This window comes from Mya arenaria, chromosome 12 (assembly GCF_026914265.1).
Source record: "Mya arenaria isolate MELC-2E11 chromosome 12, ASM2691426v1".
Lineage (NCBI taxonomy): Eukaryota > Metazoa > Mollusca > Bivalvia > Myida > Myidae > Mya > Mya arenaria.
In genome coordinates this window covers 64,591,904-64,663,992 of record NC_069133.1, presented here as the reverse complement: position 1 = coordinate 64,663,992, position 72,089 = coordinate 64,591,904, and the positions used below count along the sequence as shown (strand labels likewise).

General features: G+C 36.1%; 3 protein-coding genes across 3 annotated transcripts; 2 read left to right on the top strand and 1 right to left on the bottom strand.

The window, feature by feature from the left end:
• The first annotated feature begins 21,769 nt into the window (after window positions 1-21,769).
• On the top strand, window positions 21,770-23,872 carry LOC128211091 (uncharacterized). The gene has a single exon (XM_052915512.1). It carries the CDS (start codon window positions 22,768-22,770, stop codon window positions 23,524-23,526), a length of 759 nt encoding a protein of 252 aa, XP_052771472.1. The 5' UTR covers window positions 21,770-22,767; the 3' UTR covers window positions 23,527-23,872.
• Window positions 23,873-28,853: 4,981 nt separating this feature from the next.
• Window positions 28,854-37,846, bottom strand: LOC128211821 (3'-5' exoribonuclease 1-like). Its single transcript, XM_052916896.1, has 7 exons — window positions 37,706-37,846; window positions 34,991-35,145; window positions 33,920-34,130; window positions 32,834-32,917; window positions 32,201-32,310; window positions 30,112-30,266; window positions 28,854-29,453 (listed from the first exon to the last, which is right to left on the bottom strand). The coding sequence occupies exons 1-7, from the start codon at window positions 37,745-37,747 to the stop codon at window positions 29,035-29,037; spliced, it is 1,176 nt and encodes a 391-aa protein (XP_052772856.1). The 5' UTR covers window positions 37,748-37,846; the 3' UTR covers window positions 28,854-29,034.
• A 181-nt stretch (window positions 37,847-38,027) lies between these two features.
• LOC128211503 (uncharacterized) lies at window positions 38,028-50,006 on the top strand. The gene is made up of 6 exons (XM_052916364.1): window positions 38,028-38,105; window positions 39,807-40,110; window positions 41,083-41,212; window positions 41,540-41,691; window positions 42,689-42,857; window positions 44,190-50,006. Exons 1-6 carry the CDS (start codon window positions 38,038-38,040, stop codon window positions 44,342-44,344), a joined length of 978 nt encoding a protein of 325 aa, XP_052772324.1. The 5' UTR covers window positions 38,028-38,037; the 3' UTR covers window positions 44,345-50,006.
• The last annotated feature ends 22,083 nt before the right edge of the window (window positions 50,007-72,089 follow it).

Below are 72,089 nucleotides of genomic sequence, written 5' to 3'. Positions count from 1 at the left end.
TAGTAGGACAAGTAGGTTTCCTCCGGGTACTCCGATTTCCCCCACAAGGCCACAGCACAAGACCACAATCTAGTGTAACATCGTACCAACGAGATTGATAAATATAATGTTGCAATGACTTGATTCACAACCGTCGTATAATAAATCTTTCTAAACTATGAGTTTCTTCTGTTATTAAAGACCATACATGTACATGCAGACATCCGCAGAATAGCCATATCAGCTCTCTACCTTTAAATGACTGCCTTTCCCGCCTGTGTGAGACAACAGAAGATACCTGCTCTGCCTTGAGATCACTGCCTTCCCCATCTGGATGAGATAGTTCAAGATACCTGCTCTGCCTTGAGATCACTGCCTTCCCCGTCTGGATAAGATAATAAAAGAAACATAACTGCTCTGCCTTTAAATCGCTGCTTTCCCCATCTGGATGAGACAACAGAAGATTAATACCTGATCTGCCTTGAAATCACTGCCTTCCACATCTGGATGAGAAAACAAAAGATACATGCTCTGCCTTGAAATCACTGCCTTCCCCATCTGGATGAGAAAACAAAAGATACATGCTCTGCCTTGAAATCACTGCCTTCCACATCTGGATGAGAAAACAAAAGATACCTGCTCTGCCTTGAAATCACTGCCTTCCCCATCTGGATGAGAAAACAAAAGATACATGCTCTGCCTTGAAATCACTGCCCTCCTCATCTGGGTGTGACAACAGAAGATTCATACCTGCTCTGTCTTGAAATCACTGTCTTCCCAATCTGGATGAGCAAACTGAAGATACCTGCTCTGCCTTGAAATCACTGCATTCCCCATCTGGATGAAACAACAGAAGATTTATACCTGCTCTGCCTTAAGATCACTGCCTTCCCCATCTGGATGAGACAACAGAAGATTTATACCTGCTCTACTATGAGATCACTGCTCTCCCCATCTGGATGAGACAACAGAAGATTTATACCCGCTCTGCCTTGAAATCACTGCCTTCCCCATCTGGATGAGGCAGCAAAAGATTCATACCTGCTCTGCCTTGAAACACTGCTTTCCCCATCTGGATGAGACAACAGAAGATTTATACCTGCTCTGCCTTGAAATCACTGCCTTCCACATCTGGATGAGACAACAGAAGATACCTGCTCTGCCTTGAGATCACTGCCCTCCCCATCTGGATGAGGCAGCAAAAGATTCATACCTGCTCTGCCTTGAAACACTGCTTTCCCCATCTGGATGAGACAACAGAAGATTTATACCTGCTCTGCCTTGAAACCACTGCCTTCCCCATCTGGATGAGGCAGCAAAAGATTCATACCTGCTCTGCCTTGAAACACTGCTTTCCCCATCTGGATGAGACAACAGAAGATACTTGCTCTGCCTTGAAATCACTGCCTTCCCCATCTGGATGAGGCAGCAAAAGATTCATACCTGCTCTGCCTTGAAACACAGCTTTCCCCATCTGGATGAGACAACAGAAGATTTATACCTGCTCTGCCTTGAAATCACTGCCCTCCCCATCTGGATGAGGCAGCAAAAGATTCATACCTGCTCTGCATTGAAACACTGCTTTCCCCATCTGGATGAGACAACAGAAGATTTATACCTGCTCTGCCTTGAAATCACTGCCCTCCCCATCTGGATGAGGCAGCAAAAGATTCATACTTGCTCTGCCTTGAAACCACTGCTTTCCCCATTTGGATGAGACAGCAGAAGATACCTGCTCTGCCTTGAAACCACTGCTTTCCCCATCTGGATGAGACAGCAGAAGATACCTGCTCTGCCTTGAAACCACTGTTTTCCCCATCTGGATGAGACAACAGAAGATACCTGCTCTGCCTTGAAACCACTGCTTTCCCCATCTGGATGAGACAACAGAAGATACCTGCTCTGCCTTGAAACCACTGCCTTCCCCACCTGGATGAGACAGCAGAAGATACCTGCTCTGCCTTGAAACCACTGCTTTCCCCATCTGGATGAGACAGCAGAAGATACCTGCTCTGCCTTGAAACCACTGCCTTCCTCACCTGGATGAGACAGCATAAGATACCTGCTCTGCCTTGAAACACTGCTTTCACCATCTGGATGAGACAACAGAAGATTTATACCTGCTCTGCCTTGAAATCACTGCCCTCCCCATCTGGATGAGACAACAGAAGATACCTGCTCTGCCTTGAAACACTGCTTTCCCCATCTGGATGAGACAACAGAAGATGCCTGCTCTGCCTTGAAACACTGCTTTCCCCATCTGGATGAGACAGCAGAAGATACCTGCTCTGCCTTGAAACCACTGCTTTCCCCATTTGGATGAGACAACAGAAGATACCTGCTCTGCCTTGAAACCACTGCCTTCCCCACCTGGATGAGACAGCAGAAGATACCTGCTCTGCCTTGAAACCACTGCTTTCCCCATTTGGATGAGACAACAGAAGATTTATACCTGCTCTGCCTTGAAACACTGCTTTCCCCATCTGGATGAGACAACAGAAGATTTATACCTGCTCTGCCTTGAAACCACTGCTTTCCCCATTTGGAAGAGACAACAGAAGATTTATACCTGCTCTGTCTTGAAACCACTGCTTTCCCCATCTGGATGAGACAACAGAAGATTTATACCTGCTCTGTCTTGAAACCACTGCTTTCCCCATCTGGAAGAGACAACAGAAGATTTATACCTGCTCTGCCTTGAAACCACTGCTTTCCTCATCTGGGTGTGACAGCAGAAGATACCTGCTCTGCCTTGAAATCACTGCCTTCCTCATTTGGATGAGACAACAGAAGATACCTGCTCTGCCTTGAAACCACTGCTTTCCCCATCTGGATGAGACAACAGAAGATACCTGCTCTGCCTTGAAATCACTGCCTTCCCCACCTGGATGAGACAACAGAAGATACCTGCTCTGCCTTGAAACCACTGCTTTCCCCATCTGGATGAGACAACAGAAGATACCTGCTCTGCCTTGAAATCACTGCCTTCCCCACCTGGATGAGACAGCAGAAGATACCTGCTCTGCCTTGAAACCACTGCTTTCCCCATCTGGATGAGACAACAGAAGATACCTGCTCTGCCTTGAAATCACTGCCTTCCCCACCTGGATGAGACAACAGAAGATACATGCTCTGCCTTGAAACCACTGCTTTCCCCATCTGGATGAGACAACAGAAGATACCTGCTCTGCCTTGAGATCACTGCTTTCCCCATCTGGAAGAGACAACAGAAGATTTATACCTGCTCTGCCTTGAAACCACTGCTTTCCTCATCTGGGTGTGACAGCAGAAGATACCTGCTCTGCCTTGAAATCACTGCCTTCCTCATTTGGATGAGACAGCAGAAGATACCTGCTCTGCCTTGAAACCACTGCTTTCCCCATCTGGATGAGACAACAGAAGATACCTGCTCTGCCTTGAAATCACTGCCTTCCCCATTTGGATGAGACAGCAGAAGATACCTGCTCTGCCTTGAAACCACTGCTTTCCCCATCTGGATGAGACAGCAGAAGATACATGCTCTGCCTTGAAACCACTGCTTTCCCCATCTGGATGAGACAGCAGAAGATACCTGCTCTACCTTGAAACCACTGCTTTCCCCATCTGGATGAGACAACAGAAGATACCTGCTCTGCCTTGAAACCACTGTTTTCCCCATCTGGAAGAGACAGCAGAAGATACATACTTGCTCTGCCTTGAAACCTCTGCTTTCCCCATCTGGATGAGACAACAGTAGATTTATACCTGCTCTGCCTTGAAATCACTGCCTTCCCCATCTGGATGAGACAGCATAAGATACATACCTGCTCTGCCTTGAAACCTCTGCTTTCCCCATCTGGGTGAGACAACAGAAGATACCTGCTCTGCCTTGAAATCACTGCCCTCCCCATCTGGATGAGACAACAGAAGATACCTGCTCTGCCTTGAAACCTCTGCTTTCCCCATCTGGATGAGACAACAGAAGATTCATACTTGCTCTGCCTTGAAACCACTGCTTTCCCCATTTGGGTGAGACAACAGAAGATTCATACCTGCTCTGCCTTGAAATCACTGCCCTCCCCATCTGGATGAGACAACAGAAGATACCTGCTCTGCCTTGAAATCACTGCCTTCCCAATCTGGATGAGACAGTACAAGATACCTGCTCTGTCTTGAAATCACTGCCTTCCCCATCTGGATGAGACAACATAAGATACCTGCTCTATCTTAAGATCACTGCCTTCCCCATCTGGATGAGACAACAGAAGAAACCTGCTCTGCCTTGAGATCACTGCCTTCCCCATCAGGATGTGACAACAGAAGATACATACGAGCTCTCTTTCTTGGAATCACTGTAATACCTGCTCAACCTCGAGCTCACTGCCTTACCTGCCTGGTTGTGACAGCTTATGTATACAACGCGCCATTTGTAATAGCTAATGATACTGGTTGAGAAGCAGTTTCCGACGGAAAGCAGTTTCCGACAAATCGCTTTTTCGCGTACCTTCCTTAGATCTTCATAAAGCAGGTACTGCAATTCAACTATATGGTAACTAGGCAATCAAAAGTTGAAATTCTTACCGAGACACGTAAGAAACTTTTATTATTTAATGTTTAATGTTTATTTTTCATTTTGTACACAAACTTGCACGTGGGGGATCTGCACGCGCAGCGTATTGCGCATGCGTGTGAACCTAATTTGCATATCTATTAATAGCTACAAGGTTTTCCTTAATTGACTTATACAAACGATGATCATTGTGTACATATTTGTGAACACTGGTGTCATGCTTGTTTCGCATCCACATTCACTTAAATGTATACAACCACAAGTTTCCATCAGAAATGAATAAAAAAATCATTGATATTCAGTCTCTGCCTGATTTCGAGTATGAATTGAATGTCGTAAATTTTAAGGTTTAAATTTTTCGTAAATGCTGGAAAATTAAATAAAATTTCTCTTATTACAGTCTTATATTTAGTTTATTAAATAAACGGAAAATAAAAACACACAACAGGCACCTTAAATATGCCCCGCATTCAAATTGTCGGAAACTGCTTCTCATCACAAGCTAATCAGAACAATGTAAGTACCCTCTTTGAGCCCCTATTAGATACACTATATGTGACGTCACACATGTAAGAAATATATCGACAATAGCAGCTTGAGCTGTAGTTATATAAAATGAGAACAATTTTAGTATATATTTAAACACGTATAAATAATTCAATAAAAACGTTTAAAAACTGTCGGAAACTGCTTCTCAACCAGTACACGATAAAAAGTGACGTTTTGTTTGAAGGGTAAAGGCAAAAATAAAAATACACCTATAATAGATCTAACTACTATTACATTTTCTTAAACATTAAAACAGCGAAGTATCTCGAGAACAATTTGGCTTTGACTTTAAATAACTGCGCGTCAAGGCCTTGACAGCAGTACACAACTACGCGCGCGCTTTTCGGAGTATATAAGAGTATATAAAAACAAAGCTTGCAACGTCCAATAATACTGAAAAAAGTCGAACGTTTTAGGTGTGCAAAAGGTATCATTTATTTGTATGCGGGGCAGACCGAACCATTCCCACCTGTCCTAGGTTAGGACGCATACACGTTATTAGATACCTATATTGTTCACCTAAATAAACATATTATTGTAGCGCTAATATCAAGAGCATCCTCGTCATAAACTGTCGTATGTTTTCAAAATTAGATAACGTGTTACAGTACCCGGCTCCTTATTGAAGAACATGTTTGATTCTATTGAATGTATGTGACTATATGCAAATAATCAAGACGATTAATGTGTTGCCTAGTCATATTATGTTGTGTGTGTGTGTGTTGTATCTAATACATTAGACCAATGACCTTATTGTCATTAAATTGGGCTTATCTAGTTGTGTTTGTTTGCCCTTTGACAACCGTGTGTCTATGAGCTATGATCTTTACCAATGCCAAAACATTTACTAGTCTTTCATAGTCATGTTCGTGGGTTGACTCTTTAGAAGTTTACAACGCACAAATCCCAAAGATGAGGACTCAATGATGGTACATATATAAGACAAATGCGTCGGAATCAAATGTGTAGCAGTACCTGGCTTCTTATTGCTAAGCATGCCTTACTCATATTGCATTGGCCTTGTTGCAAATAAAAAATATATCCTTGCAATGATAGTAAAACGTGATCTGATTTTGATGATGATATTTGCCTGAATGAATAAAAGCAATATTGTTTCAAAGTGTCGTGATGGAGAAGTCATCATTCCTGTGATATAGTTACAATTAACTTCGTCATATAAAATGGTCCCGATTTACCAGGAAATAAACGGCTACATTATTGACGAACTACGTGGTGACTTAGTACAAATACCACATAGCACGTACTGCTAACCGTAGTGAAACACATCACGGAATGGGGTTTTCGTAGTTTTTCTCTCATGTTCAGGTTAGCAGTCTATATAGAGCTGGACCAAGTTGTAGTTTGGATTTCAATTACGAATATATTCAATATTTGATAACCTTCTTTATTAGATTTAGAAGTTATAAAATTGCATTTATGTAGTGACATTTAAATATTTGAAGACAAGAGGTGAACAATCAAAACATAACTTATGTACACACGTCAGTTCTATATATGGAACGCAAGGCGACCAAAGGTATTGTGTTTTGAAGTCGGTAATTATTTACTCAGTGAGATAAACCCAGTTATGGGAGGCTTGAAGTGGTGGTGGGAAAGGGATAAACAATTACAAAGAAGAGTGTGTATCTAGCTCAAACACAGATAGTGATTTGCAAAGAGCACTTGAGTCGCGCCTGATGTCTACTGGGGATGCCTTACAAATACGTGTATAATGCTCTTGTTAGTGTCATGATCTTACGATTTCGTAAAGAAACATATATCTAACATTTCTCGGTTTGAATATTTTGTTTTGATGCATTTAAATTTATCACCAAAATATTCAGCCACAGTGTGATGTCCATATGTTTCGTATAATATTCAAGACAATAATGCACACATTCAGGCATTCGAAGAAAAAAACACTTTTCAAAAAACAAAAACGAGTAAAAACATTTATTTTCGAGAAACAAATGAAAACCACAAGTTGTTAATTGCATGTTCACAACAAATACTAATTGATTCACACCAAAAAGAGTCATATAAGTACTCACTGTTACAGGTAATATTTCATTTTACAAATTCAATTAAATAAGTGTTATTATATGTTAAATAAGTGTTATTATATGTATGTAAGTGTGCAAAGGTGTTTAAGCAAATATACTAGCCAGAAAAGTACAAGTTACCGTATATTGCAAAAGAAGTTGTCTAAATATTATCTCATACAGTTGGCGATATCATAGGCTTGCATTACAGACATATTTTACCGCACTTAAAATCAGTGTCTTCCCCCGACTGGATGAGACAACTCACCTCCACATCACGCCACCTCATCAGGATTCTTTAACAGATAAGGACACAGAAGGGCAAACTCAAAATGAGATATTTTTATTAATTAACTATTACATCATTTGAAAACATTTTATACACCTTAAAACAGCGACGTTTCTCTTCGACATTGACTTTACATAATGTTTACAAATTACTGCGCACCCTAGCATCAGTAAACAGCAACGCATGTGCTTTCGGGACACAATATCACACACTATTTACAACGTCAAAGTTTAATCAACTGAACGTTTTAAGTATGCAAGAAAAAGTACCATTCACTTGTATGCAGGGCGGATCGAAACATCCACACGTGTCCTCTGATCCAAAGCATACACGTAATAGATAAACGTATATTGTCCACCTTAATCATTGAACGTATCATTGCAACTCCGATAGCTTACACAACAAACCTCGTCGTACACCTAGTTGTTAACGAAGAAACATGTTGTAACCTCTTAAAAAGCCTTAACGCCTTGACTAGTGATAATGTTGAAGAACCTTTTGCAGATTTCCAATGTTGATGCATCCCATAGTCCGGTAAACGACATTACTAAGTTAGTTAATTAAGTGTCATCACCATGCTATTACTTGGTACAAAGTAGTGTCATGTGGTGTAGCAGTGCCTGGATTTTCATTGTTAGTCCTGTCCTATTCGTCTTGCTTTGACTTTGTGGCAAAATAAAATGTATTTCCTCAAACAAAATAAAACATGATGATTCATATTATTATTATTATATTTGCCTGAATTAATGAAAACAATTTTGTGACATGTTGCCACTGCTTTCCCCATCTGGATGAGACAGCAGAAGATACCTGCTCTGCCTTGAAACCACTGCCTTCCTCACCTGGATGAGACAGCATAAGATACCTGCTCTGCCTTGAAACACTGCTTTCACCATCTGGATGAGACAACAGAAGATTTATACCTGCTCTGCCTTGAAATCACTGCCCTCCCCATCTGGATGAGACAACAGAAGATACCTGCTCTGCCTTGAAACACTGCTTTCCCCATCTGGATGAGACAACAGAAGATGCCTGCTCTGCCTTGAAACACTGCTTTCCCCATCTGGATGAGACAGCAGAAGATACCTGCTCTGCCTTGAAACCACTGCTTTACCCATTTGGATGAGACAACAGAAGATACCTGCTCTGCCTTGAAACCACTGCCTTCCCCACCTGGATGAGACAGCAGAAGATACCTGCTCTGCCTTGAAACCACTGCTTTCCCCATTTGGATGAGACAACAGAAGATTTATACCTGCTCTGCCTTGAAACACTGCTTTCCCCATCTGGATGAGACAACAGAAGATTTATACCTGCTCTGCCTTGAAACCACTGCTTTCCCCATTTGGAAGAGACAACAGAAGATTTATACCTGCTCTGTCTTGAAACCACTGCTTTCCCCATCTGGATGAGACAACAGAAGATTTATACCTGCTCTGTCTTGAAACCACTGCTTTCCCCATCTGGAAGAGACAACAGAAGATTTATACCTGCTCTGCCTTGAAACCACTGCTTTCCTCATCTGGGTGTGACAGCAGAAGATACCTGCTCTGCCTTGAAATCACTGCCTTCCTCATTTGGATGAGACAACAGAAGATACCTGCTCTGCCTTGAAACCACTGCTTTCCCCATCTGGATGAGACAACAGAAGATACCTGCTCTGCCTTGAAATCACTGCCTTCCCCACCTGGATGAGACAACAGAAGATACCTGCTCTGCCTTGAAACCACTGCTTTCCCCATCTGGATGAGACAACAGAAGATACCTGCTCTGCCTTGAAATCACTGCCTTCCCCACCTGGATGAGACAGCAGAAGATACCTGCTCTGCCTTGAAACCACTGCTTTCCCCATTTGGATAAGACAACAGAAGATACCTGCTCTGCCTTGAAATCACTGCCTTCCCCACCTGGATGAGACAACAGAAGATACATGCTCTGCCTTGAAACCACTGCTTTCCCCATCTGGATGAGACAACAGAAGATACCTGCTCTGCCTTGAGATCACTGCTTTCCCCATCTGGAAGAGACAACAGAAGATTTATACCTGCTCTGCCTTGAAATCACTGCTTTCCTCATCTGGGTGTGACAGCAGAAGATACCTGCTCTGCCTTGAAATCACTGCCTTCCTCATTTGGATGAGACAGCAGAAGATACCTGCTCTGCCTTGAAACCACTGCTTTCCCCATCTGGATGAGACAACAGAAGATACCTGCTCTGCCTTGAAATCACTGCCTTCCCCATTTGGATGAGACAGCAGAAGATACCTGCTCTGCCTTGAAACCACTGCTTTCCCCATCTGGATGAGACAGCAGAAGATACATGCTCTGCCTTGAAACCACTGCTTTCCCCATCTGGATGAGACAGCAGAAGATACCTGCTCTACCTTGAAACCACTGCTTTCCCCATCTGGATGAGACAACAGAAGATACCTGCTCTGCCTTGAAACCACTGTTTTCCCCATCTGGAAGAGACAGCAGAAGATACATACTTGCTCTGCCTTGAAACCTCTGCTTTCCCCATCTGGATGAGACAACAGTAGATTTATACCTGCTCTGCCTTGAAATCACTGCCTTCCCCATCTGGATGAGACAGCATAAGATACATACCTGCTCTGCCTTGAAACCTCTGCTTTCCCCATCTGGGTGAGACAACAGAAGATACCTGCTCTGCCTTGAAATCACTGCCCTCCCCATCTGGATGAGACAACAGAAGATACCTGCTCTGCCTTGAAACCTCTGCTTTCCCCATCTGGATGAGACAACAGAAGATTCATACTTGCTCTGCCTTGAAACCACTGCTTTCCCCATTTGGGTGAGACAACAGAAGATTCATACCTGCTCTGCCTTGAAATCACTGCCCTCCCCATCTGGATGAGACAACAGAAGATACCTGCTCTGCCTTGAAATCACTGCCTTCCCAATCTGGATGAGACAGTACAAGATACCTGCTCTGTCTTGAAATCACTGCCTTCCCCATCTGGATGAGACAACATAAGATACCTGCTCTATCTTAAGATCACTGCCTTCCCCATCTGGATGAGACAACAGAAGAAACCTGCTCTGCCTTGAGATCACTGCCTTCCCCATCAGGATGTGACAACAGAAGATACATACGAGCTCTCTTTCTTGGAATCACTGTAATACCTGCTCAACCTCGAGCTCACTGCCTTACCTGCCTGGTTGTGACAGCTTATGTATACAACGCGCCATTTGTAATAGCTAATGATACTGGTTGAGAAGCAGTTTCCGACGGAAAGCAGTTTCCGACAAATCGCTTTTTCGCGTACCTTCCTTAGATCTTCATAAAGCAGGTACTGCAATTCAACTATATGGTAACTAGGCAATCAAAAGTTGAAATTCTTACCGAGACACGTAAGAAACTTTTATTATTTAATGTTTAATGTTTATTTTTCATTTTGTACACAAACTTGCACGTGGGGGATCTGCACGCGCAGCGTATTGCGCATGCGTGTGAACCTAATTTGCATATCTATTAATAGCTACAAGGTTTTCCTTAATTGACTTATACAAACGATGATCATTGTGTACATATTTGTGAACACTGGTGTCATGCTTGTTTCGCATCCACATTCACTTAAATGTATACAACCACAAGTTTCCATCAGAAATGAATAAAAAAATCATTGATATTCAGTCTCTGCCTGATTTCGAGTATGAATTGAATGTCGTAAATTTTAAGGTTTAAATTTTTCGTAAATGCTGGAAAATTAAATAAAATTTCTCTTATTACAGTCTTATATTTAGTTTATTAAATAAACGGAAAATAAAAACACACAACAGGCACCTTAAATATGCCCCGCATTCAAATTGTCGGAAACTGCTTCTCATCACAAGCTAATCAGAACAATGTAAGTACCCTCTTTGAGCCCCTATTAGATACACTATATGTGACGTCACACATGTAAGAAATATATCGACAATAGCAGCTTGAGCTGTAGTTATATAAAATGAGAACAATTTTAGTATATATTTAAACACGTATAAATAATTCAATAAAAACGTTTAAAAACTGTCGGAAACTGCTTCTCAACCAGTACACGATAAAAAGTGACGTTTTGTTTGAAGGGTAAAGGCAAAAATAAAAATACACCTATAATAGATCTAACTACTATTACATTTTCTTAAACATTAAAACAGCGAAGTATCTCGAGAACAATTTGGCTTTGACTTTAAATAACTGCGCGTCAAGGCCTTGACAGCAGTACACAACTACGCGCGCGCTTTTCGGAGTATATAAGAGTATATAAAAACAAAGCTTGCAACGTCCAATAATACTGAAAAAAGTCGAACGTTTTAGGTGTGCAAAAGGTATCATTTATTTGTATGCGGGGCAGACCGAACCATTCCCACCTGTCCTAGGTTAGGACGCATACACGTTATTAGATACCTATATTGTTCACCTAAATAAACATATTATTGTAGCGCTAATATCAAGAGCATCCTCGTCATAAACTGTCGTATGTTTTCAAAATTAGATAACGTGTTACAGTACCCGGCTCTTTATTGAAGAACATGTTTGATTCTATTGAATGTATGTGACTATATGCAAATAATCAAGACGATTAATGTGTTGCCTAGTCATATTATGTTGTGTGTGTGTGTGTTGTATCTAATACATTAGACCAATGACCTTATTGTCATTAAATTGGGCTTATCTAGTTGTGTTTGTTTGCCCTTTGACAACCGTGTGTCTATGAGCTATGATCTTTACCAATGCCAAAACATTTACTAGTCTTTCATAGTCATGTTCGTGGGTTGACTCTTTAGAAGTTTACAACGCACAAATCCCAAAGATGAGGACTCAATGATGGTACATATATAAGACAAATGCGTCGGAATCAAATGTGTAGCAGTACCTGGCTTCTTATTGCTAAGCATGCCTTACTCATATTGCATTGGCCTTGTTGCAAATAAAAAATATATCCTTGCAATGATAGTAAAACGTGATCTGATTTTGATGATGATATTTGCCTGAATGAATAAAAGCAATATTGTTTCAAAGTGTCGTGATGGAGAAGTCATCATTCCTGTGATATAGTTACAATTAACTTCGTCATATAAAATGGTCCCGATTTACCAGGAAATAAACGGCTACATTATTGACGAACTACGTGGTGACTTAGTACAAATACCACATAGCACGTACTGCTAACCGTAGTGAAACACATCACGGAATGGGGTTTTCGTAGTTTTTCTCTCATGTTCAGGTTAGCAGTCTATATAGAGCTGGTCCAAGTTGTAGTTTGGATTTCAATTACGAATATATTCAATATTTGATAACCTTCTTTATTAGATTTAGAAGTTATAAAATTGCATTTATGTAGTGACACTTAAATATTTGAAGACAAGAGGTGAACAATCAAAACATAACTAATGTACACACGTCAGTTCTATATATGGAACGCAAGGCGACCAAAGGTATTGTGTTTTGAAGTCGGTAATTATTTACTCAGTGAGATAAACCCAGTTATGGGAGGCTTGAAGTGGTGGTGGGAAAGGGATAAACAATTACAAAGAAGAGTGTGTATCTAGCTCAAACACAGATAGTGATTTGCAAAGAGCACTTGAGTCGCGCCTGATGTCTACTGGGGATGCCTTACAAATACGTGTATAATGCTCTTGTTAGTGTCATGATCTTACGATTTCGTAAAGAAACATATATCTAACATTTCTCGGTTTGAATATTTTGTTTTGATGCATTTAAATTTATCACCAAAATATTCAGCCACAGTGTGATGTCCATATGTTTCGTATAATATTCAAGACAATAATGCACACATTCAGGCATTCGAAGAAAAAAACACTTTTCAAAAAACAAAAACGAGTAAGAACATTTATTTTCGAGAAACAAATGAAAACCACAAGTTGTTAATTGCATGTTCACAACAAATACTAATTGATTCACACCAAAAAGAGTCATATAAGTACTCACTGTTACAGGTAATATTTCATTTTACAAATTCAATTAAATAAGTGTTATTATATGTTAAATAAGTGTTATTATATGTATGTAAGTGTGCAAAGGTGTTTAAGCAAATATACTAGCCAGAAAAGTACAAGTTACCGTATATTGCAAAAGAAGTTGTCTAAATATTATCTCATACAGTTGGCGATATCATAGGCTTGCATTACAGACATATTTTACCGCACTTAAAATCAGTGTCTTCCCCCGACTGGATGAGACAACTCACCTCCACATCACGCCACCTCATCAGGATTCTTTAACAGATAAGGACACAGAAGGGCAAACTCAAAATGAGATATTTTTATTAATTAACTATTACATCATTTGAAAACATTTTATACACCTTAAAACAGCGACGTTTCTCTTCGACATTGACTTTACATAATGTTTACAAATTACTGCGCACCCTAGCATCAGTAAACAGCAACGCATGTGCTTTCGGGACACAATATCACACACTATTTACAACGTCAAAGTTTAATCAACTGAACGTTTTAAGTATGCAAGAAAAAGTACCATTCACTTGTATGCAGGGCGGATCGAAACATCCACACGTGTCCTCTGATCCAAAGCATACACGTAATAGATAAACGTATATTGTCCACCTTAATCATTGAACGTATCATTGCAACTCCGATAGCTTACACAACAAACCTCGTCGTACACCTAGTTGTTAACGAAGAAACATGTTGTAACCTCTTAAAAAGCCTTAACGCCTTGACTAGTGATAATGTTGAAGAACCTTTTGCAGATTTCCAATGTTGATGCATCCCATAGTCCGGTAAACGACATTACTAAGTTAGTTAATTAAGTGTCATCACCATGCTATTACTTGGTACAAAGTAGTGTCATGTGGTGTAGCAGTGCCTGGATTTTCATTGTTAGTCCTGTCCTATTCGTCTTGCTTTGACTTTGTGGCAAAATAAAATGTATTTCCTCAAACAAAATAAAACATGATGATTCATATTATTATTATTATATTTGCCTGAATTAATGAAAACAATTTTGTGACATGTTGCCACTGCTTTCCCCATCTGGATGAGACAGCAGAAGATACCTGCTCTGCCTTGAAACCACTGCCTTCCTCACCTGGATGAGACAGCATAAGATACCTGCTCTGCCTTGAAACACTGCTTTCACCATCTGGATGAGACAACAGAAGATTTATACCTGCTCTGCCTTGAAATCACTGCCCTCCCCATCTGGATGAGACAACAGAAGATACCTGCTCTGCCTTGAAACACTGCTTTCCCCATCTGGATGAGACAACAGAAGATGCCTGCTCTGCCTTGAAACACTGCTTTCCCCATCTGGATGAGACAGCAGAAGATACCTGCTCTGCCTTGAAACCACTGCTTTACCCATTTGGATGAGACAACAGAAGATACCTGCTCTGCCTTGAAACCACTGCCTTCCCCACCTGGATGAGACAGCAGAAGATACCTGCTCTGCCTTGAAACCACTGCTTTCCCCATTTGGATGAGACAACAGAAGATTTATACCTGCTCTGCCTTGAAACACTGCTTTCCCCATCTGGATGAGACAACAGAAGATTTATACCTGCTCTGCCTTGAAACCACTGCTTTCCCCATTTGGAAGAGACAACAGAAGATTTATACCTGCTCTGTCTTGAAACCACTGCTTTCCCCATCTGGATGAGACAACAGAAGATTTATACCTGCTCTGTCTTGAAACCACTGCTTTCCCCATCTGGAAGAGACAACAGAAGATTTATACCTGCTCTGCCTTGAAACCACTGCTTTCCTCATCTGGGTGTGACAGCAGAAGATACCTGCTCTGCCTTGAAACCACTGCTTTCCCCATCTGGATGAGACAACAGAAGATACCTGCTCTGCCTTGAAATCACTGCCTTCCCCACCTGGATGAGACAACAGAAGATACCTGCTCTGCCTTGAAACCACTGCTTTCCCCATCTGGATGAGACAACAGAAGATACCTGCTCTGCCTTGAAATCACTGCCTTCCCCACCTGGATGAGACAGCAGAAGATACCTGCTCTGCCTTGAAACCACTGCTTTCCCCATCTGGATGAGACAACAGAAGATACCTGCTCTGCCTTGAAATCACTGCCTTCCCCACCTGGATGAGACAACAGAAGATACATGCTCTGCCTTGAAACCACTGCTTTCCCCATCTGGATGAGACAACAGAAGATACCTGCTCTGCCTTGAGATCACTGCTTTCCCCATCTGGAAGAGACAACAGAAGATTTATACCTGCTCTGCCTTGAAATCACTGCTTTCCTCATCTGGGTGTGACAGCAGAAGATACCTGCTCTGCCTTGAAATCACTGCCTTCCTCATTTGGATGAGACAGCAGAAGATACCTGCTCTGCCTTGAAACCACTGCTTTCCCCATCTGGATGAGACAACAGAAGATACCTGCTCTGCCTTGAAATCACTGCCTTCCCCATTTGGATGAGACAGCAGAAGATACCTGCTCTGCCTTGAAACCACTGCTTTTCCCATCTGGATGAGACAGCAGAAGATACATGCTCTGCCTTGAAACCACTGCTTTCCCCATCTGGATGAGACAGCAGAAGATACCTGCTCTACCTTGAAACCACTGCTTTCCCCATCTGGATGAGACAACAGAAGATACCTGCTCTGCCTTGAAACCACTGTTTTCCCCATCTGGAAGAGACAGCAGAAGATACATACTTGCTCTGCCTTGAAACCTCTGCTTTCCCCATCTGGATGAGACAACAGTAGATTTATACCTGCTCTGCCTTGAAACACTGCCTTCCCCATCTGGATGAGACAGCATAAGATACATACCTGCTCTGCCTTGAAACCTCTGCTTTCCCCATCTGGGTGAGACAACAGAAGATACCTGCTCTGCCTTGAAATCACTGCCCTCCCCATCTGGATGAGACAACAGAAGATACCTGCTCTGCCTTGAAACCTCTGCTTTCCCCATCTGGATGAGACAACAGAAGATTCATACTTGCTCTGCCTTGAAACCACTGCTTTCCCCATTTGGGTGAGACAACAGAAGATTCATACCTGCTCTGCCTTGAAATCACTGCCCTCCCCATCTGGATGAGACAACAGAAGATACCTGCTCTGCCTTGAAATCACTGCCTTCCCAATCTGGATGAGACAGTACAAGATACCTGCTCTGTCTTGAAATCACTGCCTTCCCCATCTGGATGAGACAACATAAGATACCTGCTCTATCTTAAGATCACTGCCTTCCCCATCTGGATGAGACAACAGAAGAAACCTGCTCTGCCTTGAGATCACTGCCTTCCCCATCAGGATGTGACAACAGAAGATACATACGAGCTCTCTTTCTTGGAATCACTGTAATACCTGCTCAACCTCGAGCTCACTGCCTTACCTGCCTGGTTGTGACAGCTTATGTATACAACGCGCCATTTGTAATAGCTAATGATACTGGTTGAGAAGCAGTTTCCGACGGAAAGCAGTTTCCGACAAATCGCTTTTTCGCGTACCTTCCTTAGATCTTCATAAAGCAGGTACTGCAATTCAACTATATGGTAACTAGGCAATCAAAAGTTGAAATTCTTACCGAGACACGTAAGAAACTTTTATTATTTAATGTTTAATGTTTATTTTTCATTTTGTACACAAACTTGCACGTGGGGGATCTGCACGCGCAGCGTATTGCGCATGCGTGTGAACCTAATTTGCATATCTATTAATAGCTACAAGGTTTTCCTTAATTGACTTATACAAACGATGATCATTGTGTACATATTTGTGAACACTGGTGTCATGCTTGTTTCGCATCCACATTCACTTAAATGTATACAACCACAAGTTTCCATCAGAAATGAATAAAAAAATCATTGATATTCAGTCTCTGCCTGATTTCGAGTATGAATTGAATGTCGTAAATTTTAAGGTTTAAATTTTTCGTAAATGCTGGAAAATTAAATAAAATTTCTCTTATTACAGTCTTATATTTAGTTTATTAAATAAACGGAAAATAAAAACACACAACAGGCACCTTAAATATGCCCCGCATTCAAATTGTCGGAAACTGCTTCTCATCACAAGCTAATCAGAACAATGTAAGTACCCTCTTTGAGCCCCTATTAGATACACTATATGTGACGTCACACATGTAAGAAATATATCGACAATAGCAGCTTGAGCTGTAGTTATATAAAATGAGAACAATTTTAGTATATATTTAAACACGTATAAATAATTCAATAAAAACGTTTAAAAACTGTCGGAAACTGCTTCTCAACCAGTACACGATAAAAAGTGACGTTTTGTTTGAAGGGTAAAGGCAAAAATAAAAATACACCTATAATAGATCTAACTACTATTACATTTTCTTAAACATTAAAACAGCGAAGTATCTCGAGAACAATTTGGCTTTGACTTTAAATAACTGCGCGTCAAGGCCTTGACAGCAGTACACAACTACGCGCGCGCTTTTCGGAGTATATAAGAGTATATAAAAACAAAGCTTGCAACGTCCAATAATACTGAAAAAAGTCGAACGTTTTAGGTGTGCAAAAGGTATCATTTATTTGTATGCGGGGCAGACCGAACCATTCCCACCTGTCCTAGGTTAGGACGCATACACGTTATTAGATACCTATATTGTTCACCTAAATAAACATATTATTGTAGCGCTAATATCAAGAGCATCCTCGTCATAAACTGTCGTATGTTTTCAAAATTAGATAACGTGTTACAGTACCCGGCTCCTTATTGAAGAACATGTTTGATTCTATTGAATGTATGTGACTATATGCAAATAATCAAGACGATTAATGTGTTGCCTAGTCATATTATGTTGTGTGTGTGTGTGTTGTATCTAATACATTAGACCAATGACCTTATTGTCATTAAATTGGGCTTATCTAGTTGTGTTTGTTTGCCCTTTGACAACCGTGTGTCTATGAGCTATGATCTTTACCAATGCCAAAACATTTACTAGTCTTTCATAGTCATGTTCGTGGGTTGACTCTTTAGAAGTTTACAACGCACAAATCCCAAAGATGAGGACTCAATGATGGTACATATATAAGACAAATGCGTCGGAATCAAATGTGTAGCAGTACCTGGCTTCTTATTGCTAAGCATGCCTTACTCATATTGCATTGGCCTTGTTGCAAATAAAAAATATATCCTTGCAATGATAGTAAAACGTGATCTGATTTTGATGATGATATTTGCCTGAATGAATAAAAGCAATATTGTTTCAAAGTGTCGTGATGGAGAAGTCATCATTCCTGTGATATAGTTACAATTAACTTCGTCATATAAAATGGTCCCGATTTACCAGGAAATAAACGGCTACATTATTGACGAACTACGTGGTGACTTAGTACAAATACCACATAGCACGTACTGCTAACCGTAGTGAAACACATCACGGAATGGGGTTTTCGTAGTTTTTCTCTCATGTTCAGGTTAGCAGTCTATATAGAGCTGGTCCAAGTTGTAGTTTGGATTTCAATTACGAATATATTCAATATTTGATAACCTTCTTTATTAGATTTAGAAGTTATAAAATTGCATTTATGTAGTGATACTTAAATATTTGAAGACAAGAGGTGAACAATCAAAACATAACTAATGTACACACGTCAGTTCTATATATGGAACGCAAGGCGACCAAAGGTATTGTGTTTTGAAGTCGGTAATTATTTACTCAGTGAGATAAACCCAGTTATGGGAGGCTTGAAGTGGTGGTGGGAAAGGGATAAACAATTACAAAGAAGAGTGTGTATCTAGCTCAAACACAGATAGTGATTTGCAAAGAGCACTTGAGTCGCGCCTGATGTCTACTGGGGATGCCTTACAAATACGTGTATAATGCTCTTGTTAGTGTCATGATCTTACGATTTCGTAAAGAAACATATATCTAACATTTCTTTTCAGATTTTCGGTTTGAATATTTTGTTTTGATGCATTTAAATTTTTCACCAAAATATTCAGCCACAGTGTGATGTCCATATGTTTCGTATAATATTCAAGACAATAATGCACACATTCAGGCATCCGAAGAAAAAACACTTTTCAAAAAACAAAAACGAGTAAGAACATTTATTTTCGAGAAACAAATGAAAACCACAAGTTGTTAATTGCATGTTCACAACAAATACTAATTGATTCACACCAAAAAGAGTCATATAAGTACTCACTGTTACAGGTAATATTTCATTTTACAAATTCAATTAAATAAGTGTTATTATATGTTTTATATTTATTGAAACAGGTCTAATTTGGAGGCTCATAATTCATCAATAGAATGAGTTTAGACTGTTCATGGATAGTAATTGAAAATGAACCTACGCTAACTATAGACAAAAAACCCTGTGAGATAGTAATGACACATTTTGTGCAGATCAAAGGAAACCTTTCATATAAAATGGTTGCTCTTAATGAAAAATGAAGAAAAAAAGACCGTGACCTCGACCTTGAGCCCAAAAATAAAACACTTCAAAGAATTGATCTAGAAACATACACATATTTTTATTCACATTGCAAGTGATTACAACAATAAATAACTGTTTATTTATGCATCTCGATCAACATCTATATGATAGGTAAAGAATGTTTCGTATAAAGAGATGGAGTTTAATGTCGTCTTGCTAATTTAAAATTCGGTTAACAAATCTATTTCCTTAATGCTAATAAAAGTAAGGTATCGAAGTGGAAACTATGTTTGGATACGGAGCGACATTTGAAGTTGGCTATTTAATAGAAAACTGATAATGTACGGGTCAGGTGTTCAGATCCGGGATGATTTATGAGGATGTTTACCCACGGACAGAAATAAACGGAGATAACATGAACTTTACATATTTCGTAAGACGAAGCAGAGTATGACAGGATTTATTTGTAACATTTTACAATACTAGAACAATGAATATTATTTTGATTTATGTGTGAATAAAAGGTATGCACATATTTTTTACATCTTTCGAAACATTACATAAACATTGTTTCTTACAATTTAAAAAACGTAGCTAATGCACATTTTGTCATTTTTTTTGTCTCTTTTAAGTTTAAAAAAATCATGTTTTCATATAACAGTGACCTTTTTGTACAAACTTCAAAGGTTTTAGCTCGTCATAGAAAATACTACTAATTTATAGCATGGAAAACTAATTGAAAGGCTTTGATCCATCAAGTTATTGATCACTGTCTGAGCCGCTCTTGGTGGTTGATCTTCGTCATCTGTTTATGTAAAGTATACGGCCGATACATTAACTAAGCGCTACATACACTAATATCTTGCTTTATTGATACAAATTGTAATATTTGATCAAAATAAATTGGATTTTTTTAAGAGCAAGCTAGTATAGTTATCGGTTACAGGGGGAGTAATTGTTGTCATTGCGCGTGTTTTTGTTTTATTTTAAAGCTGCACTCTCACAGATTAAACGTTTTGACAACGTTTTTATTTTTTGTCTTGGAACGAAGCAATTTTTGCGAAAATCCATGGAAACTAGTTGTATAAGAATTTAAAAAAAATAAGATCGCAGTTTTTTATATTTAAGTTCAAAAAATGATGTTTTATGCATTTTTCTTAAACCGTTAGTAACGGTTTAAGCCAAAAAACATTAATTTCCGACCGGAAATAGGAAAATCTACGATCTGATTTTCTGTCAGCAATCTAATGTCATTGGTTGGCAGATATTTACGCCAAAAATTGCTCTTTTTAAGACAAAAAATAAAAAAAAGTTGTGAAAAATGGTAAATCTGTGAGAGTGCAGCTTTAAGTCCTGCTAATTATGGCCATTAATGCAACTTCACTCTATACGTCCAATCAATCAGATTTTCCGACTTCGTTACAACATATAGTGTTAAAGTTTATTGTGTATTCGATGATTTTTACGTTTGTATTGTTCCTTAAATTATCAAAAAACATCAAACAATTTGGATAAAATGAAATACAGATATGAGAAAATGTAAAAAAAAAATCAAATACATATTATATATTCATACAACAATTTGCGTATCAACTTGAGCACAGATGCTTAAGACTGTGAGGGTTTATATATAAATCAGAAGACAGCATGCATGATTATATCGGAATTTGTCAACATCGTAGCGAAAGTTGTCAATATCCAATCATATATAAAAAAAATATTGTTTAGATAAATTGATCATACTTCAGAATAAGTGTATCATTTCGACGCCATTTTCGGCTATCAGGCATCAGAGTAACCAGAAACGTTGAAGAGGTTCTAGTTAAACCAGTCATTTATTTCTATTTTTTATAATCAACAAACATAGAACTATAAACTTGAAACGCATCGTGATCAGAATGTACTTGAACCATGTTTAATAACATGCTTAAACGAAATGCCTTCTATTCTTTGTCAGATTTCTATAAAAGCGGCTTCTGTCAATTAAATAGCCTGCAATTTCACATGTTTTAATAACGACTATACTATTTAAATGTTAGTAATCAGATATCTCCCTATTTCAATATACCGCATTAAGTCATAATGAAATTCTACACTAGTAATATATTGGGCTACAAAGTCTAATTGAAACTAAAAATTGAAAAGAAATCGGATAAAGGGTATATATCATACCATGAGGTAACTGAATTAATGTACGACCCATAGGAGCCCTGAGCAGATACATATAGATTGTTGTGATTTACGATTTTCTTTTTTCTTTTCGTTTTAGGGTGCATTGAAGTTTGGAGTAGAATTTGAACGCTGTGGAATAATAATAATAGTAAAGATGTCATAATTGTGAATGTCGGGATTTCAATAACAATACAAACCACCGTGTACCAATGAATATAGAACGTGGAAGAACAATCTTATCACCAGCCATTTTCATCGGCGAATCTCTTTATTGACCATGAATAAGAGGCTTAATTCTGACGTGAAATAAAACTGGCGAAAGAAGCAAAGAGCAAATATCGATTTCTGATATCAATCAGGCAATAAATACAGTTATGGATAATATTTGTATTTAATAAACCCGTTGAACTATCATATTTGTACTCCAGTCGAAGCCACGAATGCGGATGGCATCTATGTGAAGTGAGTGAAAAACAAACTAGGAGGATTGGTGGAATAGTTGAGGAGTTACAAATATTTGGTCACTGAAAGTAAACATAAAGACGGTGTTCGATCACTGTTATCAGACAAGGCCATAGTGTATAGCGAGTTTGATAGTTCATAATTCAATATGGATAAAAACAACTGCCATTAAAGGAATAAACCTGTGCTAAACAAACCGGAATACAATAAAATAATCGGTCAATTCAACCTAATAACGCTAATCAAAACATTGAAAACAGGATACAGTGGCACAGGAATCAGTTGGTAAAGACCGTACGTTTGGTCACAATGTGTCCATGTGGTCAGTTGTGGATTTCAGGAGATAAATAAAAATGTCAGTGTATAAGGATCTTCATGATCATCGGTCAAGCAATGGACAAAAAAGTGCGCCTGCAAACTTCCAACGACTTGGTCAGTCGAGAAGAAAAGAAGCGGCGAGACGAAGTCTTTTCGACTCTATAAACACACGATATGCGGATGTTAATCATAGTTCAAGCGGTTTCATTGTTGACCCATACAGACAAGATATTAAACTACCTCGAGTAAAACCAGGCGGATCGATCTCCTTAAGACAAGGTGTAATTTGTCGAAACAGTATAAGCAATAGCTCAGGATCACATCCGAGTCCTAATTCTACTTTGGAAATACAGGATGAGACTGGGAACGATCATGTGTCCAAATGCGGAAAATATCAAAATGGAAACATCCGTCGATCAAACACAAACAATTTAAGTTTACCTGAAATAATCATGGAATTTAACTATGAAACGAATGCAAATGCGAATTCAGATCGCCTTGTTTTTGCGACGTCGCCTGAAGATGAGCGATTGCTTGGTGCCCCATATGAGGACTATTTGAAGGCGACGCAATTTAGTCGATTCAATCCGTGTCGGGCGCGCTATCGGCCAGTTACGCCCGGTCTTTTAGACACATTGAATAAACAGAAACTTCCTTCTCGGGTAAAAACAGAACAGTGGCTGAAAACTACGCAGAGTTTACAAAAATCGATCAACTGTGGCCATCAATTCAAAACAGAAAACTTGGACTCGTCAAATCTGGTATTTCCTAACTGGATATACACAGAGTTTTGAGCTGTGCAATAAACATTTTTCAGGTGCTAGATAAAATATATAGATCATCTCACACGGATTAAAGGGCAATTTGTCGCGTTTTATTTATCCAATGCAAATAAAAAACGCCTTAAATGTTGTCATTTCGAATGAACAATGTTCATTTATTAAATTGTAAATTATCGATGTGTTACATGCAGAAATAAATGCGTGCAATTGGTTTATTTTAATACTTTGATTTATTAAAGATTCACCATTTAATAACAGTTATCTTGAGTTGAAGCATGAATTTTCATAAAATGCTTATTCCTTACTGTCATATACCTGTACATGTATTATGTATCCGTTAATAAAACTAAATATAAAATGACGCTTATTAATTAGTTTGTCATAACGAAAACCACTATATTGTTTTTGATATGTCTGTTTGGTATATTTTTTTATTTCTTCTAAACGTGTCTATTTGACAAAATCATGAAATGTGGAGCCCTCAACAAAAGTCCTTCTATATGAGCCCGAGAAAATGTGGACAGACGAATCGGTTTGATTGTTACAACATAGGTCGTTGTTTCATTTGAAGAACACTGACCAAACGAATAGTAAAACAATAAGACGTTTTAATGATACTATTAAAGATCATAATGCTAATACACTTAGCAAAACGTGTGCGCTCGCAAGGCCTACTTTGCACCAAAGAAACAATTCATTAGTACCACGTCAATGGCAGCTTAGGGAAGTCAGCTTCAATCCTTCAGTTTCGTTAGTCACTGCGCTTTTCTTTTCATCGTGATTGAAGGCTACGGTTCAATTGGCAGGTTGACGTCGACCTTTGTAAAAAAATCATTGTTCAGATGAGTTTCGGTTATTAAGCCCGCCCTTTCAAAAGTAAGCTCAATGTGACAAGTAAAAGATTATGCCAAATCGCTAAAGACGGCCTCCGTTTGGCCTTTGAAATAACGCAAAATTTCTAATTCATAACAGGTATCGTATAGCTTTAACATTTTGTCACTGCTTCATACAAGTCTTGTCTACATTTTTTGAACAAATGTGCTTGTTAATCAATTATGTACATGTATGTAAGAGGAGATGGCAGAATATGAAATTGCATTGCTATTCAAACTGATACGGAGAATACAGGGAATTAAGTAAAGCTTAGCTAGAATGTCTCACTTAGATATCAAATTTGTGATTAGGTAAATTGATAGATATCGGCAAGATTATTTTGTGTGGTTGCAGACGCATAATTTTGTGACAAAGAAGCTCAAGGTCGAAACCATTATACTAATATATATTTTAAAATAAAATAAAACATTTCATAAGGTATACTTGGTAATTATCTCAATTATTCCTGAGCGCTCTTTACATGTGAATGTTTGAATGTGAATGGATTTTAAAAAAAAGGCCTTGTGATTATCATTTTTTACAAGTCCCTAAAATGCGACTGCAAAAGTTTACCATACGAGTTTTAGTACCACGAAGATATCGACGGTTTGATATTTAACAGAACGGTGACGCCTTGAACAAGGTCAAAGTAGGTGCTTACGTAGCTCCTGTGGGCGTGTTCGCATTATTCACTGATATTTATATTTGGGACTCTATGGTTAGTTTTATCCAGAGTTGTGAATGGATAAATGTAATCAACAGTTTGATTTTAAAATAAGTATAACAATAAAGAATCATCATTGATTTGAAGCCACTCGATGTATTCCATATTATAATTTGAATAGGTGCGCATAGTAGCGAAAACTACAAAGCATAGTTAAAGCAAACTACATATAATGCGACATTGGACACTGCATACTTGTCTGACCCTTAGTGGGTTCACGCGAGTGCAAATAGGTTTAAAATGAGTGTATCAGTGGAAAACGTGCTATCCATCGTATTATCACTACGGCGAAGGAGATGAATTGGTCACAAATACTCTCGACTGAAAGGCATCGAACATAACCGGTGATTAATGAGTGTAATTACAAGAAGGGTGTAACATATACCACTTGTATATCATTTAGCATTGTTTTTATACAAAACGATCGATTCATGTAGTTGTATAAATACTTTTTACATAGCACATACAGTACAAAGTAACATCTCGAATTCCCGATGTTTTTATACAAAGGTCTGACATCCGTTTCTATCACTAATACTTTGTTATGGCAATGCATGATTAATTCTTCCTTAATATATACCAATATATGTGTGTACCGATACTCCTAGATGAAGTATTATGTTTCATCACAAAAATATGGCCATTGCTCACGAAAAATGAAAACACACTGCATTCTCGTCATAAACGGAATTAGTTTACGCCTAAACCATTTGTATCAGATCACCATACTAACCGGTAGACCAACTGGCTCAACGTTTTCAATCAACTTCTATTGGTGTTTTATGATGGTCTGTCCGCGCCTACATGACTGATAATGATTTGACCACCTCCCACGATTTTACTTCGTTCGATGCAAACGAATGATATACACGCTAAATACGTAATATCGATGATGCAAGTGTCGCGATCTAAGAGATCTGGGAGGTCCCACATTAAAGACGGAAGGGTTGCCCTTTTTAGAGCCTCCCTCTGGTGTTTGTCCAGGCTCCAGCGGCGCTCGACTTTATAGTTAAGTTGTCTTCCTAGGGTGTCACGTGCCTCCTTAGCGACATGCACGCGCCAGCGTATCGAAGTATATAAAAATCATACGCAGCGGGACATGTGAGTATTAATAAAGGCTCAAGATCAACTGATAACCATTATTAAATACTAGTAACAGAGGAGTTGTGATACACGGCCAGACGTTGTTTTCTCTCCCACGACCAAGGTTGGTCGGTCGATACATAGTTTTTAGATTTTTTTCGAGTAGAACAAGAACTTTAACACGTATGCTACATATATGTCCATATTTTCAGAAATACACATTTAAACTGTCCGACGGACAAAGGAACAATATTTCCAACATTGCTAAGTTGTGGAAACATTCTTGAACTTCCTAAGCACGACTTACGTGGTAAAAGGTGCGGATGTCTTTATGAAATAAGAATAAAAATAATCTTGACCAAGGAGTTTATCGCCAGCTCGTGATTAGTATTGGCCGTTTACAACTGGTAAGTAATAGTTAGATGACATAAATTAAAATATTGATGATTACGAATGGGCTGAGTGAGCGTAGAATACAATCTTCATTTTCAGCCAATGAAATTGCACATCCGATACAAAATCCCTGTGTCAGATTTTGCGTCGACAATGTATCAGTCATTGAGGTTGTATTATAAGACAGCTAGATGACCTGAACAAAAATCTTAATGATTTAGAAGGGCTTGTTCGCTACGCTCACTCCGCTCATTCTTAATCATTAATATTTAAAGTAATGTAATTTAACTATTACTTAGACAAACACATACCTACATGTATACATAATGCTGTATCATCAAAAACCTTATCAGCTTCGCTACAATGGCCGACGACATGCTTCTCATATCGTATTCCGCGAACGGTTATTCATTGCGATGGCGAACACAATGCAAACAAATACTCTGTCCTGGTTTCTAATGAACTTATTTATAATACTAGTAACAATGTACCTAAATTAAAACTAGGGAATGCTTCAGTACATGTAGATGAGGAATATGTTTTTGTGCTCGGTGACCTTTTCTTGTCCTGCAGTGCAAATGTTAACGACTCTTGTGTCTCTTATGTGAAAGGTCGGGGTACCTTTCTGAGCATTTGTAATAGTGGGCGATACCCGGGGAAACTCAGCCGCTTACCTTATTGACTATATACAGTAGACAATGTCTACAACGGATTTAAGGAAATCGAAAGGTCTCGAAGATTTTGAGTCAAACTAATACTAAGCCTCATCGAACTGCAAATTCATATTTTGCATTATGTGCAATCGAGACCGTTTTCCTTCAAGCTTTATTTTCGACTCGATGAATCTAAACATTTTGAGACAATGTTGTCACCTCCCAAATAAATATTTCGCAAAACTGCCTTGAAATAAAGACGTGTTATGGCTATTGGTATTTAGATAAATCAATGTGATACGTAGCTGAAATAATTAAAATCTTGAAGAAATACTGGGGGCTATGTTCAAAATGGAAAGTTCCTATCAAAAATGAAAGAAAATGTTCAAAATAAAAGTTAATAAACAGGCACGGAAACTATGTCTATTGGCGCCTTTTCTAAGGGACAATACTTGTGCTGACGTTTGGTTGACACCGAGGAGAAATCATCGCTTACATCCCTTCTACAAACCCGGGATTAATACAAGAGAGAATCCGCAGATTCAGACATAAATCCCGCAAGGATACACCAGCTTCACCGAACTGCCATCTACATCTCCGAAAAATCAATGCCATAACTTACTAGGTATAGCCACGGCTACTCAAGAAAGTTTTGATTTTTTTTTATATATTTATGCAACAGCTTCGAAAATAACCTTATAATTCTATGGTTTGAACTTATGGTTACCGTTACCGGCAGGTGTCGATCATATATTCTGAGAATGGATGGAACAGTCAATCGCTTTAGCATATGATACGGATGGCTCGAATAATAATTATAACAGGACCTGTCTTTTGCTAAACTCATATCTTACTTGGTACCATCGAAGTTTAATCGACTTCAACCCTAAAATTTTATGTCACTGAAACTATTGATTGACAAGCTCCCTTTTGTGACGAAAGTAAAATCCTTTCATTATTGAGGTTAAAGGTATCATGTGAATCCATTCAACTATCAAGGAAAAATAACAAACGCTTTCTGAATGGTCATCCGCAATTGGGAACTAAAAATTGATAGTTGGGTAGTAAGTTAGAAAGTTTTGAGTCAGTCAATCCGAGTCTGGGTTATATTCTGCGGAGGTTAAAATCTGGAAGAAAGTAATTGGGTTTAAATCTTGAGGTCTACGGACCGGGTTGAGACAGTCTGCTTCTGATTAGGATTCTATTCGTCTACCTGGTTAAGATCTGAGAATCAGTTTTACTGTCGTTTAATAGAACAAAACAAAATACGATTAAGGAATACATAATTGCAAACAATAAAATTTGTTTCATCAGACATGGTTGTTTTGATTTCGTAAATATACGATTGAACGGCATAGTGTATAGGACGCGAAATGTAGTGAGGGTGATACATATGTTACTATATATACATATATCAGTTAATGTTTGTATATTAAAGCTTAACTCATTTAAACTTTTCATGCTTTGGAGGAAAAAAAGATTCACATTGTTACAGGGTATATGGAATCATGTTTTCTGGAGTGTGCTATAAATGTCTTTTCACTATTACTCATAATTACTCAAACCTTTATATTATCATACCATGCTTTCCGAATCCTGTAATAACTCAGTAAAACTTATCTTCTTTTTTATTACATACTTGTTATGAAATTTTATTTTCTTAAGCCTGTATTAACTCAAGAAATTGCTATAAAACATACCATACCAGATATATCATGCATTCTATGACCAGTAATTTGTGTAAAAGTTTGATGAACTTGTATTACACATAACCATCATATATGATCCATGTTATCATGTTTTCTGTAGCCTGTAGTAATTCAGCAAATCATCCACATCCCCGTCATCCTCTTTAACATTCATGTTACCCAGTCTCCCTTCCAAACCATCACACTCCCCCCAGCCCTCAACTTCAATCTGGCCTGACCTACTTATGTTACCACGGTTACCATCACTATGGTTACCATTGCTGCGTCTTCTTCCATTTTCACCGTCATTGTCACTGTCACTGTCAGTTTTGATGCATCTTCGTTCACGAGGTTCCTGATACATGGTGTAACGCACCTCACGTTTATTGTCGTGAGGGTTTTCCTTAATTTGTATCTGTTCATTAAGAGTAAGGCAACAACCATCGTTGAGCAGTTTTATAGCTATACGGGCAATGTTCACTGAGTCATCAATTCCACTGTGCAGAGAGCCTTCAAATTGCATACCTGTCAATGGAAAATAATAACTGTTGGAAACAATAGTATGGATATGAGATTGTTAAGAGAAAACAAACTCTGAAATAGGCTTTCCACAGTTTTCTGATGAAAAGTTTATGAACAAGAGACTTTATCAGGGTTCATAGTACTATTGTCAAATGCTAGTTAATTAGCAAACATTGATCGGGTAATAAACTTTAAACTGTTCATAAAGTTTTTGCCAAATCAAGGGTCACAGAGTGACCGAGGAGACATGGCCCATACTCATTCCGACTAAATTTGGTGATGATTGGACAAAAGCTTCTAGGTAATTTCTATAATTTAAAGGAGATAACCCTGTGATATTTCTTGTCATCAAACTTGACCAAGAGAATATGCCCATATATCATGAACATTCTGATTAAGTTTTATGATGATTAGACTCGAAGATTCTCAAGTTCTAAAGCCCATTTGCTGCCCAATTACCGTCGCAGGTGAAATTGTAATACATCCCGTTCTATGAACAGGCTTATAAAAAAGTGCAACAATGTTGATTGTTTGGACTGCTATATTGTATAAAGCTTTTTTGTTTAGTACATAACATCAATAACATAAAATAGTGAAAACGAAACCTTACTTCCAGACTTGTTTTCAGTTATATGAATGATTTCTACTTCAGAATTCTTACCAAGATTTTTCAACATAGTTTCTATGCCTCCCCTTCCACACTGGTAGAAGTTACAGTAGGACTTGCGGATGTTGATCCAGACACGTGACCATGCGGGCATCTCCACACTGCTTTCCTGGCACTGGTAATACATAAACCTGAACATGTCCCACGGGCTGAAATAGGAACACAAATCATGTACATCGATAGAAGCAGAACCAAAATTGGAGCTAGAACTGATATTTGCAAATTCTTTTACAATAAATGTTCGAAAAATCAGTCGCCATGTGAATGCTTGCTACCTCAATTAATGTGTCAAGATTGTTAGATGTCGTTCGCCATGTGAATGCTTGCTACCTCAATTAATGTGTCAAGATTGTTAGATGTCGTTCGCCATGTGAATGCTTGCTACCTCAATCAATGTGTCAAGATTGTTAGATGTCGTTCGCCATGTGAATGCTTGCTACCTCAATTAATGTGTCAAGATTGTTAGATGTCGTTCGCCATGTGAATGCTTGCTACCTCAATTAATGTGTCAAGATTGTTAGATGTCGTTCGCCATGTGAATGCTTGCTACCTCAATTAATGTGTCAAGATTGTTAGATGTTGTTCGCCATTGTGAATGCTTGCTACCTCAATTAATGTGTCAAGATTGTTAGATGTCGTTCGCCATGTGAATGCTTGCTACCTCAATTAATGTGTCAAGATTGTTAGATGTCGTTCGCCATGTGAATGCTTGCTACCTCAATTAATGTGTCAAGATTGTTAGATGTCGTTCGCCATGTGAATGCTTGCTACCTCAATTAATGTGTCAAGATTGTTAGATGTTGTTCGCCATGTGAACCATGTGAATGCTTGCTACCTCAATCAATGTGTCAAGATTGTTGGATGTTGTTCGCCATGTGAATGCTTGCTACCTCAATTAATGTGTCAAGATTGTTAGATGTTGTTCGCCATGTGTATGTTTGCTACCTCAATTAATGTGTCAAGATTGATAGATGTCGTTCGCCATGTGAATGCTTGCTACCTCAATTAATGTGTCAAGATTGTTAGATGTTGTTCGCCATGTGAATGCTTGCTACCTCAATCAATGTGTCAAGATTGTTAGATGTTGTTCGCCATGTGAATGCTTGCTACCTCAATTAATGTGTCAAGATTGTTAGATGTTGTTCGCCATGTGAATGCTTGCTACCTCAATTAATGTGTCAAGATTGTTAGATGTTGTTCGCCATGTGAGTGCTTGCTACCTCAATTAATGTGTCAAGATTGTTAGATGTCGTTCTCCATGTGAGTGCTTGCTACCTCAATTAATGTGTCAAGATTGTTAGATGTCGTTCGCCATGTGAATGCTTGCTACCTCAATTAATGTGTCAAGATTGTTAGATGTTGTTCGCCATGTGAATGCTTGCTACCTCAATCAATGTGTCAAGATTGTTAGATGTTGTTCGCCATGTGAATGCTTGCTACCTCAATCAATGTGTCAAGATTGTTAGATGTTGTTCGCCATGTGAATGCTTGCTACCTCAATCAATGTGTCAAGATTGTTAGATGTTGTTCGCCATGTGAATGCTTGCTACCTCAATTAATGTGTCAAGATTGTTAGATGTTGTTCGCCATGTGAATGCTTGCTACCTCAATCAATGTATCAAGATTGTTAGATGTTGTTCGCCATGTGAATGCTTGCTACCTCAATTAATGTGTCAAGATTGTTAGATGTTGTTCGCCATGTGAATGCTTGCTACCTCAATCAATGTGTCAAGATTGTTAGATGTTGTTCGCCATGTGAATGCTTGCTACCTCAATTAATGTGTCAAGATTGTTAGATGTCGTTCGCCATGTGAATGCTTGCTACCCCAATTAATGTGTCAAGATTGTTAGATGTCAATTCTGAAAAAAATTTAAGGTAGCACTGCCATGTCCTATGAACTACTTACAAAATATAATCCTCTTATGGGTCAACAGATTATTTGATTGACAGCAGTGACAGTTTAAAAACAAGGATTTGCGCTTGATCAAGAAAATCTTTGTTCTGATGGTTTCGCATAGGGCTAAAGCTACAAAATATATAAATTCTCAAAACTGGTGAATTCGACCTATTAAGATAACAAACCCATCAGTAAGGACAGCAAATGATTTCTCTTGGCCAAGTCTTTGACTCTGAAGCCAGAGTTCCACCCTCTCCAGTACGGGCACGAATGTGTCTGCTTTATCCACCTGTGCCTGAAGTGATACAGCAAACATGTCTATTTAGACTAATAAGGAGGTTATACAGGCCTGTCCGCGCTCTTTGGCTGCATTATAGCTACACTGATCATAAGATATCTATATGGTTTATGTGAGTATTACTATACATTTTATCTATCATAATGATATACACCTGCCATTTTTTTATTTAAGGCATGTGTTACAGAGTAACAAAATATAAAAATGTATACCAGCAGATGTTTGTAGTACCATATATTATATGTATTATAGTAGTGTTAAGTTTTTATTCTAAACTGATTTATTTAACAACAATCAGATTGTGAAACAATTTATAACAACAGTCACTCTGGATGGCACATGGTAATGTCAGAGTGTGGTCTGTGGGAGAAACCAGAGGAAACCCATTTGTCTGGCTTGGTGGCCACAAACCAAACACATATCATATGTATATCAAAGCTAGGAGTCTTTGGTGAGAAGCGAGTGCGATAACCACAAGTTACCTGAGGTAATAATAGTTTCATAGCACTTCATCTCTTACTTGAGTGATTCCTGTCAATTTGGTACAGAAGTTGGACAGTGTTGGGTTGAGCTGAGGACGGACGTACTCATGAAACCTGTCAACCTGAAACAATTGAATATACCCGTGCAAAACTGAAACAATTGAATATACCCGTGCAAAACTGAAACAATTGAATATACCTGTGCAAAACTGAAACAATTGAATATACCCGTGCAAAACTGAAACAATTGAATATACCCGTGCAAAACTGAAACAATTGAATATACCCGTGCAAAACTGAAACAATTGAATATACCTGTGCAAAACTGAAACAATTGAATATACCCGTGCAAAACTGAAACAATTGAATATACCCGTGCAAAACTGAAACAATTGAATATACCCGTGCAAAACTGAAACAATTGAATATACCCGTGCAAAACTGAAACAATTGAATATACCCGTGCAAAACTGAAACAATTGAATATACCCGTGCAAAACTGAAATGAAATATTCCAACAAGGTTTGAACGATGACATCTCGTATAATCAGTGATTTCAACACAATGGGTCCATAGCATAGTTTTGTGCACATTTTACTGCAGGAGAGTGATTCCTGCTGATGCACATGTTAATGTTACTCCGGAAACACGATAAAGTATAGGACTTGGGATGCACATCAAAACAATTAACTTTTATAACTTAGACTATGAGTATACTGTACAGGAGTAAGGGTTCCCACTGGCGATCACCATTGTCACCTTTTTTGACATTAGGCAACAATGATTTTTTCATAAAATTTCTTTAACATGATGTAAGCGGTTCACTCAGCAGTCAGTCTCTACAGTTAATCAAGCGTGTCGCTGTTGACATCCTATAGAATTAGGGCACAACTAGGTTAATTAATTTGGAATTTTACCAGTGGTATCGTAACAATCTTCAATGTTAATGTTCTGTGTTCACACATTTTTTACTTAATCTTAGTAAAATGTGTTAACCACAAGGCCTACATTAAGATTCAACACAAAAATACTGAAATCTGTTTGTCTACTCTATAATTTAAAACAACATCTTAACATTTGTAAACGCATTATTCTTTCAACAGCTAGTTGGTATATGTACTCACAATTTTCATTTGATCCACATCGACCAGCACAATGGGAAACTCAATGATTTCGTGTCTGTAATGGGGGTTGTTCATCTCACAGGTTGCCTCGAAGTCTATAACAGCCAGGTAATCATAGCCAGTCTTCCCTGTGATCTTCATGTGAGATTTCTGCAGGTTTCTTTTCTTATAGTAGTTTTTTAATCTTTTCCTAAGAACATCTTTTAGCCCTCTGTAAATAGAATATAATTTCATATGCAAGTAAATCAAACAAACAATTTTTTAACAAATTATTGTTTAAGATATTGTGCTTCTAATCCGAATTTATGTTTTGCAATTGAATGTAAAGTAAATAACATTTAAAACAAGTACGCAAATAATTAACCGAGGACATATTGAAAACAACTACAGGGTTGAGGGTGAAGAGGTTCTTAGAGAATTTCACCTCTTTTCACCACTTTTCATTCTAGTCAGTTATGCAGGTAGCAACCTTAGGTTTATTGCCTCCTACCTTGCTGTCTTCTATAGGGCCATTTCACCAAGGATTGTTTTGGTCCCGAGAGTACCGGATCCCTTTTTTAGTCGATCTGCCCTATTTTTGCAAAATAAGTGTGCACTAACATATACCTTCGGGTTAAGATCTGGTGCGAACGCATTAGTCCCCCGAGGGTCGGGTACCTAAAAAGTGATCGGCTACTGTTTTTAAACAAGTTGAAAAACAGTAGCCGATCAAAAACTGTCGGCCCGTGGTCGTCGGAGGGTCCTCTGAAGGTCCACTTGTCTCGCCCGCCCTCTGGAGCCTTCTGGAGCTTTTGTTTAGCCTCTGCCGCTCTCTTCCTAATGTCGTCGGAGTGTAAGCACCCAGCCATCACCAGATCCTCCGTGAATCATCCCTCACCGTGGTTCATTGGTCGGGACTCAATCGGCTTAAAAATGGGGACGATTGGAGGCGATTCAGGACAACAATTGGGCTGATCAAAAAAATAAATCATCAGGGATAATCTGGTACAGATCGGGCCGATTGGAAAAAAACAATCCTTGGTGAAATGGGGGTGTAAATGAGCAATATTTTATTTTATCAAACATCTTTACCTTGTGTCCAGTCCAAACTCCTTCAGTTTTGATTGAAGCTCCACTTTTGTAAGTTTGTTCACTTCACCGTTGATTTTTGACAGCTTCTTGAAAAGAGGATCACTGTACTGCCCATCTTTGTAAACCTTAGGCTTGGCACCATGAGCTGGATCATCCTGTAAAGTACATGATTGTCATAGAAGAGTAAATCATACATTTACAACAGTGAATGCAAAATTGCATTATGTCCTTCAGGATAAAATACAGTTAACATTAAAATATTTAAACATTTTATATCCATAATGTGAATGAATAACACAGCACAGATTACATGAAATACACATACATGTATTAGAAAACCAAGTTAACTATCAAATGCTTTTATTGTTCATGCAGTAAAATGTTTTTGGTTGTAACGTGTACAGCTATTGTACAACTATTGTCCAGTTGATATGCCCAACTCATTTGTCTTGCATAATGAGCAGTTACAGCTTTTACCATTTATTATTAAATTTATTTTGTATAAGCGATTGTCTGAAGTTTCATAAACACTGTACTTACTATCATAATAAAAAAAAAGAAACGCTGCAATGCGATGAAACCAGGTTTTCAATGATCGACAGAAGAACTTCAGCCTGTGTCTGTTTTTCTAGTTTTAGTAACAGTGACCTTGACCATAGGGACGCCAATAACATGAAAGGTATCCATAAACTATTCCTTTATACCAAGTTGGGTCAAGATATGTCAACCCTCACTAAAGTTATTCAGTTTTAACCATTTTTCTTTTTTAGTAAAGTGACCTTGGCCTTGACTCTAGGGATCCCAAATACAATCCCATGACAGGTATCTATACACTCTTCCTATAGACCAAGTTTGGTCAAGATATGTGAAGCCTGACCAAAATTATTCAGTTTCAACCATTCTTCTATATTTAGTAACAGTTCCCTTGATCCTAGGGACCCCAAACACAATCCCATGACAGGTCTCCATAAACTCTTCCTTTATACCAAGTTTGGTCAAGATAGGTGGACCCTGACTAAAGTTATTCAGTTTCAACTGTTTTTATATTTTTATTAACAGTGACCTTGACCTTGATCCTATGGACCCCAAACGCAATCCCATGAAAGGTCTCCATTAACTCTTCTTTTATACCAAGTTTGGTCAAGATTTGTCAATCCTAACTAAAGTTATTCAGTTTTAACCGTTTTTCTATTTTTAGTAACAGTGACCTTAACCTTGACCCTAGGGACCCCAAACCCAATCCCATGAAAGATATCCATAAACTCTTCCTATTGACCAAGTTTGGTCAAGATATGTCAACCCTAACTAAAGCTATTCAGTTTCATAGGTGAGTCTGACGCCGCCCGCCCGCCCCAACAATGACGTACTTCATTCTAATAACCAGGTTTCACTTTGTGAAAACCTGGTTAAATATAAGTTGCCTTGGTCAAGGTATTTTGCAACCTGAAGTTGCACCAAAGTCAAATTATGAAATAATTAAGTATTATGTACAGATTAAAAAAAAAATAATATTTCATAGGAATAGACATAAAACCATAGCATGGTAAAGAATCTCCTTGCTACAGCTTTGTGTTGAAGCTTTAAAGCTTTATAAAGACCACTTAGTGGTAGGAGACTATGGACTCTAATGTCTACCCTTAGTTGCAAACAGATGCTAAGACATATCAGATATTATGAAAAAGATTTTCTTAATAGTAGACCCATAATTCATATATAATTATGAAACTTAATTATTTTTGCTAGAACACACCTTTTTAACTCTTATAGATCTGCTGGTAGTAATAAAAAACTGCTGTTATAAATTGCCAAACTTCTTCATACAGTTACTTTATATAATTTATAACAGCACTGCAGAGCAACACTAGACTCCCATCTGTTTTAATTTTCTTTGATGAAAAAGGTTGCACAATGCTAAAGACAAGGACAACACCAAGGAGATTACATTTTCTTGAATATTTTCTTTGGACAACAGATATTAAAAAAACTTTGCTAACTGCCACAAAATATGAGAACATCAAGTTTGGTGTTCCCTGGTTGAACATTAAGCTGATATTGAGGGAAAACAAGAAAACTTGGAAGCAATCTGGACTCAATTTGCAAGAAATGGGCATTGAAATATTTTTTGAGATCAACCGGTTCCACAGGACGCTGTCCAGATACCATTTAGACAACACACAGGACATTGTTATGATTTTCATCTGATACAGCAGAATCTGTCACAACATAGTAATGATTGTTATCCAACTCTAGAGATGAAATCGGCTTAGTTTCACTAATGTTACAGGACAAAATTCTTGGGAGCGTCTGGGCGACCTCTCCAGACCATTCATGATCTGTAAGTCTCTCTTATGAACGTATCTGAATGCTTTCAGACAATGATAGGACATTCCAGGATAGTTATCAGACTTTTTCTGTGGTGGCGTTGTCTGATCTTATAATTGGCTATGTTTAACCATGGCATTACTTTCAGCCTTTCCAACTGTGGAGTCGTAAGTCAACCAATTTAATAATGTTCTTGAAATAAAATAAAAAATCTGAACAAAACACGAATGTAGTATACCAGATCAGAGATGTAAAATCCCTGCTACAATCGAACAAATCTCGAGTACTCTGAAAACCCCGAACATGAGTACAGTAAACTGTAAAGTTCAGTCTGTAATACAAATTCGCGACTTGCAGAACTACAGTAATGTTAGTAATTAATCAATGATTTACCATTGCTTGGAAAACAGTTTCACACTCTTTAAATTCAGCCATTTCAATTTCTCTTGATATTATTGACAAAATTCTTTAGAATCTTATGACAAATTGGTGTTTTAATTAAAGACTGATTGGATTTCATGACAAATCGTTATTGGTCGCTTACACCATTAAAATGTAAATAAAGTTCAGTTAATATCTTACACTGAATTTCTCAGCAATATCCTCACCATAGTTCTTTTCTAAACGAAAAATATATATATAGTGGTTTTGCACGAAAGAAGACCTTTATGAAATATCAATTTAATTTTGTTATGAGTTTTGATGTAGGCGACTGTTTTGAAAAAATGGCTACCGGAAAGAAACTTACGGGTTGTTTCCCAATGCTTTTCATTGTTTTATCGACTACTGTTAGGTAAAAATATATATTTTATTTATCGAAGGTACAGGTTGATGTTTAAATTAAGACATTACATCTCAACTAAACCCAAGTTTAGAAACCCAATTTAATGTTTCATCAGATCAAAAAACTTTAAAAAGAACATTTTTCTAAGTTACTGCAGAATCATGTCAAATCACGAATTTAACTTTTTGTAGCTTTAAAATCAGTCCGACATTTCACAAGTTTGTAATAATTATTGATCCTGTTAAATTACTGAATGTTTTCCTTGTTGTTGCTATTGTTAACCTTAACGGCAGCAAATTATTCTTACCGTATTTCCTCGACTATTAGTCCAAGTAATTGTACGTTGACAGATTTTTTTTATGATATTTGATATGGCAAATCCTTCACGTACAAATTGTTTTGTACGAAAAGTGGGTAGTTATTCCGATCGGGATTCCGGGTTAAAGCATATTGCGTCCATAAAATATCATAAAAACAGATTATGTTATTTTATAATAGTTCCGTACACAAAAATAGAAAATCCAACGAATAATTATGAGTTTGACGGGTTTTGTTCATTTCATTCTGCCAAAACATAATGATATATACATGAAGGGCACATGCAAGGCTTCATGGCACAATTTTAAAACAATCAGAATATAACGGCCATTGCCGAGTTGTTACGATTGTATTTACGAGGTCTATCTCGAAGCTTGTCAAAGGTGGCCGAGTTATTACGATTGGGTTGAGTTGTTCCGCTTGCCATAATTGTTGTCTGTGTCAGTCAACTTTCGTTTTATTGGAAAGGTAAATTTATAATGTGTTTTAATGCATTAAATGCTTGTTTTGTGCAAAATAACTTAAATAAAAAATTATCCTCGTCTGAGAACCTTCAATTTATGGCCAATATATTTGTGTTTACTACAAATATGAATGAATCCTTAACCGCGTAACGTTTGTTCCATTATTAACCTACCTCCACATTAGAGAGTACACAGTTGATATTAAATCAGCGATTTTCTTCCAAGCAGATGAACAAATTTAGTTGATTGTTTAGCTTGACTATTACCACCGACTTGGAGATATTCAAAAGCTGGATTTGCTTTAAAAATTGACCCCATCTTATAAAAGAGTCTACACAAAAACACCAGATTTCATGGGCAAAGTTAGGGGGTTGTCTTATAAGCGGATCGCCTTATAGTCGGGGAAATATGGTACCTACATTGATGAACAATATCTTGACAGTAGACCCATGTAAACCACTAAATAACCTTCTTAATGAACCTAATTTAATAATCGGATGGAACTTTGGCGGTGATTTATGTAACAAGCTATCTAAATGATTAAATCAGATATCCATAATTCACAATGGTGGTAACGTGAGCAGAATACCAACTATTATTTAAAGTAGTTACACCAATAAATGGAAGCGTATAACTAAGAAATAATATCGTTCACTTGCATGCCTAAACTTCTAGTGGTAAATGTGTCTGCCATGGAGAACTTTATCAAGGCCTCCAAAAAAATGGGCATCAGTACTGATTTCTACACAGGAAATGGACTCAAGCGTGATTCTATAAGCAATCAGCCCTTGTCACAATCAAGCCTAAACAATTAAGTATTTATAAACTAAGAGTCCTGAGCCAGTTTGTAATGTATTTGAATTTTATACAAATTTTTGAAAACAAGATTTTGTTATCTAATTGCTTTTTTTCTATTTCTTTGTTTTAGTGTTATAACAGCTACAACACCAATTCAGAATTGCTGGCATGGAGAGGATGAACTGAAAAACATGACCTGCCATAATGGTGCTGTCTCTGATGGTAACATGTTGGCTGCTAGGCTAAATCCTTCAATGAACGGCAGTAGCACTGGTGGTGGTAGTCAAGTAGATGGTGGAGACTATTACTGCATGATTTTTCAGTACAATGAAACTATAAAAGATAGCCAGGATACGGTAGCTATCTTGCATACAAATTATACCTGTGATATGGACAAAATCTGTGAAGGCAAGGACATGTATAGCCCAATAACGGTTAGTTTCTCATTCTGTTCTTAAATATATTTGAAAGGTTGAAATTGTGAATACAAGTTAACACACTGCTCTGATACTATAGTTTGATTTACATAACATTTATTATACCTGTTTAACAATAGCTTAATAAATAAAGACCATTTAGCATGTTTTACCTTATTCTCAGTCTTATCTTTCTTTTTACAATGTATTATTTGGTAGTCTTAAATCTCAGATTGACTTTCAATTGTTTGTGGTTTTTTTTTACTTTGAATTATTCCTAGTACCACATTCTTACATTAACATGTATATAATGTGTAATATAAAGTGTTCAATCATCATGATCTATGATTTATTTTTGAAAAAAAATTCTCTGCCTGTGCCCTCCATATTAGGTACATTTTGCGACCATAGGAAAATACAAAGCCGATATAATAGCAAATGTACTTGTTTTGACTTGCATGCACAATACTGTATGATGGCTGGTTTTATAAAGGTATTTTCTAGAAAAACATCGCTTTTTTATTCATTAAGGGTGACTGTGTTAACCAAATTTTGGAAATATTATGCTTGTTTTTGGGAAAATTAACATTTTTTTGCTAGTAGAAGCAGCGTTTAGAAGACGGTCAATTGTACCAAGAAATTTCTAATATGTACTACATGGGAATGTCGTTACGCTGCAGGCATGTTTAACCGGTGATATTTGAAGTAGAATGGGTGAAGAATTATCTCATTGCTTTTAAATATAGCATTAAAGAACAACTCCAAATGTATGCTTTTGAATTTAAGACCTTGTATATGCACTTTTGGCTTATAAAAAGATCTTTGAATTACAGAACTGTTTCCTGAACTCTTTTTGCAGAAAAAACTTGCAAATTGCTTGAATGATGAATTGTAGCTTTAGTGGTATTCTACTTACATATATGTTAAAATTAGAATCTGTCTTATGTTAAATGCCTTGATATTTTATCTGTGGATTCAAATGTATTCCAGTTCTCTTACAAAGACCACATGGGCATGTTGTATTGCTGTGAATCTAGAGACAATTGTAACACCCATGGCTTGATGACGACTAAACGACACCAGAAATACTGCTACACTGGAGACTCAGACACGCAAGATGGTATGGGGTTTTGGATTATATTTTTCTTTGGTTTAATCAGTATTTTTTAAAGATGCTGATAATAGTACATCATCAACATGAGCACTGAATCAAATAAATAACAAAACATAGAACATCTTCAAATATAATAAAGTACAATGCATAACAATAATATATACATTTCACAGAATTGAGAAGCAACTTTAACTTTATTTTTCTTTAGTTCTCATTAAGTTAATTAAATGAAAACAAAATTCTATTTTTTACATTTAAATGATTTTTAAAATTTATACCTAGGCTGCTTTCACTCTGTTTTATCCTAAAATTTACGTCATATGTTTTTCCCAGTGGAAATACACCTATGCCCAAAGCAGAATGACTCCTGCATGAAAGTGGCCAAGACCCAGGGCTCAAGTTCCACAGAGCACTATGGATGTGATGTGACAGGGGCCTGTAGTAAACTAGGATTCACTGGGGAAGAGAGCTGCAAAACAGACACAGTAAGAGAGATTTAGTTTTGAAGAATTCCAAATGTACCTGTTCTTACAGTTGTGTGCTCATATAACATACAGAATATAATTACAGGTTCTGGTTAGAGTTAAATACATAGTTATATAAGTGAGAAGACAGTAAAAAGTTAGCTAACTAACCTGATAAAGTCCTTGGTACCAGTAACAGTCAAGTATTATTAGTGTTGTAAGTATGATGACAGTTAAGAGCCATTTTGTGAGCTGGTTGTAAAGAAAACATGTAGCATAGATGTCAGCCTGTAGTTTACAAAAGGAGTGCATTTGTTTAGACTTTCAAAATGGACACCAGTAGTGAATAATCTGGATCATTATTACATATTCATATTGTCAAAAGACTTTCCCAATGAATGCAAACAGAATTCAACACATCTCTGATAAAATATTTCCTTGTAAAATTTACTTAATTCCTTAGCACACTAAAACTTGTTGTAAATAATGTTTTACTCTATTAACAAAAAAACTGTACCTCAAAACTGGTTATACCTTTTTAAATCATTTGTTTTCTTTCCAAACAGTCTCCGGAAGGGAGATATGGAGAGTGGGGCATGCTGTATCAATGGCATATATTGTGTTTCAGGAGGGTGATATGGAGAGTGGGGGCATGCTGTATCAATGGCATATATTGTGTTTCAGAAGGGTGATATGGAGAGTGGGGGCATGCTGTATCAATGGCATATATTGTGTTTCAGGAGGGTGATATGGAGAGTGGGGGCATGCTGTATCAATGGCATATATTGTGTTTCAGGAGGGTGATATGGAGAGTGGGGCATGCTGTATCAATGGCATATATTGTGTTTCAGGAGGGTGATATGGAGAGTGGGGGCATGCTGTATCAATGGCATATATTGTGTTTCAGGAGGGTGATATGGAGAGTGGGGGCATGCTGTATCAATGGCATATATTGTGTTTCAGGAGGGTGATATGGAGAGTGGGGCATGCTGTATCAATGGCATATATTGTGTTTCAGGAGGGTGATATGGAGACTCAGACCTGTTGTTGCTCAGCTAGTAACTGTTTTAAACCATCGTGGGCGAACCATCCAAGGCTGGACAAAGCACAGAGCAAGCATTCAAGTAGTCAGCTTCAGAAGACTCTCCTTATAATTATAGGAGTAGCGCTTGGGGTGCTATTAATGGGTATGCATAGTGATTTTCATTCTCCAGGTATAAAATACTTGCAGTCATTCCATAAAAGGATTTATTTTCATGGGGATATAAACATTCTTTGTTGTTTTAAGTCAAGAAATCATCTCTGCAGATTTTTGGATTGTTAAGCAATATATAATCATGGGTGGCTATTAATAGACCATTACAACTAATGTCTTAATTGTATTTATTTTGATGTCAAAAGATCTTCCACTCTTCATATAAAACATAAAAAATAATTTGAAAATGTCAATAACAGTTTAATGATTTAATTTAAATGTATTCTAACTAAAATACACATTTTTCTGTTAAAAATTTATCGACAGTTGTTTTTCTTATAATGATATAGATTTAATAGTGAACATTTCAATATTGACTTAAGTTCAAATTTAACTGGGGTAATTGTAAGATACAGAGAATACCCATAATTGTTTCAATGTAAGATATCATTTTCTCCCACCTCAGATAAGTAGATCCAATCATTTAACCATGCTAGAAATTCTTATCTTGCCCACGGGCGAAGATAAAATGCCCGTATGGAACTCCTTTTTAATGGTCGCCACATTGTAATTACCTCCCTTGTTGAAGACTGTCGTCTGTAGCATTATGGAAACCTTGTCTTGTGGCAATATTTAGAACGCTAATTAATTATTTCTCGCTTCAAATGTCACCATAAAACAGTTTTCACGCACCTTTCAAGAAATAATGCTTCACTCACCTTAGAACTATTTAAAGACCGATTTGACTATTAACATAATGTGAATCAATGCGCGCATATCCATGACAACCACAAATTATCACATACGCAATTATTTTCACTAAGCACAAAAGAGTTCAAAAAAAAAATACATTTTTACTTATTTTGTTTAACTGAGGTGGGAGAAAAAGCATCTACCATAACCGCTCGTGTAAGATAGGTCCATCCCGACCCTCGCGTAGGGTGTTTTGTGGAAACTCGGTAAACCTCGTTTCCGCAAAACACCCTACGCTTGGGTCAGAATAAACCTATCTTACACTCTCGGCCATGGAAGATACTTATAATATGTCACAAGTGAGCACCAGTAGTTATGTTACACAAGCGGCTTTAATTGATATTTTATTGATGAATGGTGGCTGATCCATAGTGCTTAGTTATCCTTCTGCATTAGGATATATTTGGCTTATTCATTCTAGAAGGGTATGATAATCAGATACAGTATATTGAAAATTTCGCCTGACAGCCTTTCAATAAAGAGATAGGGCTGAAATATACTAATGTAAATCTGAAAAAGTAATTTATCACATGACAATTGTTCACATGAAATCATTCTTCTCTTCTTTAAGGTGTGGCAGTGTTTTTCTACAAGAGATCTCGAAACATTTCTGACAAGAGCGAGAGTCCAGCCCAGATGAAGTATGAGAGCACAATGTATTCCACAGTGGCGGAAACTGAGGATGATAGAGTTCAGATTCTCCAATCTAGTTGTCGACCAATCTAACAGTGCCGGAGACTGACTATAATAGAGTTCAGATTCTACAATCTAATACTCGACCAGTCTGATATACAGGATTTTTGTTAAAGTGCCTTGTTATGTAGATTTTTTTGTAAGGTGTTAATTAATGTTTTTGTTATTTCATTTATTGAAGTTTAATTGTTCTGTTTTAACCCAGTGAATTTTCGGTTTATGTTAGTGATGCTGTGATAAAAAATCATATATTTTAGTCTGAAATATCAAAACTCATTTGTCACACATATTGTTTTATTATAATGGTGTGTGACCATAAATGGTGTTTGATCATAAATGGTGTTTGACCATAAATGGTGTTTGACCATAAATGGTGACCATAAATGGTGTTTGACCATAAATGGTGTTTGACCATAAATGGTGTTTGACCATACTTATCATGTCTTAGGAAGAACTTTACAAGTGCTTTGTAGTTAGGAACAATATTATGTACATTACCTGAGCAGGGCCGAAATTCATAAAGCATCTTAAGTCATTTCTTCACCTAAGTCATCAAATAACTTAAGTCTTTTTTTTCTCATTTTTATGCCCCCTTTTGAAAAAAGTGGGGTATATTGTTTTGCACATGTCGGTCGGTCGGTCGGTCGGTCTGTCTGTCTGTCGGTCGGTCGGAATACCAAATGGTTTCCGATCAATAACTTGAGAACGCTTTGACCGAGGGACCTCATACTTGGTATGTGTATTGGTCATCACCAGCAGATGAACCCTATTGATTTTTTTAATTACTTTTAACCTAAAAGTGTTCTTTAAATAAAGTTAAGATTACAGCGTTCGAAATTGATTTTATCATTTGACCAGTAATATACTTGAATTAAAAAAAAATGACTATTAAAACCAGGATGATCATTCTAAGGTCAACTATTCAAAGATAATGGAGGCTTTACTACTTGCCCTGGTGTCTGTGTTAGATTTGGCATCTGCGTTAGCTTCCGGTTTAAGTTTTAGGGCAAGTTGGTATTTTCACTTATAACTCCAATACCCTACATTCAATTCATTAAATAATTCACACACTTGTTTAGAACCAGCACACAATGAGGTTACATAACTCAATATTATCCTAAATACAAATTATGGCCCTTGATCAACTTAAAAAGTTTGGTTAAAGTTTTTGAGCAATATTTTGGATTTAACTCAGATCTCAAATACTGTTCATTCAATGGCCTTCATACTTTACACAGAAGCCTTCTCACAAATCAGGTTACATAACTCCATATAAGACCTAAATACAAACTTTGGCCCTAGATTGACTTTTTTATTGCCTTTACAGGCACATTTTTAATATTTTTAACAAGGTTTTCATAAAGTGAAAGCTGGTTATTAGAATGACATACTTCGTTTTTCGGGTGGGCCTGTGTGAGGTCAGCGTCAAACTCACCTATCGTATCAAATAACTTAAGTTAGGTTTGACATAAAGTGACCAAACTTGGTATATAGGAAGAGTTGATGTAGACCTTTTATGGGGCTGCGTTTGGAGCCTTAGGGTCAAGGTCAAGTCACTGTTACTAAACAAAGATAACTGTTTGGTACTGAATATCTTTAGTTAGGGTTGACATATTGTGACCAAACTAACTTGATATGTTGGACGAGTGTATGGAGGGCATCAGCTTGCATTTGGGGCTCCTAGGGTCAAGGTTAAGGCCACTGTTACTTTAAACAAAATAAACAGTTGAGACTGAATCTCATAGGGCTGTTAAGGCTGAAGTTCTTATTCTGTCAATCATTAAAAAACCAGATTGTGTTTCTTGTTTTCTTTTTTAGTTGACTTTTGCTTTTGACATTTGCATTATCATATTTATTTCTGAGACAAAGTGGCGTATAGTCGAGAGCACTGTCCTACGACAGCTCTATTTCATAAACACAGTGCAGTTTAATTACTTCATTGTATATATTCATCTGCTTAGTGCAATTGACACTCAATCGACAGATATATAATCATGTCTCTTATGGTGAATCTCATCAAGTTTCATTCTGTGTATTTTCTTGGTTGTTTGTTTACTAAGTTTACTTAACTGAACGATGGTATAATTATGAAATGTATTGAGTGTGATCTTTCATGATGTAAAAACTGTTTAAGATTAAAATGTTGGTTTTATGATTGTCTAAATCCGTGTGACTTTAATCAACCTGTTTTTCAAATTTATTTGCTCAATAGGCATTGAAAAATTATCTGACTCAAATTTCTCGAAATATTTCAAGTGTAACAAGTTCCATTTAGCCAAATTACTTACAGTGACTTGATCTCATAAACGCCAAACATGGTTTATCATATGAATACCTTTAAAATAATTTCCTTTAAAACTCTCAAAACTCTTTTAAAAAATAATGTTACACATTTTATACACATATAAGATAGTGTGCTTGGCTTGGCTTGTTATAAGAGACTTAAGGTTTTTTAAGAAATTGGAGTCAGATATGTACTTCTTATTATTCTTATTATTGATTTTTATACTTTATTTTATGCATATGGATATAAAGCCTTATACAGTGCTGAAATATCCAGCCCAAATTTCTTAAACAATTCCAAGTTTAAGCTCAAGCTCAGCAAACTATATGTTTTGGTTCGAAATGTATAATGTAAATTATATTAAATCAATTAATTTAGCTAAATGAAGTATTAAAGAAACTTAAGCAAAGCATACTTTCGATTTTTTGAGAAATTGGGGCCAGTTTTTCAATACATGATTTATAGAAAAAATGCAATGGTTGTTATTATACTATTTTATAACTGTAGTTTTACGTTATAACCGACACTTAAATGATTTACAACTTATTTTATGCATAATGTAACATATGGTTGTTTTAACAGTTTTATATCAGACTTATAATGCAATATACAATATCTGATGTTTAATGTTAAGGTGCCATTTCAGAAAGTCCATCAAAGTAAAGTGGAAGGATAAACTGTACTAGAGGTATACAGTATGCAATGTTCTGATTAAGTACAAAATCTACATTCTTGTTCAACTTTTCTGGTGAATACCTTTATAGTGTTGCATTTTCAAGAACATTACATTACAATTTATTGAAATATAGTGTTGTAGCATAAATCCCAATACCCACTAATTGTGAAAGATGCACTCTTACTCCCAAATAAGATTTACCACAATTAATATTATTGTTGTAATATTCCAAAAAGGATGAATAAATGTCGAAAACAATGGTTCTTATGAAGGATACCAAGTTTAATTTGAAAGAAATGAGCATAAAACACGGTATTTCTACAATTTGAGATCATCATCATAGTAAACCACAGTAAATATTTTAGCATTCACCAATCATTTAATATTTTTTGCGCTTTCTGCTATTACATACATGGTTACAATCTTGTTATCAGTAATTAATATTTTGCATAAGTGCATTATTTAGTAAGTAGTTAAAGGTAAATCAGTCAAAATTTATTTTTGTTATACATGAGTATGTATTGATTTTGAATAAGAGTGTCACTTTAAGTGATGATTTTACACACCAACATTTTAAGTATTTCTATCAGGTTTTAGATGGCTTCTATAGTTAACTCAGGATTGTGAGCTTTTAACTTCAGACTATTGTACAGTACCTGGTAACTATGGTAAAGATTGTAATTTCCTCTCTGACATTTGCATTAAAAATGGTATGAATATGAATGAGTTGGAAGTAATTTCAAGCAGTATCTAAGCCTCTTGACCATGCTTAGAGCATGTATCCCTCGTACTCAAACATGTTCTTGCCCATCTTTCAGGATTGACAGTTATCATCTGTTTAAAGCCCTGGTTAAAGTAAAATGTCCTGTATTTTATGATCATGTCTGTGGTTTGGAGAAAAAATGATGGAAATGTTGCCATAGCTTTGGTGTCAACATTATTGTCATGGCTTTAAGTGTTGTGCAAAGATATTAAAATGCAACTTGGTACACATGATGTTGGGGTTGTCCTGCTGTATCACTTAATATGCTGGCGCTAATTTCTCGAAACTTCTTAAGTCCCTTATAGCAGGATTAAGCTAAACTCACTATTTTTGTTTTTCAATATTTTGTGTTATATTTATTTCTTCAAGAGTTTTTATTCTCTAGATAGGAACTGTCTTTATGATAATCACAATAAACCATTTTTTATTTGTCAAAATTCAATTGAAGTGTATTTTGGCTAATTGAAATAAGCTACTTAAGCTTGTTAAGCTTAAGAAGTTTTGAGAAATTGGGGCCAGATCATAACCTATACATAATGGAAATGTGAATACCATTTACCCTTTTGAAATGTTTGTTGAGGTATGTTTGACTGAGATTGTGTGTCCACCCACTTGCAGTACTGTTGTTTAGTCCTGACATGTATTTTGATAGTTTATGTTTGTTATCCCTTCTTGTGTTTTATAATGCTTATAGGATATGGTTTTAGTGGACCAATTGTTTTGCCTCACAGTTTACACGTTTGTAATCAAATTCACATAATACTGCACATGAATTAGGGTTTGATTGACAATTTTCTGAAAACTTGAATACAGACTTTCATATTTATTTTCATGTCACCAACAAATTTCATGACATAGCAAAGAAACAACACAATCTCCTTTTTATACGCCTGGTCATAGGAGGGGACTTATTCTAGTTTTACCTGGGGCATACGGGCAGGCATGGGGAATTACCAAAAATCGGACTTGTCTGATGAATTATTTTAGAAGCCTGCGTCATCTCATTACCAAATTTGGTCAGAATGTGTAATGGGAAGAAAAGCAAGGTCAGGTACGACAACCAGCCTTTCGCCTTGTTCACTTTAGAGTTATGACCCTTGAGTTGGCAGAAATTGATTCTAGATTTGTCTTAATGTATAACCACTTGTCACCAAACTTGGTGTCCTAAAATTAGGATGAGGGTATTTTGTGACAGTTGGTGATCTTTTGATTATGGCTTGATAATGTTATACTTTTACAGGATGTTAATTCTAAACTATGTCTGACTATTTATTCCATATTTATAAGTCTAGAAATGACCACTTGTGACGATCATGTGTATTTTTTTCACCTATTCTGAAAGTAGGTAAGCCATGAACCAAGTGCATTCATTTAAAACATTCAAAATAAACATTTCCAGTTCCTATTTTGTCCAATAACATGCCTTAACAATATTCATATATAATATTGCAAAGTATAAAACTGACATGTTTTAGGGAAATAAATGTTAATCTCAATATTATAAACAAAAATATTTGGAAAGAAATCAGTATTTTAAAATTAGTTGTGTTCATTTAATATCTGGTATTTCTGCTTTGTTAAACAATCGTGAGACAATTACCATGTTATTTTGTATGTTTGCATTCTGCATAGGTTAATTATGTTGTCCCTTGTCCAGTCACGGCATACACCAATGTATCAGTGAGTATTCTTTAAGATCTGCATTGAAATATACATGATTTCTTTTCAATGCACCTCGGTAGTTTGAAACTATAGAATTATGTAGATAACACTAACATTAACAGCTTGCACAGTCACATTGTTACTTTATACAATGGGAGTTGGTATCTAACTAAACATTTTATCTTGCCAGGAGATCCTATATGCTGTACAATGCAGTTTGCTCATTTATTATCCACCTATATACGCTGTATATATCCATGTTATTAAAGTGTTTGTTTTATTAACGTCATGTGCATACATGTAAAAACGCTGTCTTTTGTTTCAATATCGTGCAGAAACGGACGGAATTTCAAACTTGTGGTTTCCGCTAAATAACTTAAATCAGGATTGTCGTTATTGGTTATGTTTTATATTTATATATATACAATATATATATAAAGCTCATATGAGGATGTACCTTGGGATTGCATTCTGTGTCAGTAAAGTCAAGGTCGTTGTTACTTAAAAAATCGACTACCGACGATGTTCAGTTGTGAATCATAAGAGAATGGTGAGAAAACACATTTAGATTTGTATGAATGTTTAAAAAACACATTCTTATTTAGGAAGATATTCCTGTCCGTGATCTTTATTTTAAAGGCAGATATTTTCAATTGGCATATAACGTTATTTGCTGATTCTTCTAAATACTGTCATTGAAAAGAGACTCCTGAATGGAATTTGCCTGCCACAGAATTTAATCTTTATCTGATACAATATTTCCCTAAATGTTAAGTTTGTTGGTGTCTTGTTGTGATCGTTTCTTTTCCAAATTTGCGAACTTTTATCTTATTGATATCCCCTTTATCTATTTTTCGTTTATTTTTTCTCCGTGTTTAATTTGTCTAGATTTTCGTCTGTTAGCAAATTCAATATCTTTGTATCCTTCTACAAATTATTAAACCTTAACGCCAATGTGGGAACAACGACATCTGATTATGCATGACCATTGCCATTGTTCATTATTCCAATCTCAAGGTATTCATTAATAAATTAAAATATAAAAAAAATAAAATACTGTCGTGCCCCTGTGGGTTTCCATGTCAAACAGTAGACTAGGTCTTTTATACGTTTATTGCCTTAACTCGATCTGTATCACAATGCCAAAATAGTGACAAAATGTGCTCATTTGCTGACCGGCTATCTTTATTCAAGTCCCTAAGCTCAGTTACGACCTCACGAAGGACGTCGGATTCATTGTTCAACGCACCTTCCATACGTTGGGCTTGAACCTGTGGCACGCGTGTTTGCACTGCACGCACGTCCTCGACGTCAGAATCGCCGGTGCTGTCGTAGGAGACTTTCGTGTCCATATCGCTCTCGGCGTGATGCCTATTCAAGTTCGTTATCACCTCGTCGTCACTACTTTGTGCACTCATACTTTATAATGTGTCAAAGACTTTTGTTAAAGGTATAGACCGCTATTAGACGTAGTTCGTATCACTGGACTGGCATTTATTTGCCGTTGAATGCCGATCACATCGCTGCCATTAGAAATAGTTGACTAGTTTATTATACGTTTATTGCCATAACTCGATCTATATCACAATGCCAAAAAAGTGACTTAAATAACAAGTCGGCGTCCACATGTACACATATGTATATGTATGTCAGTTTAGTTACTCGTCATAGAAACTTAGAAAGGCGACGAACACTAGTGTCAACAAGGTTGTAAACGTCACAGTTGTAAACGTCACAGTTGTAAACGTCACAAGTTGTAAACGTCACAGTTGTAAACGTCACAGTTGTAAAGTTGGAACTCTTAAGTTTAAAAGTTAACAACGATGTCGTTAATCACATTGTAAACTTAAACAAATTTCATTACAACCGGCCAAATTATCTTCCTTGTAGGAACGCCTGCAAACTGGTTGAAGTTACTTTAGAATATATAGGACATTGAGTTGCTGCTCTGTTAGCCTTTATCTGTGTCTGTTTTAAATGTCAACATTAAATGAGTCCCTGTTGTTCCAGTTTTATCGGGTTTTCAATATACAATAAGAGGAATGAGGGTTTGATAAACAACTGTTCGAGTATCATAGATAAAGATAAGTTTTCAGGCTCAGCTTCCGCCAATGCGATCGCCGGACAGAGTCACACTCAAACAATTAGAAGAGCTTTGATAAAAATCCATTAAGCTGATTACAACCACTAAAGTTCCTTAAGCAACAAAAACAACTGCCTTATTTCCATTTGGTCATTAATTGGTTTTATCAAGTGATTTATTAATTATAAAGGCATACGCGAGGCATTTCCATCTGAACATTTAGAAAGTGAGCATCAATGTTGGTCTTCTGTGCCCGGCCTCCCGTCTTAATTGCTTAGAAGACCGAAGATAAACACTACCTATTACTACGCGCTGAACTCTGCTCTAAACTCTTGTATGGTTTTTGTACAAACTCTGTCATTTACGGAAACACTAGAAAACATATTACTCTTCTGTCAAGAGTTTTATATGTCAGAAATGCTTTATTTTAAACGGAACCTTATTTCCTTCGTTATAAGAAGCCAGGAATTTCATGTATATCCATATATTGTCAAGAATAATCGCAAAACCTGCAGGACTGAATATGTTGCCAATCGACTCCTTTAATCTGAATCCAAGTTCCCCGTCAATTCAGCAGCATGAGATGCAAACGATAAAGCAATTCATATTTGTTTAATTTGCAAGAAAATTTATTGTGTAAAATTGCATTTGTAGGGCTACGACAAACCATCCTTAATTTCAATTGTCATTAAATCATGCATTTAATACATCGCCATAAGATAGAAAGGTATAATGGGATGTTAAAATTGTTTATTTGTACCTGGCTCATAGACCCTTCCCCTCTCAAATACATACTAAGAAGCAGATAAGTATCTTTAAAATAATGTTATTTTTCCGAACGGATTTTTTCTACAACATCTCCATGAAAACATATAAAACTGGCATATCGCGCCAATTTCTTTTCGTTTAACGTGGTTCTAAAGCTGCATTCAAATAGAGACACGAATTATTATGTAGCGAAAGAAAAAGCGTAGTAAAAGTGAAGGGGATATGTTTCCCGTTCCTGGAAACACTCCCAAGGTTTTCGCGCTTCATTCGTCCAGGGGATCAAACCCAAAATAGTTTAGTTGTTTCGCCTTTTACCGGTGCTAAACGATAATTCTCTAGCTTTTGCCTTTCTGTAGTGTTCTAGAAAAATGTAAAGTAGGCATCTTGAGTATTTGAAAAGAAACAAATAGTCGACAGTAAGTTGTGTTCGTTAAATTTCTGGTATTTCTTCATTATTAAACATTCATGACACAATTACCATAATATTTTGCATGTTTTACATCAATTTCGAAGTGGGTATAAACACAACGTTTAAAATGTAAATGTAAAACACTTACAAGTGACACAACAAGCAATTTCTGGACCTTAAAAAACCCATATGATTTTAACACTGATTTAAACACCGGGGGCCGGGTACCAACGGAATGTTTATTTTACGTCCCAGTATTGGCTAACCTAATTAATTATCTGATATGAAAAGTAAATTTTGGTCCAACCGGCTTAGTTAATGTTATGTATACAATGGAACGAATGTTCAGAACTTTGTTTATGTTGTTAACGTCACAGTTGTAAAGTTTTTCGCATAACTATATGAACTCTTTACTGTTCTGGAAGTGTAATGGATACGCCTGTGATCTACTGTAATTATAACAAAATTTGAGACTACCGTTTCAGCTGTACCTGTTTTATATACACATTTGAGCACATCATTCAACAATTCAGGTTTAAAAGTTAGCAACGATGTCGTTAATCACATTGTTTAACGAAGTTCTCAACAATCGGATCTTATCTTTCTTTCCATATATTGTGTTTGTGATTTTAGGAATGCCTGCAAATTGGTATATCCACTTTAGTATACATAGGACGTTGAGATGATGTTCAGTAGCCATTGGTTTGTGTATTTTGTCTCGTGACGTTTTGTGGCTCTCTATTCTGCTAGGTCTTGATCAGTGTTTCATTAAATGATAAATTTAAATGAGTCCTTGTGTTCCAGTTTTATGGGGTTTTCAATTTGCGCTTAGAAGAGTGGAGATTTGATGTATTACTATTATCAGATTCATGAACAACTGTTAGAGTATCATTTATAAAGTTAAGTATCCTGGTTCATGCCTCCGCCAATGGGATCGCTGGACATAGTCACATATAATCATTTAGAAGAGTTCTTATAACCAAAAACACATTAAACAGATTACACCCACCAAAGCTCCATTTAGTAAAAAACAACCGCCAAAATACCGTTTAGTCATTAATTGGTTTTATCAAGTGAGTTATTTAAAGGCTTGCATATGCGCACTGGCTCATATTAAACATACGCGGGCCATTTCCATCTAAACATGAGGAAAGGGAGCTTTGATATGGGTCTTCTGCACCCAGCCTCCCTTCTTACTTGCTCAGAAAAACGAAAATAAACACTACCTATTACTACATGCTGAACTTTGCACTGAACTCCTGTATGGTTTTATTCTACAAAAACTGTCATTTACGGAAACACTCGAGGACATAAAAGTCTTCTGCCAAGATATTTATTTGTCAGAAACGTCAGATATCCTTTTTCATTAGTTATAAGAAGCCAAACATTTAATGTATGTGTATGTCCATATTATATCGCGAGGAATAACTGCAAAACAGGAAAATATGAATATTAATTTAAATTTTATACAGTGAAAACACCCATGTTCTGCAGTGAAAATACACAATGATAATTTTGTCAGTCACTTTTTTTTAAATACCGTAATGGAGGTTCTGAACAAAACGTGTAGCAATATAATAAATTATCATTGCAATTTCCTTTCGTTCCCTTCCAGCAGTGTTTTCCTAGAAACTGTCGTCATCTATGGTTTCAATGTCCGTAATTTAATAATTGGGCGTAAATAAATGAATATTGCAATGATATCAAATTATACGATGAGACTTTCCCGGCAGTCAAGCACGTACTGCGATGTTATGACAAACATTACCGTACAATTGCTTGTGCACTGCATTTTGGTTTACGCTTTTTATATGGATTCGCCAATTTATTTGAATCACAGACAATAAAAGCCTGTGCGAAATTATTTAACGCAAATTCTGAGCAACATTCGTTTAAATGTTATTTTGATCACCTTGTTTGATGCTATATACAATAGAATACAATAATGTAAAATATATATATTGGCTGAAAACCATTTTTCCGTTTTTAAATACAGTGACCTTAACCTTGACCTCGACCCTCTCAAAAGCAATCCCAGGCAAGTTCTCCACAGCTAACACCAGCTTTTATCACTATCCACCAAGTCTTACTTAAGTTAGAAGGCGGAAACCATTTTCTATTTTAGTAAATGTGACCTTGCCCTTGACCTTGACCACTACCACCTTAAAAGCATTCATTCGTAAAAACCTTTAAAAATGACACGTATGTCACCTCTTTGCCAACAAAATATAGTAGACATAGAACAAACTTATTGTAATTCAATGACATTCATGATATTTTGTATTGTGTGATGTTTTAACATACTTGCGCAGTATTAAAGTCATGAAGCTAATGGTTCTCCATACACCAAATAGTACTTGTAAGTGGCAATAAAAATAACGCCTTTTGCGATAAAGATCATAACTCCATTGGAGAATAGAAACTGCTTTTAAAACGTCAAGTAGAAGCCATGATATTGGCAAATGGTTTTGTAATTCCTATTTGTGATTATAAAATTCATTAAGTTTCCTCTTATCTACACATCAGGAACAATGTGTTGGCTGATATCAGTCATTGCATTTTTGGGAGTGTTTGCAAAAAATATATTTGAAAAAGGTATAAAGCATAGATGGGGTAATGTTTGTTGTTATATAGAAACAACAACTCGGGACAATATACAGGTCCAAATACATGTAACACATAATTTTTAGGTTATACTTTTATTTCCATCTCAACTCTTATTAGCATTATGTCATAACAGCATATGCTCAACATTCAAAAAGCACGTTCTCATATAATTCTTTGATAAAACTCTTTAATTTACTTTTACTTAATACAATGCTGTGAAATCAGACTCTCGAGGCAGCTTATGTTTAGAATGGTTCTCAGGTCCTGACCTAGACGGTCTGTTTTTATATTCTCGAAATAAATCATGGAAAGTATCTTTGGCACAGTGAAAAGATGAAGTTCTAGTTTCGAGTAAATAACCGAACGTGAATTAATTGTGGATAACGAGTAGCAGTTTAATTCGACAAAAGACTACATTATGAAATTGAATGAAATCAGTTCAGTCTTTGTTACAAATATCATTTATTTGATATACTTCTTTAAGTTCGATACATTTCCTTTCCCCAAATTGGAGAGCATCCAGCATTAATCAGTCCTGGTTAAAAGTGAATACTGTTTTCAAATGATACCCGTTTGGTGCCTCTTGGTAAAGTTTAAACCAAACGGAACGTTTATATACTGTGTATTTAAACACCGCGCTTAGTTACAGCTTTGGATAGGTCAATCTTGGTCACAAGTATGAGAGATGTGTTGAAAATGCTTCCATAACGATACATTGGTATTTTAACACTTAATACTGAAGGAACACATTTCATTATATATCGGAAGCACCTATTTTTGTCTTATTTTCTATATTGTATTATTAAAATGCTGTTTATCAAGTTTAAAGGTTTGAAACAAGTCAAAATAATCTAAAACGTTTCAAATTCATGCCCAGAGTTTTATATTATTTGTCTTAAAAATATATATTAATCTTACGCCTCTTAGGAACATTGTTAATAAATTGGCGGGAGCGCGGGATTTTCAATAATGTCATCTTATGCAGGACAATATAAACGCTCTCAATTAGTTTCGATTATAACTTTAAAACTTTGCTTAGGGTTACAAAACGGTATTCAGTAATTCTGAGTTGATTCAAATGATAGGGATTCAATGAACAGATTCGTTGGTGCCTGCGAAACTAAACCTTACCTTTCGTTGCTTTATTTTGTTGAAACGAGAGCCTCCAGAAAGACTTATCGCCTGCACACATTACTCACATTGTAAACTTATAAATCAATGTCCGGTTTTAAAGCTTGTTTAACTATAACTTTTAATGCGTTAATGATAAACACATCTTTAAGGCTTTCTGTGTACACGAAGCTCTTAAATCAACAGTTTTTCCCTAACAACGTTGCTCTATTATGGACTTTCCCTCACTGTACTTTAATCAGTGGATGGGAATGTAAACTAGGAGGCGTACTGTATAACAGAATCCATATTTTCTTTGCACCTGTTTTATACAAGATTATGAGCACATTATCAAATAACTCATGTTTTAACCGCGATGTCGTTAACCACATTGCTAACATTAACGTAGCTATGTACAATCGGCCCAATTATCTTTCCATATTTTGGTGTTGGTAATTGCAGGGAACTTGTAAACCCCCTTTAGAATATATAAGACGTAAAGTTGGTGACAGTTATCTGTGTATATTGTCTTGTGACGGGTTTTTTGTCTCTCATGTCTGTTCGGTTTTTATCGGTGTCAATAAATGTGAACGTTAAATGAGATCCTGTAGTTACAACTTCATGGGGTTTTCAATATACACTAAAAAGAATGAAGGTTTGATAAACATGGGTCAGAGTATCATACATAAAGATAAGTGTTCAGGCGCAGTTTCAACCAATGGGGTCGCCGGACAAAGTCACAGTTAATCACTTAGAAGAGCTCTGGTAACAAAAAATCCATTTAGCAGATTACACCTACTAACGACGGTCCATTTAGTAAGAAAACAACGGCCTAAATTCTGTTCAGACATTAATGGGTTTAACAGTTATTTAGAAGCTAACATGTGCGCCCTTGCTTATATAAAGGTATACGCGGGGCATTTCGATCTGAACATGAAGAAAGTGAGCATTACTATAAGTCTTCCGTGCCCGGCCTCCCGTCTTAATTACTTTAAAGACCGAACACAAACACTACCTATCACCACGAGCTGGACTCTGCACTTAATTCTCTTGTATGGTTTGTCTAGAGAAACTGCCATTTAGGGACACACTTGAAAACATAGAACTCTTATAAATTTATTTGTCAGATATGTTTCAGTATGCTAAATGGACACGTTTTTAGCTCGACTATTCGAAGAATAAGGAGAGCTATACTACTCACCCTGGCGTCGGCATCGGCGTCGGCGGTGGCGTCGGCGTTGGCGTCACACCTTGGTAAAGGTTTTGCATGTAAGCACCTTTAAGTCATTATCTCAGTAAATACATCAGTTATTGCATTGAAACTTTGGATATGTATTCCCAACTATCTTACATACTAAATTAATGAAGTTAGATAACAATTATTTGAATATAATGCAAATAATAGGCTTTTATAATTCGACTTAGAAATTCTGGTTAAGGTTTTGCGTGTAAGCACACATAGGTTAATATCTCAGCAACTACTTGAGGTATTGCATTGAGACTTTATACAATGGTAGTCAACCATCCAACCTACTTAATGAACCAAGTTAGATAACTCTAGTTTCATTCGTTATAAGAAGCCATTTAATGTATATCCATATATTGTCAAGAATAACCGCAAAACAGGAGAAGAATATGTTGCCAATCGACTGCTTTATACCGAATTCAATTTCCCCGTTAATTCAGCGCCATACGATGCAAACAATAAAAATTAATATTCCATTAATTTCCAAGAAAAAAATCGTTGATTATTTTTGTAAAATTTGATTAGGTTGGCTGCGCAAATACCATCCTAAATTTCAATTTATATTTAATTCAGGTTTAGTCATGCATTTATTACATTACCTTAAGGTAAAAAGGTATTATGTGATTATATAATTGTTTGTTTGAACCGGGCACATGGAAACTTCATTAAATATATACTATGAAGCAGATAAGTCCCTTAGCAGTAATTTTATGTTCCCGATCGTGTTTAACCTTGAACATCCCAAGGCAGACATTGACTATATAACTGCCATATCGCGCCAATTTCTTTTCCCTTAACTTGGTTCTAAAGCTGCATTCAAATACAGACGCATATTATTGTGCAGCGAAAGAATAAGCGTGGTCAGGTGAAGTGAAAGGATATGTTACTCGTTCCTTAAAACACTCCCAAGGATTTCCGCGGTTGAGTTGTTTCGTCTGCTACCGGTGTTAAGCGACCATTCTCAAGCTCTTGCCTTTGTGTAGTATTCTAGAAGTTGGAACCTAGGCCGTTTTCTGTCGCATACATGTGAAATGTGATTTTTTCATTCGTATTCAAAATATAATAACATTTTATTAAAAATTGGCAAAATGCACAATCATGAGAATCCAAACTGTTACATTTTTTTTTTTAGAATAACTGTATATTTCACATCCAGTAAAACAAAGGTTGTTCACAAATTCTCCTTTAAATATTTTTTTAAGGACCTTTGGAGGAAAAATGCATGTTTGTATATCACATCTTATTCAACAACAGCAGCAGCAACAACAACAACACCAACGACATCAACTACAACAACAAAACAACAACAACAACAATTTATCACATCTTTTATTTATTTATCCCAGCTCAGATAAGTAGATCCAATAATTTAACCATGCTAGAATTTTTTATCTTTCCAACGGGCCAAGATAAAATGCCGGTATGGAACTCCTTTTTAAGGGTCACAACATTATAATTACCTCCCTTGTTGAAGACTCTCGTCTGTAGCATCATGGAAATCTTGTCTTGTGGCAATATTTAGAACGCTAATTAGTTATTTCTCGCTTCAAATGTCACCATGCAGATTTGTCGACAGAAATGTAATAGCGATAACTAGTCGACAGGCGAATTTTCGCGTGTTCTTTTTCAACCCGATAATACGGAAACAGGTCGAACTAAAATAAAGGCACCAAAACGCAACACATTAATTTATTTGCGTAGCCCTTATAAGGCCATTTTGGTGTTTTCGCATTATATTATAATATTTTGTTACACTTTTAGGTATGAATCAAAGCTCTAAGGTGGTAATATCAGACAGTGATTGCAAAAATATTTTCTTTGGATATAATTATATTCATTATAAGAAGGCGGTGCATACATGCCTTTGGTTTGAAGAGCGTGAATGCATAAACACCTGTACAAGCTGTTTATTTTTTAAGGTTTTTCGAGTTAATATTTAGCAAGCAGTTCACCTTTCCAAATGGCTATGATAAAATAATAGCAATTAACGACTCATGTTTATTTGTCGTCAAATGATCTTTGTTATGCAGAAACCAGTTCTGATACGCCAACTATAGCACGTAGCCAAGTGTGACACTCATTCCATCCTATCCAGTGTGCAAGCTTCGGCAGATAAATGTGCATTGCCAATTATGTAATATAGGATTTAAGCCACACCTTGTTGTTGTTTGACGTATATTTTTAAACCGTATTTCGTAATGCAAACAAGTTAATCCCATGACACACCATGTCCTGGAAATGTATTACAGTACAAGAAAATAACTCTTTAAGTGAGCAACAGAAACTATGCGATCTATATGTACAGCTAAATCTCTACGTCCGTAGTTCACAAACAGTGCTTATTGGTTTACATGTAAATACCATTTGTACCATTTGTACCATAACGCTAAGTTTGTCATAAGAAGGCACGTCGTAGCTATTGAAGAAGAGAATGCCAGAACACACAATCAATGACTTAGATAATATAGTATGTGTACTCTTTCTAGCAGTGAAAATATAGAATGAATTCGAAAATTATTAGAATTATAATAATCGAATGAATGTACTAAATCTTTGTTCAGTTGTAATAACATGATTCCATAACGATACATTGCTTTTAACTGAAGGAACACTTTTCATTTTAAATCGGAAGCATCTATTTTCTTCCTATTTTCTATACGTTAACACAAAATACATCCAAATTGTTGTGTTAGAGAATCAAGTGATACAAGTATTGTGAACATAAACCTGTCCAACCATATTCATTTAAGCATCTTCAAGTTATGATTTCTTTATTTGTTCCCAGTTTTAGTACAATGATGCTTTTTATTATGAATCTTTATGATCACACAGTCTTAAACCTTTTATTTTTTAAGGCAGACTGTGTATGATGCTCATAGTTTCAAAAAATAGCTGCATCGTATCTTTTAAAAGTTTTTGCATTAGGTGCTCTGAATTGTATTCCTCCGCCTGCAGTTAGAGTTGGGATCCCTACGCATTGGTACTTGGTGTTTACCTATTAGTTTATTATCATTTGTTTTATTATTAAATTTCCTCAAGTTAATGCATACTTTGATAAGATTTACCTTTTACGTTTTTACTTTATTCAGGATTGTTAGGAAAAGACTGGTTTAAAACTCCAGTAAATTTACATTTTACTGACCGTTCCAAGGCGGTACCTAACAACTATTGATAAACTCACCTAGTTTTTGTGTAGTATATATGTACTGAGTTGTATGTGGAGTTTTGTACTGTTGTTCCATGTTTCTGGTTTGTGATTGTTTTATTTGTGTTCTATGTCTTTTGCGTTTAGCTTGTGCGATTAAACAGATGTTTTGTTTTCCTCAAATAATGCATACTTTGATTATATTTACCATTTACGTTTTTACATCATTCGGGATTGTTTGGATGGCAGTGAGGTTGTGCTCACAAACTGGTTTAAACCTCCAGTAAATTAATATTTTACAGACCGTTCCAAAGCGGTACCTAACAATCCTTGATAAACATACCTAGTTTTTTATATAGTATATATGCACTGTGTTGTTTGTGGAGTCTTGTGCTGTTGTTTCATGTTTCTTGTTTGCGATTTTTTGTTTTCGTGTTCGATGTCTTTGGCGTTCACCTTGTGCCATTAAACGGGGTTTATGTTTTTTGTCTACTGAGCTTGTTTTTGTAGCTTTTCACATAAATATTCATAAAAAAGGATATTATCCACTTACATATACATACTAAGTAATAAAACCGTCATGTCTATTTCTTTTTAACTTTTAAAGGTAATATGCTTAAAGGATTTAAACAAGGGGAATTTAATGACAACACACTTTGTGAATGCTAAAAGGAAGGCTAAGGTCTCTGCAGATGTAAGACAAACATAAGAAAATATTCAGCTTAACCAACAAGAAGACAATGTACACGTATTTACTGACCGCCCAAAGGCGGTTAGCCCTTAAGTTATAGGTAATGGTATTTCAATATTTATGTTATCTGTTGCGTTGTGTATCTGATTGTTTGTTAAGTTTTCATTGTGCCTTTAAATTTTACTTAACTTTAGTTTCTATTGTATAATTTAAATGCTTCAAATCAAGTTGAAAGGTTTGATTAAACAAAACAAAAAATAAAATATTTCAATTTCATCTCCATAGTTTGACATTATTGGTCTTGAACTGTTAAGTATATTAATTTTATTCGCTCAGGCACTTTGTTGAAAAAAGGCTAGAACGAGGTATATTTTGTCCAATTCGCCAGTAGCTTAAGAAATGACATTCAATGCAGGACAATTAGAACGCTCTCGATTTGTTTTTGTATTATAATTTTAAAACTGTGTGGGACACAAAACGGTTGCGAAACTAAACATTATCCTCGTTGCTTTAAATTGTTGAAACGCGAGCCTTAAGTCAAGCATTCTTGTCAATCAAACAACACTTATCGGATGCGGACTTCCAGTTTTAAAGATTGTTTAATTAAAGCTTTTAAAGTGTAAATGATAAAAACTCGTTAGGGCTATCAGTGAACACGAATCGTGTAAATCAATATGTTTCGCTATCATGTTGATAAATTATGGTCTTTCCGTTCGATGAACTTTATTTAATCAGTAGAAGGGAATATACGAGTAATTTAAGAGGCGTATTGTATAACATACTCCATATTCTCCTTAACTGTCCAATAATGGCGATAATGGAAATATAAGCAATATCAACTACGCGTTACAATTGAAGATGTTAATGGATATTTTTGAGCACGTATTTAAAGCATTCTGCAGAGACTTATCCAAAGCATTGGCTCGATGATTCTGTGGCCTGTCTATTGAAAATGGATAATACGAGTGCTGCTGTTACGGCATTGGGATTGAACGAGGAATTCAGAAAGTCTGTGATATATGTAACAGTTTGGATTGGAATTGTGTTGGTGATTGGTCTGATCGGAAATTCGGCGGTTTTATTGGTGTTCTTTTTTCGTTATCAAGCGTGCAATTTTCGCTACTTTGTTCTATGTTTGTCGTTTCTGGATTTTATCAGCACATTCACGACAATGGCTGGAGAAATGGTGACGGAACTCTACTGGTACATTTACCCTGTGCCGGTGTTCTGTAAAATTAAATCATTCTTCAATATGTTCACAGTTACAGGAGAAGCATTTTGTCTGTGCGCTATAGCAGTCGACCGTTACCGTAAGGTTTGTCGACCATTTGCTTGGCAGATACGTCCACGTCACGCGTTGAAACTTTGTGCTGTTATCTACATTCTAGCAGCAATTTTGTCAACACCGGTGCCAATTTTCTGGGGTGTGCACTCGTACAACAAAACAAAGGGAGATGAATACGTGTTTGTAACTGTGTGTGAAAAGGACCAGAAGTACTTAAATACTGGCGTACATTTAAAATATATTTATGCACTCCTAGTGATCATGCCTTTTGTTCTTGTTCCAACCATTATTATGTATGGGTTTGTTTGTTGTACAATGTTCAAACGTTGGAAATCACGCAAATCGCGACACGATGGTAAATCAAATGACTACTGTAGACAAACTCTGGCAGTACAAGTTGAGACTGTGAAACAAGAATCCACGAATGCAGCCTCAACAATAAACTTTGAAGAAAATGGAGGTAGTGAAATTAATAAAGAATGCGTTAACGGCGACATTGAAATGCACATAACCGAAAATGACGTATATAAACTTCGGGACACTTACAAGGGATCGAATGATATGTGCAAGGAAGCGCATGAAAATGGATTAATTAGTCATTCTAATGAATCTGTGAGATGTCCCCGAATTTGGAATTATGCCCGAATACGGAGGAAAACGGTGATTATGTTGATTCTGACGGGTATATTTTCTGTCAGTGTTATTGAGTATTTGGCATGCTTAGCAACTGCTGCATACAATAATGACGTTTTGCCGTACATGTCAAATGTTGAAAAATCGTTGTTCCTTTTTGCACTACGAGTTGTATTCATCAACCATGCTTTAAATCCTATCGTGTATTGGTTCTTGGATAAACAGTTCCGACAAGGAGTATTAGATATTAAAAAGGACATTTCTAACGTTCTTAACTTTGGACGGTAAATTAAAAGTAATTGTTATAATTATGCCATCAGTACACGAAAAACTTTAATAAACATATAAAAAAGGGTGTTAAATTTTTATTTTTTAAATGTATTGTTGTCATTAGCGTTTTAATTTTACGGTTACGGTCTGGTCGTTCTATGTACAATATATGTGAGAAAGAATTACTGTAAGATTTGCTTAATGGAATGATATATTCTTTAAACAATTCTTGAAAGAAATAATTTCCTATTGGTTTCAGTATAAGTAATGAAATGCTTGTTTGTTGTCATTATCGGGGAAATAACACAATGGATTTTAAAAGTAGTTCTTAAAGTTGATATTGTCACTCCTTAGTTAGCAGTGAAAATGTTGTTATTTCACTGATAAAATTCCATATTTTAGATAAACTGACAGATATTTTGCATATAATAACTACGTCAATTATGAAAATGCCTTTTGCAATACAAGCCGTTTTGAATATCAGATTAAAATAATATACGCGTAAACATATATAACACAATCATGTAAATGATTGAGCCTTCGTTATTTTGTTTATTTGCGAAACGTGGTTAAATAAATATACAGTGTTCCATTTATGTAGTTCTATCCCAAACTATGGAATATGAACATACCTTCATTACTAGGATATTTTTGTTATGTTTGCTGTATCCCATTGGGAAAATCGACTGAACACACATTTTCATTATAGTACAGTAAACAACACATAAATGCAATGCATACAGCCTTAAATAATAGCATATGCATAAGAGCTCAACATCTGTTATAAGCTTAACGTTATAGTTACCTTAACATTTAAGTTCTAGAAACATAATAAGCTTAAGGATAAAAACACAACGAGAAACAGTCCGATTTCGAATATTCAACGTTCTTAAATAGACCATTATAAGTAAATTATTATCAGATGCACACAGCTACCACATGTTTTTCAACTTTTTTAATGCAGTTATTGTGCAGAAGCTTTGTATATATGTTTCAATTTATGACTGAAAAGATTCTATGTAAACACAGATTGCATATAAGTTCTATTTAAATTTTTGCTTCATGTTGCTAAGGCAATATACATTGATCGTGTGACATGTGGTATTATATCATGGCCAGATATTGTAGCTTTATTCATTTTTGTTGCGGCATTCAAACACATGTTTGAAAATATCGCTTGGCTTAATTTGTGATCTCGGCGTTTTAAGCTGTTAGTTCAACAAAATCATATTATTCTGGTCACAAGAAAAATGCATTCAATTGATGCAGATAGAAATGTATTCAGAAATACAAAACCATGCTTTCATTAAGGCAATATAAGGTTTAAACTGAGTATCACCATTCCCTGGTGTATAACATTGCAACTTTTCGATTATGATCAAACACGTTCTAATGTCGGATTGTACATTTAATATCGTGCTTCATTATTGCGTTCACTTACCCGATGTATCCAAAATATTTTCGACTTCAAATTGTAAAAGCAAAATATTTTTTACGTTGGTTCGCCAGTCGACATTTTGGCCATTATTTTTGTTGTTACATAGAAACACATGTTTTAAAATATGTTATGCTGTTCGTTCCGCTAAATGATATTACTCTGGTCCCAAGAGAAAAATATTCAATAGATACAGAAAGACATTCCATTAGAAATACAAACACCATGTTTTTATTATTGCATTTTTGATGGTTAAACTGAGTTTCACCACCCCTGGTGTATAACATTGCAAGTTTACGACTAGGATCAAACATATTCGTATGTGGGATAGTACATTAATATCGTTCTTCATTATTTCATTCTAACCATTTACTAGACGTATTCAAAAGGTCTTCCATTTCTAAATGTTAAAGCAAAACATATTTTACAATAGTTAGCAAATAGACTTCCTGGCCACTTAGATAATTAATGTTAATTTAATTTGTTAGATGCTTATGATAACCATCGTTTATTGCATACAAATACCTTACCAAAGTTTTTGATTTTATAGGACAAATTGATATAGTACCGCTTTCACTCATTGCAGGAAAAGTTTAGTTGACATTTTAAAGACCTTCAACTTTAATGTTATAATATTCGTGTATATATTTCATTTCAAAGCAATATTTCTCATTTATACAACTTTTATTTGCATTTGTTGCGATATTGTTGTCTGTAATACTGGATTGAGAGATACAAGAGGCGCAGCTATCACAAACTAATCGCAAAACAATTACTATACATTTATTGATCTTATACAGATGCTATTTAACAACTAAGAATAGAACGGTTTTATTATTAGTTGCTGCTCGCTATTATGCGATATTCGCCCAAAGATATACATCAATTCTGCTCTAACGAATGCTACATAGGCCACTGCAAACATCACGCTAAATAACGTATCAACCACACGCTCTGTGTTGTATGAATTGTCTACGGTCAAGGTACATAGTCACAGGTCGGGTCGAACTCGTATGAATGAAGAGAAAATGTAACACAAACTTTGAATAGAAATAGGGATTCATTTATGCCATAAAAGTGTTTTTACGAAATATCGTAAAATAAAACTTGAGAGACAATAGCACGTGTAAAATAGAATTTCCCGAAATACATATCTGCGTGCACAATTTCATATCTGTTATGTCGCTACTTTTCACTATTTCATTACAATATAGCGGTTGCTGATTTGTCTTTCCTTCAAAGAAAGAAGCATGCCTTTTCACCATTTATTGGAAAGGGAATTTGGATGCTTGTGAGTGTCTCCTATGCATGGTCGGCTCGGCCATATCATGTCTTATGCCTTTTAACAGAGTCTTTGTTATAGTGTTGGCTACTGGGCTTGCCTCTATCATTTTCATCGTATCAAATATAAAGATTTACATCACATAAATTATTAATATTTTTCTCATAAGGTCACATGTTTGGTTTAAAAGAGTACTCGTCGATAGTAAACGAAATTGATTCCAATACGTTCAATGAAGAAAAACAAAGATAAAAATAACATAAAATTGGTTTAAAAAAATAAATACGATGATTAGCGGTATTGGCAATGTTTGTTATCAGTTTCCTGTTTAAACAATTTTTTCGAACGGGGAGAGTTCAAGAAATGATTCTAGAAGCTGAAATGTAATAAACTAGAGCTAAGAAACGTTCTCACGTAGCATAACTTCCTAATATTCTGTCTAGAAATGTCCAATAATAACGCAATCGTATCGTCGTTATTACCACCTTGCGAATACTTCATGTCCGAAACATCAAAGGTAATTTGCGGTTTATGACAACCGATCTTAAAGCAAAGGGAAAAGTGATATATTACCATAATATAGCACCTACAAGATTTATCTTGCATGTTAATTATTTTCGGACGAATTAAAAAATCTCCGTTAATGATCAATGCAAGAGCTAAAGTTACGTCTGCGTGTTGTGTTTTTAGACAATCTGCGCGTGCGCGCAGGTAGTCTTAACACCGCAAACTCCAAAGAACTACTTCTATTCATGTCGTTTTAACCCATTTTTTGTCTCAATGCGCTCTATGCTTAGTAGCAGAATGACGTCGAAAACATAAAAATAGATTATCCGTGTATGCTTGTTCGGCTATTTCCGCACTGTATTTCTGTATTCCGGCGTTTTATTTTTAGCAGAATATAACTATTTATAGATCGTTATATTTATCAGATTAGTGTGGGTCAAAATAATAGATGCTCTGGTAGGAAGGTAACATACTGATATTCACTCTGAGTACAGCCCAAGATGTTTTAGATATTATTACCGACCGCAAGTGTAACATCGCCTGCAGGGTTTGTTATTATAACCTGGTGTGACCATGAAGCACACTTATTTGTAAGGGTGTATTTCTAATATAACTTTCATGATATAAGAAACAAAAATGATTGTCTGAAAGTCTAAATAGTTGTATCCCAGGTTTCGCGCTGCTAATGCTTCAAATACTATGAATTGCCTGCTACACAATAACAAAATACTATTCATTTTATGATTTTTAGGCGTATACTTTTCTAATAAGATGTTTAATTTTTTTGCCTTAAATCTTTGTTTCGGTGTATTCTTGGCATAGTTTTGGACATTAGCCTTTCAATTTATTCTAACACACATGCCCTGATAAGACAGTGAGTTATGCATACTTTTGATGAAGCAAAGTAGTTCGGATTTAACCTGTAAAACACCCAAAGAGTGTGAAGCATTCATAACAGCACTAGTATTATTTCTACACAGATACTTACATAAAACATAAATAACATTTATTTATCAATAATACTTGAAAAGGCACAACCATATTCCCATTCTTAGAATAGACAATTTCCGATAATCTAGAAATAGTTTCTCAACTACATTAACTGACTGATTTTCTAAAAATAGTTTCTACATACATTAACTGACCACATGTTTGCCCTCACCACGGGAAAACAACCATCTGATAAGATCTCCATTTTGATAGGAATTATTGCTAAAGTTATTCGTAAAAATAAAATCATTTTCCTTAAACAATTAAAACGTGTATGTTCATAAAACTTGCATTACGCATGATATCTAATCAAAGCAATTATAATCTTTAAAAGCGATTGAAAGGGGCATGCATTGACTTTGTAACTTTAAATACATGGGGATACGTCGACTTAAGTGATAAGCTGTGCATCTTGAATGGAATTATTGCTGAAGTTGTTTGTAAAAAAATGATTTTCCTTAAACAAAATGTGTATGTTCATTAAAGGAAATGATATATGATGTATTGTATTTTCCTCTCGTATGATATCTAATAAAAGCAACGAAAAATCTTTAGCATGCATTGTCACATTAAATACAAGGGGAGGGGTGTTTACGACGATTGAAGTGACATTTACATAAACGAAATGTCACACGACGCCATAAAATAGGTATAGATAGTGTTGTTTCCTCGCCCAGTGTGGGCAAAAGCGCTCTTGGCCCTCGGCACATTTTCCACTTTTATCAATGTGCCCTTCACCCATTCCCATAGTTCAAATAAAATTTGCAACTCTTACATATTTGCCTCGCGCTTTGATATATCATTAAGATGGTGTGTATTTATGATATTTTCGGGCAGTAAGGTTAGATTATCGTTTATACTGTTTGCTAGAAACAAGCACGGTAAAACGGAAACTCGTTATTTTGCTTTTCTAGTAGCATTTCTCGATTATCTTATTAAATAGTGTAATGAATTTATGAGGGTTGTTATGTCATCTAGTGAATACAGACAAACGTTTGCAAACTTTCACGTATTCGTAGAGCAGGATATTGATGCGAAAGTTGAAAGCTAAACATTCGACACTTTGTGAATCGTTTCAATAAAGTTGCATACTCCCGTTTATGTTAAGTTCATTAGCTCCGTCAACCCTTCACGGCGTTTAAAGGCGATTAAAATGTGTGATATAGTCTTTTTTCACCTTTTTTTCCCGAAACTAATACACGAAACAGTTTATACTGAGTTAAAATATACAGGCTTTTATCTTATCGGATCAACAGAGTTCTGCTAAGACGTATCGGCAGTTATCTTACGTTGTTATTTTATCATAAACAATAGTTCAAACTCTAATTGACGTTTATGGAATGCATACTGGAATTATCCAATATCATGAAATGTAACTGCATATGCTTGTATCATGAGCCATGTTTTGTATCTGGATCGGTTTGTTACATTAACCAGGTAGACGGACGTAGCCAAAGGACGTCGTAAAGTGTTAAAATCTGTCAACGCTTTGTTCAAATAAATTGTATTTGCGTTCACTGTTTTGCTTGCCGATTAAGATCCCCAACACACGACTTGTTTCAAGTGTGTTCATCTGAGAGGATATTTGAATTTATAACATATATTCTTTATGTATATTTGTAGTAAAATGGTGTGAACACCAGACAATGTTCTCATTTAACTACCACGTTTTGCACCTTTTACACTTGAAATGGTATAGCAATTTGTTTGACCATCATGGGCGTTTTAAACAGTCGATGATCTCGACTTCCACGGCAATAGATTTGCCTATGTTAGAATTTATCACATTAATAATCATATTTCATAAGTGCGTTCTAGGGCATCGCATTACTGCATAATTGTTGTCATATTGTTAGAGACTGTTACGATTAATATGTCGTAGCTTATACCCGGCTACTTCCTAAATGGTTAGACCTTGTTTTTTTCCAAAAATAACCTCTGAAACTCCCCATTTCCAAAACAAAAAGCTCGCGATTCATTGAATGATATTCTGGGTGATATATTTATGTGTTCGACCATTGGCTAGGTCAGCTCATGTATCGTCAGATATGTAAACATATTCACATATTTAATTTAAAAATAGATGCAAACGATATTTCTTTATAAATCATTTAACTGTTATAACTTTAAGCATGCAATCATCAAAAAATCTCATGCCATAATGAAATCTCTTTTAAATGGTGTTTTTATAATTTCAAGTCTGACGCATATAGTACTATAATAATAAGATTGTTATGGCGATGTTAGACAATTCACTATAATAAAGTAACACTGTTTTCTTTAGAGGATTGTTTAAATAATTATAATGTGCCTTCTCCAAAGCATGTTTGTGTATATTACATTGTAAATATTTGTAAATATTGCGCATTTTACTCCATTTTTCCCTATAACTGGTGGAAGGGTCTAATTAGGTATGCGTTTCATTTGTATATCTGTCTGTTCCATTTTTTCTGGTCATTTAGACGATTAAAAGAATTATCTCGTCCAAATGTCCAGCCATTTGTCCAATATATGCTGCTGTTTTTCTTATCTAAGTATGACATTTGATATCTAAGTAAGACGTTAATTTACCTAATTAGTAGGTATTTTACCGTATTCTACTATTATTTTCAACATAATATTGGCTGATATTTGCCGTTGATTTTCTAAGTTTACCAAGATATGCAGAACGTTTGAGTACTTAAAGTTTACAAAAGAGCAAAATATATTAATTTTTTACACGTTTTCGTCCCCTGTTATTTTCTTAAGAGAGGTTTCAAATTTCAACGTTAAACGGTTTTCGCATAATATGCGTCACATTTAATTTCTGTTCGAAATTATTAATTTATATCCTCGACGCGGCAGGGGTGCAAACATGATTACTTAATCTTCAAATCTGACGGACGGAACTTATTTCAACAGACGAAACCAAAATATGCGAAAAATGCAACAACGCAATTAGACGTGTTTCAGCGCTTAAACATACATGTTTTTGTTTGTTATAATTGTCAATGTGGATCAAGCAGAGACACAAAGCCGAATAGAATAAACACAAAATTGCACAGATCTGCAAGCTTTCGTTTGTCTTAACACAAACAGAACATCACCGGAAATACGCTACCATATAAAAGAGTTATTTAACATTGAATATATTGGGTACTGTATATGTACCACAATGTAGAGAATGATATTGTTATTGAAATTGTCGGTAAGGTAGTTTGGAAGAGATAGTTTCGTGCTCGGAGATGAAACATTATTCACATAATGATTAACGGAATCGATTCATTTTTAAACGAACCTTTGTCTCGTATAATTGCCCTGTAAGCTATGTTTTCTGAACGGCAGATGTTCATAATTGTTGCCTTTTATTTGTGATTAAGGATCTGGTTCTGTTAAGCATAATTTGATATTTATCGTTTTTCAAGTTTCAATTTTGACCTATGAGCTGTCTTTTAAAAACTCTTTGACAGTTATGTATCAGACAAACTTAAGCGATTCTGCATACGTCGCTTGACTATATATACGTATATACATATGAATATGTTTATTATAAAATTTCAGTCGTAACGTAAAACATACGGGTTTTGTTCATTGCTCCTCAATCCGGAAATGAAGTCATTAATTAGTAATTAATTTGTTATAATCAATCCCATCAACATATCTTCCCTAAAAATGAGCTTCTGTACAAAGGGAAATCATTTTCTACTAATTCGCTACGCTCAAACTATGGAATTCTATTGCTATACAACATTTAGAACTACTATGGTTATATTATCTTATAGTTTTCATTAGTTAAGACACGATTATATTCATTACATAATTTTGAACACTATCAGGAGTAGTCTTAATCCTAATTCAAATACTAGTTATAGTAGCCAGCGTTTTAAAGTCTAACTTTCGTTACATATAAAGGGTTTTGGTATTGGTTGATTTGGCAAAATAAAGTTATCGCA

Coding starts and splice junctions, on each gene's coding strand:
- LOC128211091 (XM_052915512.1), top strand. CDS start 22,768: ATGTCAGTGTATAAGGATCTTCATGATCATCGGTCAAGCAATGGACAA.
- LOC128211821 (XM_052916896.1), bottom strand. CDS start 37,747: ATGGCTGAATTTAAAGAGTGTGAAACTGTTTTCCAAGCAATG. Junction 30,267..32,200: donor TTTGCTGTCCTTACTGATGG/GTTTGTTATCTT, acceptor TTCCTATTTCAG/CCCGTGGGACATGTTCAGGT. Junction 29,454..30,111: donor AACTATGTTGAAAAATCTTG/GTAAGAATTCTG, acceptor TTCCATTGACAG/GTATGCAATTTGAAGGCTCT.
- LOC128211503 (XM_052916364.1), top strand. CDS start 38,038: ATGGCTACCGGAAAGAAACTTACGGGTTGTTTCCCAATGCTTTTCATT. Junction 38,106..39,806: donor GTTTTATCGACTACTGTTAG/GTAAAAATATAT, acceptor TCTTTGTTTTAG/TGTTATAACAGCTACAACAC. Junction 41,692..42,688: donor AGAGCTGCAAAACAGACACA/GTAAGAGAGATT, acceptor ATTGTGTTTCAG/GAGGGTGATATGGAGACTCA.